The 72,089-nt window shown below is 33.6% G+C and overlaps 2 protein-coding genes across 2 annotated transcripts; both read right to left on the reverse strand.

Annotated features, from left to right (window-relative positions):
* Positions 1-29,251: 29,251 nt before the first annotated feature.
* Positions 29,252-31,735, reverse strand: LOC126891083 (uncharacterized). Its single transcript, XM_050660261.1, has one exon. It carries the CDS (start codon positions 31,733-31,735, stop codon positions 29,252-29,254), a length of 2,484 nt encoding a protein of 827 aa, XP_050516218.1.
* Positions 31,736-38,018: 6,283 nt separating this feature from the next.
* LOC126891084 (uncharacterized) lies at positions 38,019-39,239 on the reverse strand. The gene has a single exon (XM_050660262.1). It carries the CDS (start codon positions 39,237-39,239, stop codon positions 38,019-38,021), a length of 1,221 nt encoding a protein of 406 aa, XP_050516219.1.
* Between the last annotated feature and the right edge of the window lie 32,850 nt (positions 39,240-72,089).

Consider the following 72,089-nt stretch of genomic DNA (forward strand, 5'->3'; position numbering starts at 1 on the left):
AACTCTGAAGAAAGATATAGTATAGTGTAGGCGTGATTTTCGAAAATCTAAATGTAGTCATTCAATAAATTCAAGCTAGATTTATGAGTATGTATAAAGTGAACGACGATTTGAACGAAGTCTTATATCCTAGAAGTGGATATCTTTTCAAATCGGACCTAGAATTTTTTGCAGAAGCCAGTAAATTAGTTTCTGCGCCCCACTCAGATTTAAGTAAAGAGTTTTTGGAACAACTGCAATTTTTTAGAATATCATTAAGGACACAGTTGGAATCGGCGAACTCTATTATTTATATGATGCAACCAAAATTATTCTTATAGATTTTCATTGCGTTAGTGCTTCCATATCAGAAGTGTGTCATGTGTAAATTTGTATGCGTGTTTTTTTATATTAGGTTGCTAATTTGAAAATAAAGATATCTGTATATCAATTTCATTTAAATAGATCTAAACATGTTAAACAAGATTTTGGAAACATGAAAAAGTATGGTCAGATTAGCTAAATGATATAATTCACTTGCACTACATATTATCTTTAAAGAATTTGAAATGTGGTCATTGAGAAGACTGATGCGTATACCGTGCGTGGATAGAGTTTGTAACGATGACGTCCTTAAGAGAGCCGGCGTTGAAAGATCACTCTTTGGATTAGTTAACAAATGCAAGATTAGTTACCTTGGGCACATATTAAGGGGAGCTAAATATGAGATACCACAGTTAATCCTACAAGTGAAAATCGTAGGAGAGGTTTGCGATAAAGAAGGTAAAACGTGAGCAAGCTTTTGACGTCAAAAAAGAAATAGAAAATTTCGAAAAAGTGGGGTGTCACTCCCACATTGTGAAATACATTATGGGATGGCAGGAGAAGATGGAGATCTAATTGATGATGGATCTGTCACAGACGACCCTGGCCGACTACGTCAGGAACACCATGGACGTACCAGTGCTGGTGTATTGGGATTGTATCCATAACGCCTGCCTGGCGTTGACGTTCCTGAATGATAAAGGAGTTGTCCACCAGGACGTAAAAGATAGAAACATGCTAATACACGTAAAACATTTTAAATTGGCGGATTGTCCTGTACTTTTAAAATCAGAATATTACAAGATCAACGCTTTTCAAACTCTGAAGAAAGATATAGTATAGTGTAGGCGTGTTTTTCGAAAATCTAAATGTCATTCAATAAATTCAAGCTAGATTTATGAGTATGTATACAGTGAACGACGATTTGAACGAAGTCTTATATCCTAGAAGTGGATATCTTTTCAAATCGGACCTAGAATTTTTTGCAGAAGCCAGTAAATTAGTTTCTGCGCCCCCCTCAGATTTAAGTAAAGAATTTTTGGAACAACTGCAATTTTTTAGAATATCATTAAGGACACAGTTGGAGTCGGCGAACTCTATTATTTATATGATGCAGACAAAATTATTCTTATATATTTTCATTGCATTACAGTGCTTGCATATCAGAAGTGTGTCCTGTGTATATTTGTATGCATGTTTTTGTATCTTAGGTTGCCAATTTCAAAATAAAGATATCTATATATCTATTTCATTTAAACACATCTAAACATGTTAAACAAGATTTTGGAAGTATGAAAAAGTATGGTCAGATTAGCTAAATGATAAAATTCACTTGCACTCCATATTATCTTTAAAGCAGTTAAAATGTGGTCACTGAGAAGAATGATGCGTATACCGTGCGTGGAGAGTTCGTAACGATGACGTCCTTAAGAGAGCCGGCGTTGAAAGAGCACTCTTTGGATTAGTTAACAAATGCAAGATTAGTTACCTTGGGCACATATTAAGGGGAGCTAAATATGAAATACCACAGTTAATCCTACAAGTGAAAATCTTAGGAGAGGTTTGCGATAAAGAAGGTAAAATGTGAGCAAGCTTTTGACGTCACAAAAGAAATAGAAAATTTCGAAAGTGGTGTGTCACTCCCACATTGTAAAATACATTATGGGATGGCAGGAGAAGATGGAGATCTAATTGATGATGGAACTATCACAGACGAGCCTAGCCGACTACGTCAGGAACACCATGGACGTACCAGTGCTGGTGTATTGGGATTGTATCCATGACGTCTGCCTGGCGGTGACGCTGCCTGAATGATAAAGGAGTTGTCCACCAGGGCGTAAAAGATAGAAACATGCTAATACACGTAAAACATTTTAAATTGGCGGATTGTCCTGTACTTTTAAAATCAGAATATTACAAGATCAACGCTTTTCAAACTCTGAAGAAAGATATAGTACATATAGTGTAGGCGTGTTTTTCGAAAATCTCAATGTAGTGATTCAATAAATTCAAGCTAGATTTATGAGTATGTATAAAGTGAACGACGATTTGAACGAAGTCTTATATACTAGAAGTAGATATCTTTTCAAATCGGACCTAGAATTTTTTGCAGAAGCCAATAAATTAGTTTCTGCGCCCCCTCAGATTTAAGTAAAGAGTTTTTGGAACAACTGCAATTTTTTAGAATATCATTAAGGACACAGTTGGAATCGGCGAACTCTATTATTTATATGATGCAGACAAAATTATTCTTATATATTTTCATTGCATTACAGTGCTTGCATATCAGAAGTGTGTCCTGTGTGTATTTGTATGCATGTTTTTATATCTTAGGTTGCCAATTTGAGAATAAAGATATCTATATATCTATTTCATTTAAATACATCTAAACATGTTAAACAAGATTTTGGAAGTATGAAAAAGTATGGTCAGATTAGCTAAACGATAAAATTCACTTGCACTACATATTATCTTTAAAGCATTTGAAATGTGGTCACTGAGAAGAATGATGCGTATACCGTGCGTGCAGAGTTCGTAACGATGATGTCCTTAAGAGAGCCGGCGTTGAAAGAGCACTCTTTGGATTAGTTAACAAATGCAAGATTAGTTACCTTGGGCACATATTAAGGGGAGCTAAATATGAAATACCACAGTTAATCCTACAAGTGAAAATCTTAGGAGAAGTTTGCGATAAAGAAGGTAAAACGTGAGCAAGCTTTTGACGTCAAAAAAGAAATAGAAAATTTCGAAAGTGGTGTGTCACTCCCACATTATAAAATACGTTATGGGATGGCAGGAGAAGATGGAGATCTAATTGATGATGGAACTATCAAAGACCAGCCTAGCCGACTACGTCAGGAACACCATGGACGTACCAGTGCTGGTGTATTGGGATTGTATCCATGACGTCTGCCTGGCGGTGACGCTGCCTGAATGATAAAGGAGTTGTCCACCAGGACGAAGCTAGATTTATGAGTATGTATAAAGTGAACGACGATTTGAACGAAGTCTTATATCCTAGAAGTAGATACCTTTTCAAATCGGACCTAGAATTTTTTGCAGAAGCCAGTAAATTAGTTTCTGCGCCCCCCTCAGATTTAAGTAAAGAGTTTTTGAAACAACTGCAATTTTTTAGAATATCATTAAGGACACAGTTGGAATCGGCGAACTCTATTATTTATATGATGCAGCCAAAATTATTTTTATAGATTTTCATTGCATTAGTGCTTGCATATCAGAAGTGTGTCATGTGTATATTTGTATGCGTGTTTTTGTATATTAGGTTGCTAATTTGAAAATAAAGATATCTATATATATCAATTTCATTTAAATACATCTAAACATGTTAAACAAGATTTTGGAAGCATGAAAAAGTATGGTCAGATTAGCTAAACGATATAATTCACTTGTACTACACATTATCTTTAAAGAATTTGAAATGTGGTCATTGAGAAGACTGATGCGTATACCGTGCGTGGATAGAGTTTGTAACGATGACGTCCTTAAGAGAGTCGGCGTTGAAAGAGCACTCTTTGGATTAGTTAACAAATGCAAGATTAGTTACCTTGGGCACTTATTAAGGGGAGCTAAATATGGAATACCACAGTTAATCCTACAAGTGAAAATCGTAGGAGAGGTTTGCGATAAAGAAGGTAAAACGTGAGCAAGCTTTTGACGTCAAAAAAGAAACAGAAAATTTCGAAAAAGTGGTGTGTCACTCCCACATTGTAAAATACCTTATGGGATGGCAGGAGAAGATGGAGATCTAATTGATGATGGAACTATCACAGACGAGCCTAGCCGACTACGTCAGGAACACCATGGACGTACCAGTGCTGGTGTATTGGGATTGTATCCATGACGTCTGCTTGGCGGTGACGCTGCCTGAATGATAAAGGAGTTGTCCACCAGGACGCAAAAAAAATAGAAACATACTAATACACGTAAAACATTTTAAATGGCGGATTGTCCTGTACTTTTAAAATCAGAATATTACAAGATCAACGCTTTTCAAACTCTGAAGAAAGATATAGTGTAGGCGTGTTTTTCGAAAATCTCAAAGTAGTCATTCAATAAATTCAAGCTAGATTTATGAGTATGTATAAAGTGAACGACGATTTGAACGAAGTGAACAAAGTCTTATATCCTAGAAGTGGATATCTTTTCAAATCGGACCTAGAATTTTTTGCAGAAGCCAGTAAATTAGTTTCTGCGCCCCACTCAGATTTAAGTAAAGAGTTTTTGGAACAACTGCAATTTTTTAGAATATCATTAAGGACACAGTTGGAATCGGCGAACTCTATTATTTATATGATGCAGCCAAAATTATTCTTATAGATTTTCATTGCGTTAGTGCTTCCATATCAGAAGTGTGTCATGTGTAAATTTGTATGCGTGTTTTTTTATATTAGGTTGCTAATTTGAAAATAAAGATATCTATATATCAATTTCATTTAAATACATCTAAACATGTTAAACAAGATTTTGGAAGCATGAAAAAGTATGGTCAGATTAGCTAAACGATATAATTCACTTGTACTACACATTATCTTTAAAGAATTTGAAATGTGGTCATTGAGAAGACTGATGCGTATACCGTGCGTGGATAGAGTTTGTAACGATGACGTCCTTAAGAGAGTCGGCGTTGAAAGAGCACTCTTTGGATTAGTTAACAAATGCAAGATTAGTTACCTTGGGCACTTATTAAGGGGAGCTAAATATGGAATACCACAGTTAATCCTACAAGTGAAAATCGTAGGAGAGGTTTGCGATAAAGAAGGTAAAACGTGAGCAAGCTTTTGACGTCAAAAAAGAAACAGAAAATTTCGAAAAAGTGGTGTGTCACTCCCACATTGTAAAATACCTTATGGGATGGCAGGAGAAGATGGAGATCTAATTGATGATGGAACTATCACAGACGAGCCTAGCCGACTACGTCAGGAACACCATGGACGTACCAGTGCTGGTGTATTGGGATTGTATCCATGACGTCTGCTTGGCGGTGACGCTGCCTGAATGATAAAGGAGTTGTCCACCAGGACGCAAAAAAAATAGAAACATACTAATACACGTAAAACATTTTAAATGGCGGATTGTCCTGTACTTTTAAAATCAGAATATTACAAGATCAACGCTTTTCAAACTCTGAAGAAAGATATAGTGTAGGCGTGTTTTTCGAAAATCTCAAAGTAGTCATTCAATAAATTCAAGCTAGATTTATGAGTATGTATAAAGTGAACGACGATTTGAACGAAGTGAACAAAGTCTTATATCCTAGAAGTGGATATCTTTTCAAATCGGACCTAGAATTTTTTGCAGAAGCCAGTAAATTAGTTTCTGCGCCCCACTCAGATTTAAGTAAAGAGTTTTTGGAACAACTGCAATTTTTTAGAATATCATTAAGGACACAGTTGGAATCGGCGAACTCTATTATTTATATGATGCAGCCAAAATTATTCTTATAGATTTTCATTGCGTTAGTGCTTCCATATCAGAAGTGTGTCATGTGTAAATTTGTATGCGTGTTTTTTTATATTAGGTTGCTAATTTGAAAATAAAGATATCTATATATCAATTTCATTTAAATACATCTAAACATGTTAAACAAGATTTTGGAAGCATGAAAAAGTATGGTCAGATTAGCTAAACGATATAATTCACTTGTACTACACATTATCTTTAAAGAATTTGAAATGTGGTCATTGAGAAGACTGATGCGTATACCGTGCGTGGATAGAGTTTGTAACGATGACGTCCTTAAGAGAGTCGGCGTTGAAAGAGCACTCTTTGGATTAGTTAACAAATGCAAGATTAGTTACCTTGGGCACTTATTAAGGGGAGCTAAATATGGAATACCACAGTTAATCCTACAAGTGAAAATCGTAGGAGAGGTTTGCGATAAAGAAGGTAAAACGTGAGAAAGCTTTTGACGTCAAAAAAGAAACAGAAAATTTCGAAAAAGTGGTGTGTCACTCCCACATTGTAAAATACCTTATGGGATGGCAGGAGAAGATGGAGATCTAATTGATGATGGAACTATCACAGACGAGCCTAGCCGACTACGTCAGGAACACCATGGACGTACCAGTGCTGGTGTATTGGGATTGTATCCATGACGTCTGCTTGGCGGTGACGCTGCCTGAATGATAAAGGAGTTGTCCACCAGGACGCAAAAAAAATAGAAACATACTAATACACGTAAAACATTTTAAATGGCGGATTGTCCTGTACTTTTAAAATCAGAATATTACAAGATCAACGCTTTTCAAACTCTGAAGAAAGATATAGTGTAGGCGTGTTTTTCGAAAATCTCAAAGTAGTCATTCAATAAATTCAAGCTAGATTTATGAGTATGTATAAAGTGAACGACGATTTGAACGAAGTGAACAAAGTCTTATATCCTAGAAGTGGATATCTTTTCAAATCGGACCTAGAATTTTTTGCAGAAGCCAGTAAATTAGTTTCTGCGCCCCACTCAGATTTAAGTAAAGAGTTTTTGGAACAACTGCAATTTTTTAGAATATCATTAAGGACACAGTTGGAATCGGCGAACTCTATTATTTATATGATGCAGCCAAAATTATTCTTATAGATTTTCATTGCGTTAGTGCTTCCATATCAGAAGTGTGTCATGTGTAAATTTGTATGCGTGTTTTTTTATATTAGGTTGCTAATTTGAAAATAAAGATATCTATATATCAATTTCATTTAAATAGATCTAAACATGTTAAACAAGATTTTGGAAGCATGAAAAAGTATGGTCAGATTAGCTAAATGATATAATTCACTTGCACTACATATTACCTTTAAAGAATTTGAAATGTGGTCATTGAGAAGACTGATGCGTATACCGTGCGTGGATAGAGTTTGTAACGATGACGTCCTTAAGAGAGCCGGCGTTGAAAGAGCACTCTTTGGATTAGTTAACAAATGCAAGATTAGTTACCTTGGGCACATATTAAGGGGAGCTAAATATGAGATACCACAGTTAATCCTACAAGTGAAAATCGTAGGAGAGGTTTGCGATAAAGAAGGTAAAACGTGAGCAAGCTTTTGACGTCAAAAAAGAAATAGAAAATTTCGAAAAAGTGGGGTGTCACTCCCACATTGTGAAATACATTATGGGATGGCAGGAGAAGATGGAGATCTAATTGATGATGGAACTGTCACAGACGACCCTGGCCGTCTACGTCAGGAACACCATGGACGTACCAGTGCTGGTGTATTGGGATTGTATCCATAACGCCTGCCTGGCGTTGACGTTCCTGAATGATAAAGGAGTTGTCCACCAGGACGTAAAAGATAGAAACATGCTAATACACGTAAAACATTCTAAATTGGCGGATTGTCCTGTACTTTTAAAATCAGAATATTACAAGATCAACGCTTTTCAAACTCTGAAGAAAGATATAGTACCTATAGTGTAGGCGAGTTTTTCGAAAATCTCAATGTAGTGATTCAATAAATTCAAGCTAGATTTATGAGTATGTATAAAGTGAACGACGATTTGAACGAAGTCTTATATACTAGAAGTAGATATCTTTTCAAATCGGACCTAGAATTTTTTGCAGAAGCCAATAAATTAGTTTCTGCGCCCCCCTCAGATTTAAGTAAAGAGTTTTTGGAACAACTGCAATTTTTTAGAATATCATTAAGGACACAGTTGGAATCGGCGAACTCTATTATTTATATGATGCAGACAAAATTATTCTTATATATTTTCATTGCATTACAGTGCTTGCATATCAGAAGTGTGTCCTGTGTGTATTTGTATGCATGTTTTTGTATCTTAGGTTGCCAGTTTGAAAATAAAGATATCTATATATCTATTTCATTTAAATACATCTAAACATGTTAAACAAGATTTTGGAAGCTTGAAAAAGTATGGTCAGTTTAGCTAAATTATATAATTCACTTGCACTACATATTATCTTTAAAGCATTTGAAATGTGGTCACTGAGAAGAATGATGCGTATACCGTGCGTGCAGAGTTCGTAACGATGATGTCCTTAAGAGAGCCGGCGTTGAAAGAGCACTCTTTGGATTAGTTAACAAATGCAAGATTAGTTACCTTGGGCACATATTAAGGGGAGCTAAATATGAAATACCACAGTTAATCCTACAAGTGAAAATCGTAGGAGAAGTTTGCGATAAAGAAGGTAAAACGTGAGCAAGCTTTTGACGTCAAAAAAGAAATAGAAAATTTCGAAAGTGGTGTGTCACTCCCACATTGTAAAATACATTATGGGATGGCAGGAGAAAATGGAGATCTAATTGATGATGGAACTATCACAGACCAGCCTAGCCGACTACGTCAGGAACACCATGGACGTACCAGTGCTGGTGTATTGGGATTGTATCCATGACGTCTGCCTGGCGGTGACGTTGTCCACCAGGACGAAAAAGATAGAAACATACTAATACACGTAAAACATTTTAAATGGCGGATTGTCATGTACTTTTAAAATCAGAATATTACAAGATCAACGCTTTTCAAACTCTGAAGAAAGATATAGTCTAAGCGTGTTTTTCGAAAATCTCAAAGTAGTCATTCAATAAATTCAAACTAGATTTATGAATATGTATAAAGTGAACGACGATTTGAACGAAGTGAACAAAGTCTTATATCCTAGAAGTGGATATCTTTTCAAATCGGACCTAGAATTTTTTGCAGAAGCCAGTAAATTAGTTTCTGCGCCCCCTCAGATTTAAGTAAAGAGTTTTTGGAACAACTGCAATTTTTTAGAATGTCATTAACGGCACAGTTGGAATCGGCGAACTCTATTATTTATATGATGCAGCCAAAATTATTCTTATAGATTTTCATTGCATTAGTGCTTACATATCAGAAGTGTGTCATGTGTATATTTGTATGCGTGTTTTTGTATATTAGGTTGCTAATTTGAAAATAAAGATATCTATATATATCAATTTCATTTAAATACATCTAAACATGTTAAACAAGATTTTGGAAGCATGAAAAAGTATGGTCAGATTAGCTAAATGATATAATTCACTTGCACTACACATTATCTTTAAAGAATTTGAAATGTGGTCATTGAGAAGACTGATGCGTATACCGTGCGTGGATAGAGTTTGTAACGATGACGTCCTTAAGAGAGTCGGCGTTGAAAGAGCACTCTTTGGATTAGTTAACAAATGCAAGATTAGTTACCTTGGGCACTTATTAAGGGGAGCTAAATATGGAATACCACAGTTAATCCTACAAGTGAAAATCGTAGGAGAGGTTTGCGATAAAGAAGGTAAAACGTGAGCAAGCTTTTGACGTCAAAAAAGAAACAGAAAATTTCGAAAAAGTGGTGTGTCACTCCCACATTGTAAAATACATTATGGGATGGCAGGAGAAGATGGAGATCTAATTGATGATGGAACTATCACAGACGAGCCTAGCCGACTACGTCAGGAACACCATGGACGTACCAGTGCTGGTGTATTGGGATTGTATCCATGACGTCTGCTTGGCGGTGACGCTGCCTGAATGATAAAGGAGTTGTCCACCAGGACGTAAAAGATAGAAACATACTAATACACGTAAAACATTTTAAATGGCGGATTGTCCTGTACTTTTAAAATCAGAATATTACAAGATCAACGCTTTTCAAACTCTGAAGAAAGATATAGTGTAGGCGTGTTTTTCGAAAATCTCAAAGTAGTCATTCAATAAATTCAAGCTAGATTTATGAGTATGTATAAAGTGAACGACGATTTGAACGAAGTGAACAAAGTCTTATATCCTAGAAGTGGATATCTTTTCAAATCGGACCTAGAATTTTTTGCAGAAGCCAGTAAATTAGTTTCTGCGCCCCACTCAGATTTAAGTAAAGAGTTTTTGGAACAACTGCAATTTTTTAGAATATCATTAAGGACACAGTTGGAATCGGCGAACTCTATTATTTATATGATGCAGCCAAAATTATTCTTATAGATTTTCATTGCGTTAGTGCTTCCATATCAGAAGTGTGTCATGTGTAAATTTGTATGCGTGTTTTTTTATATTAGGTTGCTAATTTGAAAATAAAGATATCTATATATCAATTTCATTTAAATAGATCTAAACATGTTAAACAAGATTTTGGAAGCATGAAAAAGTATGGTCAGATTAGCTAAATGATATAATTCACTTGCACTACATATTACCTTTAAAGAATTTGAAATGTGGTCATTGAGAAGACTGATGCGTATACCGTGCGTGGATAGAGTTTGTAACGATGACGTCCTTAAGAGAGCCGGCGTTGAAAGAGCACTCTTTGGATTAGTTAACAAATGCAAGATTAGTTACCTTGGGCACATATTAAGGGGAGCTAAATATGAGATACCACAGTTAATCCTACAAGTGAAAATCGTAGGAGAGGTTTGCGATAAAGAAGGTAAAACGTGAGCAAGCTTTTGACGTCAAAAAAGAAATAGAAAATTTCGAAAAAGTGGGGTGTCACTCCCACATTGTGAAATACATTATGGGATGGCAGGAGAAGATGGAGATCTAATTGATGATGGAACTGTCACAGACGACCCTGGCCGACTACGTCAGGAACACCATGGACGTACCAGTGCTGGTGTATTGGGATTGTATCCATAACGCCTGCCTGGCGTTGACGTTCCTGAATGATAAAGGAGTTGTCCACCAGGACGTAAAAGATAGAAACATGCTAATACACGTAAAACATTTTAAATTGGCGGATTGTCCTGTACTTTTAGAATCAGAATATTACAAGATCAACGCTTTTCAAACTCTGAAGAAAGATATAGTGTAGGCGAGTTTTTCGAAAATCTCAATGTAGTGATTCAATAAATTCAAGCTAGATTTATGAGTATGTATAAAGTGAACGACGATTTGAACGAAGTCTTATATACTAGAAGTAGATATCTTTTCAAATCGGACCTAGAATTTTTTGCAGAAGCCAATAAATTAGTTTCTGCGCCCCCCTCAGATTTAAGTAAAGAGTTTTTGGAACAACTGCAATTTTTTAGAATATCATTAAGGACACAGTTGGAATCGGCGAACTCTATTATTTATATGATGCAGACAAAATTATTCTTATATATTTTCATTGCATTACAGTGCTTGCATATCAGAAGTGTGTCCTGTGTGTATTTGTATGCATGTTTTTGTATCTTAGGTTGCCAATTTGAAAATAAAGATATCTATATATCTATTTCATTTAAATACATCTAAACATGTTAAACAAGATTTTGGAAGCTTGAAAAAGTATGGTCAGTTTAGCTAAATTATATAATTCACTTGCACTACATATTATCTTTAAAGCATTTGAAATGTGGTCACTGAGAAGAATGATGCGTATACCGTGCGTGCAGAGTTCGTAACGATGATGTCCTTAAGAGAGCCGGCGTTGAAAGAGCACTCTTTGGATTAGTTAACAAATGCAAGATTAGTTACCTTGGGCACATATTAAGGGGAGCTAAATATGAAATACCACAGTTAATCCTACAAGTGAAAATCGTAGGAGAAGTTTGCGATAAAGAAGGTAAAACGTGAGCAAGCTTTTGACGTCAAAAAAAAAATAGAAAATTTCGAAAGTGGTGTGTCACTCCCACATTGTAAAATACATTATGGGATGGCAGGAGAAAATGGAGATCTAATTGATGATGGAACTATCACAGACCAGCCTAGCCGACTACGTCAGGAACACCATGGACGTGCCAGTGCTGGTGTATTGGGATTGTATCCATGACGTCTGCCTGGCGGTGACGTTGTCCACCAGGACGAAAAAGATAGAAACATACTAATACACGTAAAACATTTTAAATGGCGGATTGTCATGTACTTTTAAAATTAGAATATTACAAGATCAACGCTTTTCAAACTCTGAAGAAAGATATAGTGTAAGCGTGTTTTTCGAAAATCTCAAAGTAGTCATTCAATAAATTCAAGCTAGATTTATGAATATGTATAAAGTGAACGACGATTTGAACGAAGTGAACAAAGTCTTATATCCTAGAAGTGGATATCTTTTCAAATCGGACCTAAAATTTTTTGCAGAAGCCAGTAAATTAGTTTCTGCGCCCCCTCAGATTTAAGTAAAGAGTTTTTGGAACAACTGCAATTTTTTAGAATGTCATTAACGACACAGTTGGAATCGGCGAACTCTATTATTTATATGATGCAGCCAAAATTATTCTTATAGATTTTCATTGCATTAGTGCTTACATATCAGAAGTGTGTCATGTGTATATTTGTATGCGTGTTTTTGTATATTAGGTTGCTAATTTGAAAATAAAGATATCTATATATCAATTTCATTTAAATACATCTAAACCGAGGGGCGGATAACTACCTTAAATATGTGTACACTTTGGCCATAAATCCCTTTAAATCATATTAAATCTCTGCTAAATCTTGTATTTCAAGCAAAAATCTTATTAAATCACGATAAATCTCCTTAAATCCCATTAAATCTCTATAAATCTTCTTGAGTTGTCATAAATCTCATTAAATCTCAAAACAATCATTTTAAACCCCATTAAAACTCAAAAAAATCATTTTATATCTCATTAAATCTCATAAATCTTTGTTCAGAATCATCTTTTTCCCGCTCTTTATCATGAACTGTCTTCGTAACGACGTCACGTGACCACGCGCGATCGTGATATGGGGGTGGGGTAAGGGATTCTTCATTTCGCTATTTTGTTTGTGGTCTATGCAAGTCTAGACAAGTTGCATTCATATGCTTTTGACTCTGGATTATATCATTGTATAAAAGCAAAGATTATATATGTAATATTTTGAGTGTACTGTATTCTGTGTTGTGTATCGAAGTATATCGGTAAGTGCAAAATGAGTTTATTATAATTTTTCGCTTTTAACCGACCTCAAGAAGAAGGAAGGTTATACATTCGACATGTATGATATTTTTTTTATATTGTTTGTTCTCGCATAACTTTTTTCGGGGCGTACCAATTTGAATGAATTTTTTTACTATCGGGTTCAGATTCTCTTACAGATGGTCCTACATTTTTTTTTCTTCGATTGTCCGGTCGTTTTTTTGGTAATATAGAAAGATGTGATTTTTTCGGCTATTCAACTAATATTTTTAAATGCGTTTCTCTGATTTTCTCGAAAACTGTATCATTTGTTGACTTGAAATTTCCAGCATAATATAACTTATACTTTTACAGTTATTTATTGGTAAAATAATTATTTCAGAACACTGGGTTGCTGAGGGGTGGGGATGAATACTCCTAATGGGGGTTTGCAAATTTATTGGAATGTAGGTATTCCACTTCTTTTCTTGGATTTTTTATTTTATTTTAGGACACGTATGCATTTTTTTTGCATTTATTGAAAGATGTGATTTTTTCGGCTATTCAATTAATATTTTTAAATGCATTTCTCTGATTTTCTCGAAAACTGTATCATTTGTTGACTTGATTTTTCCAGCGTAATATAACGTATACTTTTACAGTTATTTGTTGGTAAAATAATTATTTCAGAACACTGGGTTGCTGATGGGTGGGGATGAATACTCCTAAATGGATATTTGCAAATTTATTGGAATGTAGGTGTTCCACTTCTTTTCTTGGAATTTTCATTTTATGTTAGGACACGTATGTATTCGTATGTAGATACAAATGTTTCATGAATTATTCCATAAATCAATGACATTCATAATAATACAGAATGGTGGGGGATGAATCCGCTTGACAGCGAACTTATGTTTCTCGGAGTCTATTTTTTAATAAAAAGTTTTGAATTGGATATATGTATCATTATAAGAATATGTGTACATTCCTTCGCAATTTGTTGAATACTTTGTATCCATTGTTATATTAAGCAATATAGGTGAAACTGGAGGGGTTAATTTTGTTTTCTGTTAAGAAATAATGTATAGCTATAATATTATAAAATAATCCGTAAGAAATAAGTGGAAAGGGGTGAAATAAATTAAAAACTGCTTTTTTAATTATTGTAGGCGATACTTACTGTCATTCGGTCGACAGAAATAGGTATCTAATTGAAACTTTTTGTTTGAACAGATTTTGCGAAAACGATGGAAGAAAATCAGTCGGCCCAAGTCTCAAAAAATTGCGTACAATACCCGTCATGCCAAGATGAGGATGGCTTATTTAACATGTTTAAGGACAAATTCAAAGTTTCTCCTCCAATGTACTTGCAAAATTTGCTTAGGTTTGCAGGTTTTGATAACATAGTTTCTTTTTCTACTTTTGACGAAAATGATATAGAGGCAGTAGAAAACCTGGCAAAAAATGACATATCTTCTCTATTCCAGAAAATTTGGAAAGCTATTTAGGATATTTTAAATATGATGCAAAAACATTTCGCGTTATTCCTGGGCAAATAAAGTTACTGTTTAAAGTAAAGGAATTCTGTCAACAATTATGTGCTCACAACAATAATACAGACAAAAAACAAGATAAAGGAACACAAACTGAACAAAAACTTCAAATCCGACTAGAAGGTAAAAAGAGTGATCAAAAGAAAAGCAAAATTGTAAATCTAAGCAGTGATTCTTCTAGTTCAAGTAAAAGATCTAATGACTATTTACGCTTGCCAAGCAATCAAAATAATGACAGGTCATCGCCGCACTCTTCACTCCAAAACGTCTCGACCCCAAAATCTGATATAAATGTTAGCAATTCGACTGACAAATATGTGGAAATTGTTTTAAGTAGAGCTATCCGATGGACTAGAGAATTTGTCTATAAAACTTTTCAAAACAACCCGAGAGTAATAAACAACGTACTCGACAAGATGAAAGACATAAAAGTTCAGAGTACTGCCGAGTCTGAGTCAACCTGTCTGATCACTTGTTTATTGTGTTCGACAAATTTAAAAGTATTCCAGGCGAGCAGTGGAACGTGGCTATTATCTAATTACCAAAGGCATTTAAAGACTCACATTCCTGACCTCATACCAGACGTCAAAAAGAAAAGAAAACGTACACCGCCAAACGCTTTACTTAATTTTCTAAGTAGGGAAGATATCTCGCGGGAAAAGCTCTGCAATTCCAATGACAATGCCTTGAACCAAGACTTCAACAACACCTCTGTCGAAGTTAAAATATTTGAAGATATTTTGTTGAAACCACCTGAGAAATGCTCAGATGAATCAACAGTCGACGTTCTTCAAAGTAAGTCGCCAACAATATTAGAAAATACCTCGGAAGATACTTATGTTCATCAAGACTTCGGTGAATCTTCATTTAAATTCATTTAACGAAAATACTGAACTTAACACTACCGAAAACATTACTAATGTAACGATCTCAGTGGAGAACTCGGTGGAGAAAGATGTAATTCAAAATTTTCGATTAGGTGAGGATATCGAACAGGATAGCAATGAGAGGGATGGTAACACCCGCCGAGACAACCTAAAACCCTCTGAGACTTTATTATCATCTTCCAAAAACGAGCTGCCTTTTAGCAGATGGCGAGATCCCTTTTATGGACGACAACAAAGAAAACTTAGAAAACTTGAAACAGCACCTATTGACAGTTACTATATAACAGACTTTTTTCCACTGGTAGAAAAACTACAAAACGAATTTTCCAGTGTTTTAGCACAGAATGTAAACTTAGAGAATCACTCTACGAAACATTAACGCCTCACAATATAGATATCTCAAACAATGATAAAATTTCAGAGTTTTTTAGGGCTCCCATAAAAAATATGAAATCATGTGAATATAAAGCAAGGAAATACGAAAAAAATTTTAAAGAGTTTTGTACTTGGATATATTTGACAGGAGGGAAACTACTCTATGAAACATTGCACCTAAATATGAAAAACATATTACCAAGTCCTTCAACCATTAAGAAAAGAATAGTTGATAACCAGACTATTGAAGAAGGAGAATTAAGATTTGTTAGACTAAAGAAATATCTAGCAGATAATAATTTTCCATTACATATATGGCTAAGCGAAGATCAGACGGCAATAAATAACAGAATCCAGTATTCGCCAAAACCAATCAACTTTTGGGTTTTACTCCACCTTTAGATGAAAACGGTTGTCCTATTTTAAATACATTTCCTTTTAACTCAATCAAAGACATCGAACAGTATTTTAAAAACGAAACAAAATCCAACTACATTAACATTGTCATTTGCCAGCCGTTAGTTGATAAGGCACCTAGCTTTTGTTTGTGTGTATATGGTACAAAAAATAGATTAACCGCTGATGATGTTAGCAAAAGATGGAAATATCTTGCTGCACAAGCTAAAGAGTATGGCATTACCATAGAAGGATTTTCTACAGACGGAGACTGCCGAATGCTTAAAGTAATGAAGAGAGAGCTTGGATTGCCGAGTTTTGGAGATTCAAATTGGTTTTTTGCCAAAGAGAATCATGAGTCACCTTTATTGACTCAAGATACTATACACATTGGTACCAAGTTGAAAACAGTTTTTCTGAAACCGTCAGTAGTGTTACAAATAGGAAACTTCCAGGTTACTAGTCAAAATATCCAAACATTGATAGATTCTGTGTCAAAAGATAAACATTTACTTTCACGTTCATTTTTAAACCCCACAGATAAAATGAATTTCGACAGCTTCGATAAAATCACCAATGAAAGAGTTATAAATGCATTACTTCCACACGTTCCCGATTCAATAGAAACTAGAGCTTTTTTGAAGGTATCTCGTTTCATCCTAGATGCATTTTTATGTAAAAATTTAGCACCTCTAGAAAGAGTTTTTAAAATGTGGGCAGCAACGTTTTTTTTCCGTATATGGCGTTATTTAATTTCAACCGACAAAAACTTAGGTTTAAGCAAGAACTTTATAACACTGAATTGTTATACGTGCATCGAAATAAATGCACATTCTTTGGTGCAGTACATAAGGAGATGCCGAGATTCTACATTTTATAAGTTTTATCCATGGCTTTTAAGTAGCCAGCCGTGCTAGAAGAAGTTCAGAGAACTGAGATCATTGACAAGTACATTTTCCACAAAAGTTAATTTTTCACTATTTGAAGTCCTTCATCGTCTAACGAGAACTGAACTACTAGGAAAAATTTCTCAAGAAACTGGTAAGGAACTTATAATTTAAATAAATTACTTAGGTCCGGTTTCACCACCAACAAATAAATCAATGAATAGCTATTCGTCGAATAAAATTTATTAGACGTTTAAATTTATATTTTGTTTCAATATAATTTTGATAATTTAAAGTTAAACTCGCGAATTTACTTTCTTCTAAATATTTACAGCCAGATTAACTTGCCAATTTACTCGAAGAGTAAGTATTTTTTTGATAAATAAATAAAATAAGTCTTATTTGACGTTAGTAAAATGGAGAAATGTCAGTTTAATGGTCGAATAACTTTAATCGTAGAATAAACTACTATTTGTCGTTGGTGAAACCGGCCGTAAGTTACATACATTACATAGTTACAAAATACCTGTACAAATTTTTGTTAATTCTACTGTCTTCACCTGCATGAAACAGGAAGGTACCTAGTACCTACTTAGATATTATGTAAATTCTAGATGGATATAAGTTTGCCCGAGAAAACATCAAAATGGGAGATTGTACTCTGTTTGATCCTATGTTACATCCTTTACCATCAGAAGAAGAGCTACTTCAAACGATAGATGAAGCTATGAGGTATGCTGAGTCAATGTTTTTGGAAATGGGCGTATCTATAGAAGACAAATTATGTTACAAGCCTATTTTGAAGCCCAATATCGAATTAAATATGGACCTGGAAGTCGATCAAGATTTAGAAGCAACTGAAAATACAGAAGAACGCTCCGAGGAAGGTATGAATACTCGATTAATATATTTAAAATATCAGTCAATACTTTATTCCCCAATTTAGGTTAAAGCAGTTATTAGGCGGTGGTTAATTAATTATGTAGAGGACATTTGGGCGTAACATTTTCATACGATTTTCATATATACTGCAATGTTTCAATCTTTTTTAAAAATAAAATGCCCATTTTTTTTAGAATCACCTTTGGAACCGCCAACCCCCTATTCTGATACATGTCTAGAAGAAATGAGTGATGACGAAGAAACAATAAATCTGTTGAGAAGTAATATGCTCGGTAATATGTATTCATCTCAAGGAACACTGGACTTAAAAGATTTTAGTTGCGAGAAAACGGATGCATCCACAGATTCGTCATTTTTAAACATAACTCTAACATCTGGAAAATCCATGAGAGTAAAAAAGTCCACTCTTTGTTGGCTTTTCCAGGATTCAGTGGAAAAACTGAGCAGTGACCGAATCTTTCGAGTTAGAGGGACCTCTATAGGAAATGAGAAAACTACTAAAGGCTCGGTTCAAATCAATGGCAAGTCATCAAGCAACACTAAAAATAAGAAATCCACAAAAATAACTTACACTACAAAAAGAAGAAAAAACTTGACATCAGTATCTACCTCGGTATCCACTTCCACCTCTGAAGACGAAGACTAAATATCTTGCTCTGAGCTTCTGGTTCATGATAGCACGGACATCGAAACATTCAGCGATCTTGAAGAGCGAGATTTCACAGTAACCGAAGAAACAAGCGTTGATTTGCAGATAGAAAAATACTATGCAGTATTTTATGATGCTCCCAAAGGGTGGTTTTTAGGGCGTATACTGCGATTAGGAAACACTGCAAGAATTAAATTCTTAAAAGAAGAATTACAGAAATTTATTTGGCCGAAATCCGAGGATATCCAAGAGGTGGACAAAAATTTCATATTTTATGGGCCTATTGAACTTAATGGAAATGACCCATATACCATTAAACGCGAGGAGCAGTTAAGAATTGAAAAAAAATTCAGGAGTTTTAGAGTTGATATGAAATAACCTATTTATTTAGCATGATGTTTATGTTTTGTTAAGTGTTCGCATATTAGAATGATTTAATCAACAAAACACTTAAATTTGTTTAAATCTTTTTAAATATGTGTAAATCTTTTAAATCTGTTTAAACCTTTTACAATCTGTTTAAATCTTGTTAACTGCGTTTAAATCTTGTTAAATCATTATATTAAATTTTAAATCTCTCCAGAATTTCGGTAAATCCTTTAAATCCATCTAAATCTTATATAAAGATTTAATAAATCGCTTTAAATCTTATTAAATCAAGGATGATTTTAAATCTGTGTACATATTTGATGGCAGTTATCCGATCCTCGATCTAAACATGTTAAACAAGATTTTGGAAGCATGAAAAGTATGGTCAGATTAGCTAAATGATATAATTCACTTGCACTACATATTACCTTTAAAGAATTTGAAATGTGGTCATTGAGAAGACTGATGCGTATACCGTGCGTGGATAGAGTTTGTAACGATGACGTCCTTAAGAGAGCCGGCGTTGAAAGAGCACTCTTTGGATTAGTTAACAAATGCAAGATTAGTTACCTTGGGCACATATTAAGGGGAGCTAAATATGAAATACCACAGTTAATCCTACAAGTGAAAATCGTAGGAGAGGTTTGCGATAAAAAAGGTAAAATGCGAGCAAGCTTTTGACGTCAAAAAAGAAATAGAAAATTTCGAAAAAGTGGGGTGTCACTCCCACATTGTAAAATACATTATGGGATGGCAGGAGAAGATGGAGATCTAATTGATGATGGAACTGTCACAGACGAGCCTGGCCGACTACGTCAGGAACACCATGGACGTACCAGTGCTGGTGTATAGGGATTGTATCCATGACGTCTGCCTGGCGTTGGCGTTCCTGAATCATAAAGGAGTTGTCCACCAGGACGTAAAAGATAAAAACATGCTAATACACGTAAAACATTTTAAATTGGCGGATTGTCCTGTACCTTTAAAATCAGAATATTACAAGATCAACGCTTTTCAAACTCTGAAAAAAGATATAGTACATATAGTGTAGGCGTGTTTTTCGAAAATCTCAATGTAGTCATTTAATAAATTCAAGCTAGATTTATGAGTATGTATAAAGTGAACGACGATTTGAACGAAGTCTTATATCCTAGAAGTAGATATCTTTTCAAATCGGACCTAGAATTTTTTGCAGAAGCCAGTAAATTAGTTTCTGCGCCCCCCTCAGATTTAAGTAAAGAGTTTTTGGAACAACTGCAATTTTTTAGAATATCATTAAGGACACAGTTGGAATCGGCGAACTCTATTATTTATATGATGCAGCCAAAATTATTCTTATAGATTTTCATTGCATTAGTGCTTGAAAAAAACACCATGGACGTACCAGTGCTGGTGTATTGGGATTGTATCGATGACGTCTGCCTGGCGTTGACGTTCCAGAATGATAAAGGAGTTGTCCACCAGGATGTAAAAGATAGAAACATACTAATACACGTAAAACATTTTAAATTAATCAGCTTAATTTAAATTTACAGATTAATTTGAGAAATTCAAAAATGCAATCGAAAGATGAAGACGATTTTGAAAAATATGTTTCATATTTGACAAAAAAAGAATTCAACCCGCCTTAAGAAATATATTAAAAACAAGAAGGTTACAGTTACAGGAAACAGTTGCAACAACAGGTATCACAGTTGAAAAATCAAGAGATACTAATAGTCCACAAGATAATGGAAGCTCTAGTATGTACATACCACCTGAAGAAAATTTAAAGGTTCAGGCTTCTAATGATATGAAAGATGCAAACACAAACAGTGAAGATGAAAATCCGTCTGATATAATAGAAAGTTCATATGAAGATCCTGATGCGAAACATACAAACACAAATAGTGAAGATAGAAATCAGAAATCCCCAGATATAATCGATAGTTCGATAGAGGATCCTGATGACTTTGACGTTTTCAAACGTTTGGAGAGGTCTAATAGAAAACATGCCAAAGAATTATGCCGGTTTACTAGTAAGTTATTTTTAATGATTCATTGCCGCTTTATCCATTTTCTTTTTCTTCTTTTTTCTCTTTATACCTAAGCAATTCTGCTTGTTCATTGGCAGATTGATACGTCTATGGCAGATGGTCACTCCATCTTTTGCACAGTTGACTTGTACTTCTTCCACTGATTGGTGATTTATTTCTTGCTATTTTTTTTATTTTATTTTATTTATTGACGGGATTACCTCATTAAAAGTTATACAATTAATTGTCCTGTACTTTTAAAATCAGAATATTATAAGATCAACGCTTTTCAAACTCTGAAGAAAGATATAGTGTAGGCGTGTTTTTCGAAAATCTCAATGTAGTCATTCAATAAATTCAAGCTAGATTTATGAGTATGTATAAAGTGAACGACGATTTGAACGAAGTCTTATATCCTAGAAGTAGATATCTTTTCAAATCGGACCTAGAATTTTTTGCAGAAGCCAGTAAATTAGTTTCTGCTCCCCCCTCAGATTTAAGTAAAGAGTTTTTGGAACAACTGCAATTTTTTAGAATATCATTAAGGACACAGTTGGAATCGGCGAACTCTATTATTTATATGATGCAGACAAAATTATTCTTATATATTTTCATTGCATTACAGTGCTTGCATATCAGAAGTGTGTCCTGTGTATATTTGTATGCATGTTTTTGTATATTAGGTTGCCAATTTGAAAATAAAGATATCTATATATGTATTTCATTTAAATACATCTAAACATGTTAAACAAGATTTCGGAAGTATGAAAAAGTATGGTCAGATTAGCTAAATGATACAATTCACTTGCACTACATATTATCTTTAAAGCATTTGAAATGTGGTCACTGAGAAGAATGATGCGTATACCGTGCGTGCAGAGTTCGTAACGATGACGTCCTTAAGAGAGCCGGCGTTGAAAGAGCACTCTTTGGATTAGTTAACAAGTGCAAGAATAGTTACCTTGGGCACATATTAAGGGGAGCTAAATATGAAATACCACAGTTAATCCTACAAGTGAAAATCGTAGGAGAAGTTTGCGATAAAGAAGGTAAAACGTGAGCAAGCTTTTGACGTCAAAAAAGAAATACAAAATTTCGAAAGTGGTGTGTCACTACCACATTGTAAAATACATTATGGGATGGCAGGAGAAGATGGAGATCTAATTGATGATGGAACTATCACAGACGAGCCTAGCCGACTACGTCAGGAACACCATGGACGTACCAGTGCTGGTGTATTGGGATTGTATCCATGATGTCTGCCTGGCGGTGACGCTGCCTGAATGATAAAGGAGTTGTCCACCAGGACGTAAAAGATAGAAACATACTAATACACGTAAAACATTTTAAATGGTGGATTGTCCTGTACTTTTAAAATCAGAATATTACAAGATCAACGCTTTTCAAACTCTGAAGAAAGATATAGTGTAGGCGTGTTTTTCGAAAATCTCAAAGTAGTCATTCAATAAATTCAAGCTAGATTTATGAGTATGTATAAAGTGAACGACGATTTGAACGAAGTGAACAAAGTCTTATATCCTAGAAGTGGATATATTTTCAAATCGGACCTAGAATTTTTTGCAGAAGCCAGTAAATTAGTTTCTGCTCCCCCCTCAGATTTAAGTAAAGAGTTCTTGGAACAACTGCAATTTTTTAGAATATCATTAAGGACACAGTTGGAATCGGCGAACTCTATTATTTATATGATGCAGCCAAAATTATTCTTATAGATTTTCATTGCATTAGTGCTTGCATATCAGAAGTGTGTCATGTGTATATTTGTATGCGTGTTTTTGTATATTAGGTTGCTAATTTGAAACGAAAGATATCTATATATCAATTTCATTTAAATACATCTAAACATGTTAAACAAGATTTTGGAAGCATGAAAAAGTATGGTCAGATTAGCTAAATGATATAATTCACTTGCACTACATATTATTTTTAAAGAATTTGAAATGTGGTCATTGAGAAGACTGATGCGTATACCATGCGTGGATAGAGTTTGTAACGATGACGTCCTTAAGAGAGCCGGCGAAGAAAGAGCACTCTTTGGATTAGTTAACAAATGCAAGATTAGTTACCTTGGGCACATATTAAGGGGAGCTAAATATGAAATACCACAGTTAATACTACAAGTGAAAATCGTAGGAGAGGTTTGCGATAAAGAAGGTAAAATGTGAGCAAGCTTTTGACGTCAAAAAAGAAATAGAAAATTTCGAAAAAGTGGGGTGTCACTCCCACATTGTAAAATACATTATGGGATGGCAGGAGAAGATGGAGATCTAATTGATGATGGAACTGTCACAGACGAGCCTGGCCGACTACGTCAGGAACACCATGGACGTACCAGTGCTGGTGTATTGGGATTGTATCCATGACGTCTGCCTGGCGTTGACGTTCCTGAATGGTATAGGAGTTGTCCACCAGGACGTAAAAGATAGAAACATACTAATACACGTAAAACATTTTAAATGGCGGATTGTCCTGTACTTTTAAAATCAGAATATTATAAGATCAACGCTTTTCAAACTCTGAAGAAAGATAGTGTAGGCGTGTTTTTCGAAAATCTCAATGTAGTCATTCAATAAATTCAAGCTAGATTTATGAGTATGTATAAAGTGAACGACGATTTGAACGAAGTCTTATATCCTAGAAGTAGATATCTTTTCAAATCGGACCTAGAATTTTTTGCAGAAGCCAATAAATTAGTTTCTGCGCCCCCCTCAGATTTAAGTAAAGAGTTTTTGGAACAACTGCAATTTTTTAGAATATCATTAAGGACACAGTTGGAATCGGCGAACTCTATTATTTATATGATATATATATATATATATATATATATATATATATATATATATATATATAACACCGGTTTATAGCGTCCTGCGCCTTCCGGTTCCTATTCTCCAGCCGCGTCGATCTGTCCAATCTCCTGGTCGGAGATCTCTCTCAGACATGGCTTTCTGGATTCCACTTATCCAGGTTGTTTTCGGTCTGCCCCCTTTCCTTCTTTCCGGGGGTTGCCATTCCATTATTAGCTTTGGGAGTCGATGTTCCTCCATTCTTTGTACATGGCCATACCAACAAAGTTGTTTTTGTTGGACTTCTTCAATTGTTTGTTTTTCTATTCATAACATCTCGTACCCGTTCATTCGTTATATGTGAGACTCTGGAGATGCAGGCCGATCTTCGCCAGAAGTCCATTTCCAATGCAAGCAACTTCTGTTCTGTTCGCTTATTCAGTTGCCAGGTTTCACATCCATACAGTACCACGCTTTTAAAGATGCTGTTATAAAGCTGTGTTTTCTTTTCTTTTGATATGGTTTTTGACCAAAGTAGCGAGTTCAAAGCTCCTATTACCTTCTTTCCTTTCATAATTCTTTCCTCTATTTCGAATTCTGTCCTTCCACTTTGTTGGATTCTCGTTCCAAGGTATACATAATCAGAGCTTGGCTCGATAACCATATCATCCTCTAGATGTAACTCACTTTTCTGTCCTCCTATACACATATATTTGGTTTTCTTCATATTAACGTATAGGCCCCATTTTTTATATTCTCGAAACAGCCGGTTTGTCATAAATATTAGATCATCTTTATCCTGGGCAATCACCACCTGATCGTCAGCAAAATGCAGTGTGTATAATGTTGAGTCGTCGTTTAGCTGTATCCCCATTCCAGAACACGATTTGCGCCACTTATGCAAGACCTCATTTATATAGATTTTAAACAGTGTTGGCGATAAGCTGCATCCCTGTCGTAGTCCCTTATTCACCATGAAGCTATTGGATAATCTGCTGTTGATTTTTATGTTTGCTTGGATATTGTTATAGAATTGTTGCACTGCTTTTATTAAAGTTATATTAATAGGGGATTTTTCCAGGACTTGCCATAATTTACAAAGTGGTACGGTATCATATGCCTTAGTTAGATCAACGAATAGTAGATGTATTTCTCTGTCTCTGGCTACTTTTTTTTTCATTGAGTTGGTTGAGCGTGAAGATGTGGTCGATACAGGATCTTCCTGCTCGGAATCCTGCTTGTTGTTCGATCTCTACAGGTGCATATTCATTTTCTATTTGAGCTTTTAAAGTTTTCCCATATAATCTGCTAAAGGTGCTGGTTACAGTAATACAGCGATAGTTCTTGCAGTCTTCCTTGTTACCCTTTTTGTGTATTGGGGTTATCCATCCTGTTTTCCAATTTTCTGGTATGTTTTCTCCATTTGTGTAGTTGTTGAAAATTAAGGTTATTAGTTTGATCAATTTTGCAGTTCCATTTTTTATAAGTTCCGCTGGTATTCCTTCTGGACCACATGCTTTTTTATTTTTTAGTGATTTAATCATTCTCTCAACGAATTCGTCATTTAATTCTACGACTTGACCATTTAAATTGTAGTGCTTTGGTGATGTATTTATGTATTCCTGTCTATTTTCTTGAAGTTCTTCTTTGTAGTGGGTTTTCCATTTTTTTAAATCAATCATTTGAAGGTTTGTATTATTTCTGTTTTCATTTCTTAGATTTCGAATGAACCTCCAAGCTTCTGAGGATCTGCTTCCACCTAGATGGCATTTCACTTCCCTACATCTCTGTTCCCAGGTATTGTTCTCATTTTTTGTTAACATTTTTTTATATTTGATTAATTCTTGGCGGTATTGGGTTTTATCATATGCGTTTTGTGATTTTAACCATTTATGATATTTCTGTTGTTTTATTTGTTTCTGTTGTTCAAGTTCATTGCTCCAGACTATGCTGTTATTTTTCCTGGTATTTGTTATCTCCTCCATGCCTAATGCTTCACTGGCTGCTTTCTTAATCGCAAGTGTTATTTTGTCGTAAATTATATTGGTGCTACATGTCAGGTCAATTTGATCAAGTTTTTGATCCAGTCTGTTCTGGTATAGGAACCTGGTGCTGTCGTCATATAGCCCAGTTAGTTTGTATTTGGGTTCTTTGATTATTTCTACTCTTTCTTCTTTCGATGTTTCATTTATTGCATATTTGAAGAGGATTTTGATTCGAGATATTAGTAGGTAATGGTCAGATCCGCATTCTACACCTCTATATACTCTTGTGTCTTGGATTTTCCATTCTGATTTTTGTTTTATTATAATGTAGTCTATAATCGATCGTAATTGTCTTGTCTCTTGATGCCAAGTGAACTTATGTATGTCCTTGTGGGGATAGAAGCCGTTTAAAATTTTTAGGTTAAATTGTTGACATAGACTAATGAGCCTTTCTCCATTATCATTGGTTACTTCTTCCTCGTAGTTTCCTACAATTAGGTGGTCCTTCTGTCTTCCTGTTCTTGCATTCAGGTCGCCCATCATTAATATCTCCCGTTGATCTCCGATTTTAGAAATAGTGTCTTCAAGCTCTTGTTGGAATGCGTCTTTTTCGTTTATTAATGTTTCTTCGGTAGGGGCATATATACCTATTACTGTGGTTCTGTGTCCATGGATGTTTAAGTTGACAGTCAGAATTCTCTCGTTTATTGCTTCCCGGGTCAGGATTTTCCTGACCCGGGAAACTAGTACCTGCTTAGGGTCCCTTGTCCAGGGTGACGGATGAAGACCACAACGGTATCCATGGCGGAGAAGAAAATCTTCGGTACGGTGTGTATGGCGGAAGTGGCGACCCCCGATTTTAGGGATGGTATAAAATCAAATACAAATGGGCAGATGGAGCTCTAGAGTCGTAGAGAAGACAGTCCATCTAGAAGAAAGCAAACTTCAAAATTAAACTCTGGCCCTCCATGTTGGGGGTTGGATCGTAGGGCTAGCGACTCTACATTCGTAAAAAAGGAACTGCTAAAAATCCGAAAACCCAGCCTCGGAACCCGGACCTGAAAAAATTATTTATATGATGCAGACAAAATTATTCTTATATATTATCATTGCATTACAGTGCGTGCATATCAGAAGTGTGTGCTGTGTATATTTGTATGCATGTTTTTGTATATTAGGTTGCCAATTTGAAAATAAAGATATCTATATATCTATTTCATTTAAATACATCTAAACATGTTAAACAAGATTTTGGAAGTATGAAAAAGTATGGTCAGATTAGCTAAATGATACAATTCACTTGCACTACATATTATCTTTAAAGCATTTGAAATGTGGTCATTGAGAAGAATGATGCGTATACCGTGCGTGGATAGAGTTCGTAACGATGACGTCCTTAAGAGAGCCGGCATTGAAAGAACACTCTTTGGATTAGTTAAGAAATGCAACATGATGATAGAACTGTCACAGACGAGCCTGGCCGACTACGTCAGGAACACTATAGACGTACCAGTGCGGGTGTATTGGGATTGTATCCATGACGTCTGCCTGGCGTTGACGTTCCTGAATGATAAAGGAGTTGTCCACCAGGACGTAAAAGATAGAAACATACTAATACACGGAAAACATTCTAAATTGGCAGATCTCGGGTGTGTCGTCGACTTAAACGAGGTAAGTCAGCAAACAATTTATTTTTGTATCCTTTAGCCTGCGCTCCCTTTCCTTAGATTTTATCTCTATCTCTATCAGTAGTATAGCTATAGTGGTTCTGGGCCCAAAATATCGGGCCCAGAATTCCTAGGACTTTTCCATGTTAATTTTTGGACCCAGAATTCCTAGTACTTTTCAATGTAAAATATCGGGCCCAGAATTCCTAGGACTTTTCAATGCTTTTTCTCTCTAGGACATATCGTCGAGGTTCGGTGAGGCTCGGTGAGGCTCGTGGTGGGGGATTTGGTTTATTAGCAGAAATGTGTGAATTGTGTGTTAGCAGTAACAACAAAAAAATGGTAGAGAATTATGAAGTGCGAGATAGAGTGTCAGAGTTGTATAACGTTTTTTGGAGCCTATCAAGAGAAGCATGGCATGAGTATAAGGTAACGTCAGATCGTTCAAAGTTGTATCTAGCATGTGATTATGATGAAGCGGTAGGTGTTTGTGCTGCGTTCCTGAGCAATGATATTAATCTGAATACATTATGTGAGGACATAACTGATTTAGGATATGGTCAATATTGTAATGCTCTAATGCCAGATGAAGGGTTTTTTAGTGAAGAGGAAGAAGAGGAGGAAGATGAAGTCGATTAAGAATAGTAAAGAACAAAAAATGTTACTTTTGTGTGTGTGTGTATGTGATTTTAAAATAAAATAAAAATTTCATACTATTGTTTTTATCTGAGATTGGTTTTAGGTAAGAAGTATGACTAAGAAAGAAATAAAAGACATATTTTGTTATTCTTTTATTAAATTCATAGGTATACAAAACAAATGTCATTCAAATGTAGTATATTTATATAGATTCGTGATTTTAAAATAAAATAAAAATTTCATACTATTGTTTTTTTTTATCTGAGATTGGTTTTAGGTAAGAAGTATGACTAAGAAAGAAATAAAAGAAATTTTTTTTTATTCTTTTTATTAAATTCATAGGTATACAAAACAAATGTCATTCAATGTAGTATATTTATATAGATTCGATATCTTCAGAGCAGCAGCTTGTTTGTAAAAGCTTTCGGCGTTCTTCCAAAAATAATCTCTGTAGCTGATAGGTCTATTTTGAAATTGTGTAAGTTTATAGTGTCCACATAAGATTGGGCTTTTGAATGGAACAATAGGATAATAATGGTCATTTGATCCTATTGTAAAACCACAGGAATAGTTTCCTACTTTCTCATCTTTACAGGTAACTGAGGAATACATTGGTACTGGATTTTCAGAACGGAACGCTAAATATTCATTTAAAATTATTTCATTGTGATATACTTCTGCAACTATAAAGTCACCATCGTCAATTTGGTATTCAGTATTAACAAACACAGTTTTGGATGCTGGAACTCCAATAATTTGTGTAACAAGAACGATAGCAAATAATAAATAAAAAAAATACATCTTCATTGTTGTGGCTCTTCAATACACAGTGAAATTGAAAATCTCTTGTAGCTGTATATATCTTTTAAAGAGAGAGAGAACTGGAGGGGGTAGTAGCGCCTTCGCATGAACTAAAACAAGAAAAAAATATAAAATTAAAAGTGATTCTTTTTGTATTAATTTTTTTATATTTTACGTTTTTTAGTGTGGATCTTGATGTATTCTTGTATGAAGGTCTTCAAAATGGCAATTGAGGAGTTCATTCTTCTTCTTCCCACCCCCAAGGGAGAGTATCAGTTTCAAAATAATTGACTATTCTTTTATCATCAGTAGGTCTTAAGGCAACTTTATTTTGTTGAATTGTGTAAACCTCATGTTTTTTAGAAATGATAAGATTTTGGGTAGCGTTCGTAACTGTGTGATGAAATAGACAATCAGAATAATCTTTAAAGGTTATAGATTTTAATTCACTTTTTTTTATGCCTTTAGCTTTTTTAATACTATATTCTTCTTTTTCATTTAATACTTTTAATGCATACATTTTTGATCGTAAACCTACAAACTCAGTCATAATTCGACCACCATTTTCATCTTTCATTAATCCTAAAACTTTTTTATTACATAGTGGCATGTTATAGGCATTATTTACTGAAAAATTTGATGTGTCAAACTTATTTATATCAGCCCTCATATGCTCATATACATTTTCGTCGAAAATATGATAAATTAAAGAGTCAGTGTCACAATAAAGGAGTTTTGCGTTATCTCCAAATTTGTTTTTAGTATAGTTATAATGGAAGTCGTACAACCAAACTTTAGATAAATCTAAAATAGAAAAACCTATAAAAAGAGGTTTATTAAATGTTATTTGTGTTCGCTTCATTTCTACAACTACAAGATTTTCATTAATAATAGATAGACTATGAAAATTGGGTTTTGAAATGTAATTTCGAACACCATAACGGCCTTCCCACTTTGATAGTAATTTACAGTCCTTGTATTTACGTACATTTTCACAGGTCTTACCGAAGAAGGAATTTGTCATCATTTTGTAATTATTTGATTCAAATTCATTTTTACTTTTTTTCCTAAGTTCTGTATTTAGATCAACATATTTCTTCACCCAAGGTGCCTGATTGAATTTTAAGACTCTGTAAATTTTATCAAGTTTTAAACCTAGTGTTACTGCTTGTTGAAGAGCTCTGTAATGAATTATATAGTGTTTTTTATCAAATAAAGTTGTTAATAATTTTGTTACTTTGGATTTTGATTTTGGTGGTATTAGATGTTCAGGACATAAGGGTAAATCTTTGTGTATATTAAATAGTTCTTTTGAATAAATAATGTCACATTCTAATATATATCCGATATCAGAGTTTTTATCAACGGTTGTAATATCTGACATCACATTAGGATCTATCCATTCAAAACCTCCATAAGGTAGAGAAAAACACATTATTGTACCATATAAATTTACAAAATCCCAATATATTAAGTAGGAATCACGATCTTGTTCATTATAGTCTTTACTCATATATTTGTTATTTGCTTTGCCATATCTATTGGATACTTGTGAAATTCCTCCTCGTAGACCTCGTTCGATAAACATTACTTTATCTATGTCATCTAATAACTCAATTTCTACTCCAGTAATCTTAAGACATGCATCAAATGATAATCCTGGAGCTGTGTAATAGTGAAGAGGATCTAAGCCATATGTTTTTAAAGAAGTTTCCCGAAAATTTTCAACAATATCACCTAATAATAATACGTCTGTAGTTAGATAAATTTCCGAAAAATCTTTTAACGTATTATTATGAAATTCTGTCCATATGTTGCATGCATGATTGTAATCATCATCACTAATATGTGCTTTAGTAAGAGTGCTATAAAAAGCATTTTTAGGAGGTAAATTTTCATCTTTAAGTTTCTCCCAAGAATCTAAATACTCATAAGGAAAAACACCTTTTCGTGTCAACAAATTAAATTGGATTTCATTTGGGAAAAACGATTTTAAAATTTTGTTTTGAGAAGTAGTCAAATAGGAGGCAAGCTTATCGATACTTTCAGACATAAATCTATAGGAATCGATAAATCGTAAACTGCATTTAGTACCTTGTACAAATTTTGTAAAGGAAATATATCTTTCTTTATTTAGAGGTAATATTTGAAAATTTCCTTCAATGTCCGTATTTAAATGTTTAATTAGGAAGTGACTATCATATCCCAAATTATGAAATACTATAGGTATCATAAAAGTTTCACGTAACTGTAAATTGCAACATTGATGTGAAGGACCCCTATAGGTTCCAGTCCTGTGGCAATGATCTTTGCATTTAATATCATCATCTGAAAAGGGTTGTGTGCAAATATAACATAATTCTGCATTTAAAAATTGATTTTCTTCTAGATTTGTCAAAGGTGTCATTGGAACAACGTTTGAATAGATATCATCCAGTTTTTTACTGATTAACCCTAATTCTTTAACAAACCAGGATATACAGTCCTCTCCTGTATAAATTTTAAATTGTGTTAATGAATCATCATATGAACATTTTAGTAGAAAAGCTACACTATAAGGTACATGATGTTGAATTTTTCTCATGTTCGCCGTTGGAATGGTAGGATCGGAATACTTTAATAGGAGACATTCTATATCTGCGTAAATGACAAAGGAAACTTTAATTTTGTTCTTAAAATTAGAAAATTTCAAGATTCTCTTATTCCAATTGGGAATTATCATTTTAGTATTATTCATTGTAAAACAGTCCACCCAATGTTGTTGAAGAAGAGGTTCAGATGAAAAATAATTTAAACATCGATCACATATCCACTTTTTAGTATTACTATTATTTAATTGTGTAAAAACTAATTTTGATAAATTTTTTATAAGGACATAATGGTAAATCTGATAGTGATCAATACAAATATTTTCAAAATTAATATTATTATCTCGATTGTCATATTCAATATTTTCATTTGTATAAGGAAGTATTAGTAGATTGACACGTTTTCTAAAGTCAAATTTACTTAAACAGACTGGTGCTATGCTGTTATGTTCAAAAATACCAAAAACGTTTATGGATATATTATTCATTTGTTCAAATTTCCCTATATCTTTTAATCTCATTGGGAAATCAATGTTATCATAGTTTAGAACACTTGAAAAATGTGGATATGAGGATATTCTACTAGAATTTGTATTTGGTTGTACAGGAAACAAATATGCCACAACAGACCAAAGGAAACAGTAATTATCATTGTTTTTAATATTAATACAAGATTTTTTATTTTTAATACAATCAGGTAATTCTATGTAACTAGAACAACCTACTGCTATGGGTATATACTGATTTATATTTACTTTTAAATTCAAAATTTCATACAATGCAAATCCTGAATCTCTCTCCTGAAAATCTTCAATTTTTGATAATATTCTATTAATGACGTATTCCTCATACCACTCTTTTAAATTAGTAGTGTGATCAATTATTTCGTTTTTTGTTGCAAAATGTTTAATATCAGTTTCTAAATTATGAGGTTTAATAAAATTTGCTAAAAATACAGTATTGACTTTTAAAAGTGTTTGTTTTAGTGCCTCTTTAATTTTTAGAGAAAAACTTCTAAATGCCTTTTTCAAAAATGTTTTAGGATCTTTAAAATTTAAATTAATAATTACACCAGTTTTGATTCTTTTATTAAAACTTGACTCTAAATCACGCCATATTAAATTATTATTAGTTTTTTTTTTAGATTTTTGTTTGTGTTTGTGATAATTTAAAAGACCCAAACCCGTTTCAATTCTATTACGATGTTTGGTTTAATATGGTGAGACTTATTTTGAATTGCTTTCTTAACTAAATTTATACTTATTTTGATAAATCTGATCCACTTGTTGAACTCCTCAATTGTTCGTAACAGCATTACAACTTTTTCCACTTTCTTCACCATATCCAAAACAAACATATCCAAAGTTTGTGAAGACATGGTATGTTTTATATTATTTTCAAAAATACTGACAACTCATTGGCACCTCTGCTACACTGAGCAGTACGTAAATGATTGTTTGATCATGTTTGTGCATAGTAATTATTTGTAAGTAGGTATGCATGGTCATTAGATAACAACAATGTTGCAAATAACCATTATTTTAATTATTCATTAAAACATTTTTCTTCACAATTAGATAGATAGCAACAAAGTAATAAATAAGGTATTTTTACAATAATTGGATTCTAATTATATATATGCAAAATTATTCATTAAAACATTTTTCTTGTCAATTAGATAGATAGCAACAAAGTAATAAAATAAGGTATTTCACAATAATTGGATCCTAATTATTTTAAAATAAGTGGAATTGCATAGATATGCTTAAACAAAAAAACAATTTGTAATTAATGACCATTAGATAACAACAATGTCACAAACACCAATTATTTTAATTATTCATTAAAACATTTTCTTGCAATGCACTTATTAGAAAAAAATATGTAATATAATTGCTTTGTTTTCCAATAAGTGCATCTCATTAAAAATGTTTTATGTAGTATTTTAGTAGGTAATAGATAAAATTTTGATATATATATATATATATATATATATATATATATATATATATATATATATATATATATATATATATATATATATATACAGGTGCCTGCAAACGGATATGATATTATACCAATAACAGGTTGAAATAAGTACTAAGTGAGTAACATTTTGTCATTGTTGGTGTATTCATCGTGGTCTCATTTATTGTCACTGTTTTATTTATTGTTTATTGTTGTTCTTTTCTATATATAAAATGTCTGGTGTACCATGTACAATTTTGGTATCCATAGAAGATAGATTAAATTTCCCCACGAAAATGGCTCTAGTAGTCATAAGGCAGCTATTCACGTATGTTTTTTTTTTAACAATCAGTTTTTGCATCCCATTTCAGATATGGTTTAAGAAGCATATCTCTCCGGAATGATAGAATCTTAATAGACTTAGTATATACCCCAAAGTCCACAACGCTGTCGAGAAAATTTGGTAACTTACCAGTAAAATATATCCGTATGCAAATAAATGATTCTAATGAGATAGGATTGTTTGAAAAAGCAATGAAGAGATACTACTTTGACTTAGAGGAGGAGACAGAAGCTCTTCCTCCTCCTCCTACTACTACTCCTTCTATTAAATCAATTCAGAAGGAACCTTTAAAGAAAAAATTGAAGAGGAGAGTAACACAGCATGTTGAGTCCATTGATCTTGATCAAAATTCACAAGTGTGGTCATTTGATGAACAGATTATAGATGATGATGATGATGATGATAAAGAAGATCATACCAGAAGAGCGACAATAAGTGAGACCAGAAATGACTACGGCGACGACGATGGCGATGACTGCACCACCACATTGATACCTCCTACGGAGTAATTTTGTATTAATATATATATATATATATAACTGCAATTTATTTTTTGGTTTTTTTTTGTTTTAGAGATACAGTACTGTGTGGAGATTGTAAATTTTTTTTTTGTTTCTGCAAACTTTCCTTAAGAATTCACTTAACTTCATTATATTGTGAGGAAACACTTCCAACAAGTGCAGAATGGTAAATGCATCAGAAACTGAAGAACGAGCTAAAATTCAGAAAATAGCAGTTGAGATTATAAAGGCACCTATGATAAGACATATTTTTATAACACTACTGGCAGTCTGTAAAAATCCACGAACGTTAAGCCCTAACGATTTAAGTAGGATTATTAATCACCACTCACATCGTGTACTCCCAAGTATTGTAACAGATGCATTTTTTCGAAACTTCAACTTACCAGTTGAACCAGAGGAGTCCGATTATGATTCTGATGAAACAATTTGTGAATAATAATAATGATAATTGCAGCTATATTATACATATATATATTTGTTTGCGTTATGCTTTGTACATGAGGAAAAAAAAATAAAAAAAATTTTTTGACAATATGAGTTTTATTTGTCACAAGTAACATTTTCAATATTAGTAATAAATTTATTCATTAACCAATCATGTATTACATTTACAATTTCTAGAGAACAACTTAACCCTTTGAATGCTGCGGACGTCATTTGACGTCTTTGATTTGCCGTGCCTACAGTGCTATGGACGTCATTTAGTTATTTTGATTTGCCGTGAAGTGCTGTGGCCGACAATTGCAGTTTCCTGCGCACGTGTTCATTTGTGGGTAATTCAAGGCGGGGCTAGCGCTTGCTGAGTAGTGGGCGGTCTCTTTACGTCTGCGTTTAGATGTTGTTATTCACTCATTGCCGATGCTTGTCCCAACACGAAAACATTGCGATTTCTATCAGTTTTACTTTAGTATTGCATCATTTTTACATCAGTATCGTCCTATTAGTTTTTATAAATAATGGACGAGCAGCAACCGGGGCCTTCAAAAGCGTTACCAAGACCTAAGAAGGGGCAGTTTTATACTGAAAAAGAGTTACTTGAAATTCTTACTCGAAGCGACAGTGAAGACGAATACATAGAAAATACGCAAAATGCTTTAGATTCCGATGAAGAAATGGACGTTGCTCAAGAGCCCGAAGACCAAACATCGAATAATACCTACGATTTTCTCTGGAAAAAAAAAGACCTTCTACCAAAAACATTTGCATTTGACTCGTCAGAGGTTGGTTGCACAATTGATGGGCTGACTGCTGAAAATAAACCTTTGGATTTTTGTAAAGTATTTTTTACGGACAATATAGTAAATCATATAGTTACGGAAACAAACAAATTTTATATTTACGTTTGTGAACATGTGGAAGTATCCGCTAAGTCACGTTTGAAGAAATGGAAAGATACAGATTTCAATGAGATGTGGTTATTTTTTGGGATTACATATCTGATGCCTCGTGTAAAAAAATTGCGCCTCAGTGAATACTGGTCAACAAACACACTATTATCTACTCCAGCATTTTCTGAGCTTATGTCGCGTGACAGGTTTTTTCTGATTTTGCGAATGTTGCATTTCTCGGACAACAATCTGCCAAAAAACGGCGACAGTTTGGTCAAGATTAGAGCAGTAATAGACCACGTACGTGATGCTTTCCGAAACGCTGTCAAGCCGCATAAAGAATTGTGCATAGATGAAAGCCTTTTGCTTTTCAAAGGCCGACTCTTTTTCAAACAGTACATACCCTCGAAGAGACATCGATTTGGTGTAAAGTTTTTTGTTTTATGCGACGCAGTGACTGGGTACATTCTCGATTTTGTTGTCTATACTGGAGCAACAACTGACTTACAAACGAATAATTGTAATTTGGGTAAATCTGGCGATGTGGTGCTAACGCTTTTGGCACGCTATTTGGATAAAGGTCATACTTTGTATTGTGACAATTGGTATACAAGCCCCAGTCTGTTTGTATGGCTGTATAATAGAGCTACAAATGCGTGTGGAACTGTGCGGAAAAATAGAAAATATATGCCGCAAATGGCAGAAAAGCTTCAGAGAGGAGAATGGAGTTTCCGAAGTGATGACAAATTGTTGTCGCTAAAATATTGTGATAAACGAGAAGTATACATGCTTACGAGCTTACATAACAACACCGGTATGGAAACTGGTAAAAAAGATCGCCTCACTGGGAGGACAATTGTAAAACCCCAGTGTATTGTTGCATACAATAAGTTTATGGGTGCAGTAGACAAGACGGACATGCTACTGAGTTCAGTAGAGTGCGTCCGAAAAACTGCGAAATGGTACAAAAAAGTTTTCCTTCACCTTATGGATATGGTTCTGCTCAATGCAAACGTTTTGAATAATATAGTAGCAAAAACTAAAACTTCGTTGGCAGAATTTCAACTGACACTCATCCAACAGATAGTGGAAGAAAATCACAAGAGGAAAATGCGCACGTCAGCAGGTCGAAGATCAGTCGACGACAATCCATTGCGGCTTACTTGTAGGCATTTTCCGTCGCATGTACCTCCCACAACAAGTAGGAAAGTTGGACTAAGAAAATGTGTTGTGTGTGCCAAAAACAAAAAAAGAAAAGAAACAAGTTTTATGTGCCGTGAGTGCAATGTGCCTTTATGTGTTGTGAATTGTTTTGAAAGATTTCACACCATCAAACATTTTTAGAAAGTAAGTTCTACATAACAAATGACTATTTGGTTTTATTTTTTGTTTTGGATAATTTTGTTTTTCTTTTGTTATGGATAATTTTGTTGTTTTTTTGTTATGGATAATTTTTTTGTTTTTATTTGTTTTGTTAACATTTGTTTACATTGAATTTGAATGCAAAAATATGTGCAATAATTTTTTAATTTGTTTTATCTATCTTTCTATCCTAAGTTTTTCTAAACAATAGCGTTTTTGTATTTTTTTGTAAAATTTATTTTGTTTCAAAAAAAAATAAAAAAAATTATAAATAATTACCCAATTATTTTGTTTATATAAAACAACGTTATAAAGAATCATTTAGTCGCATTATTTAGCGCGAAAGCGGCCGACCGTTTTGACGTCAGAAATAGCCGCACTGGGGCATGAGTATCGCCGGAGAGAGAGCCGCATCGAAAGGGTTAAGGTATTGATAGTATGTACATTGCAATGGATTAACATATTGCATGAATTTTGTTTTAATACACATAATTTTGGACAGTTCATTGTAGCTTCTATATCTATAATTTTATTACACAAAAACTTTTGGAGTGTCTTCTTTTTCGGACTTCCTTTGACTACAATTGTATTGGTTCCAATAATATTTTTAATGTACTCACTAATAGTTTCCATTGAAATATTATTGGGATGTGAACTATTCCAATTTATTCCATGTATATTGTCGGTTATCCACTGAAGATGGTGTTTATGTTTTTCTGCAAAACAATCCAAACTCACAGGATAATTGACAAATGTATGATGCCACACACGTGTATATATATTAAATATACATATTTATATATATATTTAAATATACATAAATATATACATATTTCTTTAATAAAGAACTCGCTGTCTTTATATTGGAAACCTTGGATATCTATAATAAACATTATTGCACTTTTACTAAATTTGATAATGGATTGTAGATAACAGTACGATCATGAATTATTAAACAGTATACTGAAGTGTTGTCTGGAAAGTTTTCTGATGATTCTAGTTCTAATCGCACATCTATAGCACCACCTTTTACTGCTTCGTTTTGGTGACTACAATCTATGATGAATATCGGTGCTTTTTGTATGAAATTGGTTAAGGATAAGCAAGGTTCGCTTTTACCTTGAAAATAATATGATTCTTGAAACCTTGCATACATTTCATAAGCAATGGCATAGTGTTTCTTTTTAAAATCAATATATAAATTATCATATGGATAAACCTCAGAATTCAAATACACTTTTAAATTAGTTAAATTACAATGATCAAAATCGCTATTATCTCGTGTTTTACTATTTTCTCTATCTGTCTGAAAACCTACAATCATGTATCGAGGCACTTCGCTTTGTTTAACTGTCATGATGGTCCAATCGTAAGATTTTGTTTTTGGTAGAACTGGTAACTTTTGTAAAGACCAATTTCTGAATGAAATTTCCAAATTATTTTGCAAGTGTTGTAATAATACCAATTTTTGTTCATCAGAAACAGATATATGAGGTACTTTCCACATAATTTTTGTAATTTTAACTTTTGGAGTATCAGTAGCACCATCTGTCGTTATAGTTGCGTTAAAATCAGTATGACTGCGAACCAATACGAGTTCCTGCTGTAAATTAATAATAATTTTTTTAAAATCTTCTCCAAAGCCTAAAATTTGTTTCAGTGGAATGCAAACGTTAAAATAACCCGTTGTCGGTTCAACAATTTTAGGATGCTCCGTTATGGACCAACCAGAATTGGCATTTTTAATACAATCATTGGGAGTAAATGATGCATATCCTTTTAATGTTGATGTGATTCCAGGAAATCTAGAACGCGCAATTATTGTTCCTCCAAGTTCATATCTACATTCTTCAAATAAATGAAGAAATCCATTATTGATAAAACTGAGTTTCGTACTGTAATGGCCTTTTTCTTGTGATATCAAATTTCCCTCCAAAATTATATAACTCTCGCTGGGATATGTATAAATATTTTGAGATTGAATTGGTATTCTAATCTCATCATTATTGTCTAAAGATGTAGCTGAATATGGGAGGTGTGTATGATATTCAGAGTTAATTATAGATTCATCTACAGGTACAGTTTTATTGACATTAAGTATACTACCGTTCATTTTTTTTGTATGTAACTGTACACCTACAAAAACATTTTATAAAATATTCTTTGATAATAGTAAATAATTTACAGCGACACAAAAATCTTTGCTTCTTCTCCTTCTTCTTCTTCGTTTTCTTATTCTGCTTCTGTTTCGTAATTTTTAACTTTTAATCCTAAGGATATTAAGAATAATATATTTTTCTGTGTTAATGGTTTGTACGTTGTCTTTAGACTAATAGGACTCAATATTTTTCTTTCTTTTATATTGTTCCACTCAATAGGATGTACATTATATAATACAACCATGTTTTTAAATCTTTTTTAAATGTAGTCTTATCGTTACCACCTCACCATTAAAATTGATTATATTTCCATCTTGGTCAACTATTTTAAGGTTAATTTCTTCAATATGACTTGTATTTATTGGTAAATAAATGACGTTAGCAGGAATTTCCACAATGCGGTGTCCAGGTGGAACTTTATGAAAAAACATATGGATCATATGAGTACTCTTTTCATTATTATAAGTATTTGTAACTAAATTGCACTCAACCCCTATAGAATTTACTCTTGTAATATTTACAGGATACTCTGAAATATGTTTGTCTGGTTTTGTATGTAAGAGTGGTTTAAAACCGAGAAGAGAGCCAATGTTATTGGGTTTTTTGAAATCCACGGTCCTGTTACATTTTAATTCACTTCTTAACGTATTTCTATTTGCAACTAACGTGAAGATTGTTTTATCAGTTGCAGGATTATTCCTTTCAAGCCATTCAATGTGTTCTTTTAAATATTTTTCAATATCTTCAACCTCGTATGCTCCATTTGGAATCGTAATTTTTTGAGATTTACCAAAATAAAATGTGTTATTACTTTCATCAACATTCGGAATAGAATTATAACTTACGAAATCAATAAGACCTAACACATATTCATTTTGATCACTTAACGTTATAGGAGGATTGATTTTAACTGAAAGGATAGAACTTCTCCCTGAAACAGTGAAAGTATATGACATCGTGACGACTTTCGTTCAAATGAAAACACACTGGTAAAATTATTATTTTTATTGACATAGAAATGATAAACATAACTGACCACAATTATAACTATTATATGATTGATATCTATCATGATTATATAGTACTTTACAAGGTCCATTTGATAAAAAGTAATCTCTTACTTCCAGAGGAGGACGAAGGTTGCCAAAACTATCAAAATAAATAACTGTTTTTCCAAATTTTTTGTATGCTGTCCAGTGAGTTCCAGAACCTGTATCATCATCTAAGTTTATAACAGCACATTCATTATTTCGTATTTTCTTTGGTAACTGACTTTTCATATATACACCACGAAAGTATGGAATTTTAGCACTAGTAGCAAAATATTTTATATCAATATTAGTTAAAGGACGTTTAGGCATGTTTATATTACAGTTTTTCCTAAAAAAAGACCCATTCCATTTTTATGAGGTTTAAGATAGAGTCCTTTTCCCATTGCTACGGCTTCCATGGTTCTGTTGTGTCTTTGTGATTCTTCTAATTGTTGTTTAGCTGCACGTGCCTCATTTATGACTTTTGCCACTCCTGCAACGCCTCCTGTAACGGCTCCTAACGCTGAGAGACCTGCAAAAATGGGAATCAAGGGAAGAAAACCACCACTTTTCGGTACTGGAATCACACGAGCGGGCAATACTTTTTTCTTAAATTTTTCAATAACTTTAAGAGCAAGCGAAATACCGCTATATAAATCTCTTGGTTTATGTCTAGTTAACGCTTTTCTAATTTCTCTTAATAATACATTAAATTTTATTTTTTTTGTTCTTTTTTTAACTTTGACATTTTTACGTTTTTTCGTCTTAGCACTCGTTCTTCCTCTTTTAATGTTTTGTACTGCAACCATTTCTATACGATGTTTCAATATATACTACAACATTGTTCTACACAAACTATCTTATATATTTTTTTTTCGTTTCACATTCCTATTGAAGTCATGATCCTCACGTTTTCGCTTTTTTGCTACTGCTAGCACTGGATATGTGCTAATTTCATTCAATTTTATTTTTTTATCTCTTGTGCTTTCATTATTATTATTATTGTCATCATCATCGTCATCATCTGATACCGATAATTTTCTTTTTAAACTTGTATGAACATGTTTTGGTACAGTTAGAGATTTTTGTTGGGCTTCTTCTTCTCCTTTATTAATTCTAAAATTAATTGGTGGTGGTCTAATTTTAGGCATAATAATTTTTTTAGGTTTTCTGTTGATTCGTTTTAATGATTTATTAGCCTTAAAATCATCAATTTGTCTTAAACAATGTTCCATAGTTTCCATTGATTTATTCATTATATTTCTAACAGTTGATATTGACTTATAACAACTTTCAAGTACTTTTGGACAACTTTTTGTATACCCCATTCCTAATTTGACTTTTGCATGCATAGCCCCACTTACTCCTAGAGCTGCAATTTTTTCACCTAAAGAAGCATCTTTTGACTTATATCTACCATAAGCATTTTCAGCTAAAATTTTATCAGCTTGGTGGCGTTCGTTTAAATCATTTGTAGAACTATAGGCTATATCATGATTCTTGCAAAAATCATCAAGAGGATTTATACCAACATCTCCACGTTTTAGTCGTTTTCTAAGCTTAGTACCAGGTCCACAATATCTGTATCCTCCTGGTATATGAAGTTCAAATGGTAGTTTATTAATTAAACTGTTTACAACACCAGTTCCTGAATAATACTTCATTATTTGACCAACTTCTACATAATGATTATAAAACTAGTGTATTAGATATTTATAGTCATTTTATAAGTTAGTGTTTGACGATATCGTTGTCTCTTATGAACAAATTTAAAATTATTAAACAAAAAACTAAACTAAATATATGCAATCATGATGTTCTAACAGAAAATACACCGAAACATGGGTTACTTCTTCCAAATACAATTCAATGTTTAATTGTCGGAAAATCTAATTGTGGAAAAACAAATTTGATGATTAGTCTATTAGAACATGAAAATGGGTTAAAGTTTGAAAACATTTATTTATATTCAAAATCTCAAGACCAACCAAAATATTTATATTTACAAGATTTATTAAAACCAATTAAAGGTATTAAGTTTTTCACGTTTACTAACAACGAAGATATTATACCACCCTGTAAAGCGAGACAGAATTCAGTTTTTATATTTGATGACGTAGCTTGTGAAAAACAAAAAGTAATTCAAGAATATTTTAGTATGGGTCGACATAATGGAGTTGATTCATTTTACCTAAATCAATCATATGCCAAGATTCCAAAACATTTGTTACGTGATAATGCCAATAATATACTTACGTTTCGACAAGATGAACGAAATCTTAAACATATATTTGATGACCACGTAAGCCCGGATATTACTTTTGAAGAACTAAAACAAATCTGTTCACTGTGTTGGCAAGAACCGTATGGTTTCTTTAGCATTTTTAAAGATAAACCAATCAATAATGGACGATACAGAAAGGACCTTGATCATTTCATACAAATATATAATTAACAATTTGAACAGATCAGATCAGTACCCTTTAAGAGAGGAACCGTTCAAAACAGTTCAAAGCAGTTCAGACACTTGTTATGATGACAGATCGTATTTTGAAAAAACAAATTATTGCAAAACGTAAAATTATTAGAAATAAATTAAAACTTTTAAAACATGGAGAAGTTATAAAAGAAAAAATTTTCTCACCAATAACAAGACACTTAAAGGTTATTGATACAAAACTTAACAAACCGAAAGATCCATATAAAGAAGAGGAATTTGGAACCAACTATGATGAACCATTAGATCGAATTAACAACGAAGAAGAAGAAGGAGAAAGCGAAGAAAAAGAAGAAAAAAACGAAGAAGAAACCGAAGAAAAAAGGAATGATGTTGATTTAGAAAATTTTCATGCACTACCTAGAAAATATTTACAAAATATGCAATCTGATAATAAAGAATTTGATTCTAAATATGGTGTGAGATATATTAATGATAAAAAACAATTCTTTATAGGAGATTCACAAATACATTTTGACAATTCCAATATAGTACTTAAACATAAACAATATAAAGGAACTCCCGGATTATTTGAACTTATCTTTAAGAAAAATCCAAAGAATTATTTAGAAACAGACCTACAAGTATATAAAGACATAGTATCTAAAACTCATGCCCATAAAAGACACTACCATCCTTCAAAGCAGATTGATGGTAATAAATCCGAAAAATATAAAAACATTATAGCGCCTATGTTTGGATTTTGTATGTTAATGGAATCCACTAATACTCCAATACAATATGTATATTTTGATGACCCAAACGAGCTGGTTAAACGATTAGAATTGCTTATAGCTTCAACACAAGCAGGACATACTGGTCATACTAACGAAATAAATTCGATTATCGAGGAATTACGTGAACTTAATATAATTATCTAACAATGTCTTCTAACCAGAATGATACAAAAAGGAAGGTAGTAAACGAAATACATAAAACAGCACGAATTAATTTTAAACGTCGTAAAGTTATCTTAAAATCAATTAGTGATTTATTTCAAGCGGATCTCATTGATATGCAAAAATATCAAGATGTAAATAATGGATATAAATACATTTTAGTGATAATTAATTGTTTTTCAAAATTTGTTTGGACATGGCCGCTTAAAAATAAATCTGGCAACAACGTTGCAATTATGTTGGAAAAAACTTTCAAAAAACAGCATCCAAAAAATTTACATACTGATATGGGTACTGAATTTTATAACCCACATGTCAGAAATGTAACTAAAAAATATAAGGTTAACCATTACAGTACATATAGTGAAAAAAAGGCATCAATAGTTGAAAGAGTAATTAGAACTTTAAAGAGAAATATATGGAAAGAATTTAACTATCAAGGACATTACAAATGGATTAATATTTTAGATGATATTGTAAATAATTATAATAATACAAAACATACAACGATTCAAATGAAACCAGCTGCTGTTACTAAACAAGATGAACCACATCTATTACGTACAGTATTCAATCGAATTAAAATAGCACATAAGAAGAACAAATTTAAATTAGGAGATCACGTTCGCATATCTAAACATAGAGGTGTATTTGATAAACACTATACACCAAACTGGAGTACAGAAATTTTTACAATAAACAAAGTTCAACTTACAAATCCTACCACCTACCTTCTTCAAGATTTTGAACACAAAGATATCAAAGGAGGATTTTATACTGAACAGCTCCAGAAAGTTGAATTTCCTGATGTATATCTCGTCGAAAAAGTTCTCCAAAGAAGAGGTGACAGATTATTTGTAAAATGGTTGGGATTTTCCGACACACACAACAGTTGGATACATAAAAATGAATTAATATAAAAACATGTATACATTTTATTAAATAAAAGAATAGAAATGTTAGATTTTTTTATTTAAAAAATTACATTAAATTTTCATTACATGATTATTCATTACCATCTTTCTTTGCACCTTCTTCTTCTCTACTAAAAAAACTGTAATCATTTTCCACTGGCACTGAGTTATAATTTTCATGATTAATGAAACTAGGCCATAGGTTATTACAATATGACATAAATCCCAAATAACATAATTTATCATATAAAGTACTCAAATTAATTTGATCTTGAAGGAATCGATTACAAAATTCTACAGCTTCATCATAATCGATTGCTAATAGTTTATATGCATGGGTATCTTTTTTGAAATACTGCTGCCATGTTTGTATTGATAATTCTGAAAAAACTTTACACAATTCCAATACTCTATCTTGCACTACCTTTTTGTCTGTCATTTTTGGTGGGCTACACATAGACTTAATTTTTAATAATACTAAACTGAAATATTCTTATGTTTCTGCTAATAAACCAAATCCCCCACCACGAGCCTCACCGAGCCTCACCGAGCCTCGCCGAACCTCGACGATATGTCCTAGAGAGAAAAAGCATTGAAAAGTCCTAGGAATTCTGGGCCCGATATTTTACATTGAAAAGTACTAAGAATTCTGGGTCCAAAAATTAACATGGAAAAGTCCTAGGAATTCTGGGCCCGATATTTTGGGCCCAGAACCACTATAGCTATACTACTTCTATCAACCTTGCGATATCCAGTATTGGACATAGGCCTCCACTTCGCTCCTCCATCTTTTTCTATCCTGAGCGATGTGCATCCATTTTGAGCCGCCTTGGTGTTTTAGGTCATCTATCCATCTCACTTGTGGTCTCCCTCTCTTTAGTTTGTATGTTCATGGTCTTCACTCTGTAATAATTTTATTCCACATTTCGTCTTTTTGTCTTATCTTATGAGTACCATTCATCACAATTAAACGTTTTTCTTTTAAAAGAAGCGTCCTGCCGCTTGTTTTCCAATACCGTTTTCATGATTTAATTTAATTTAATATTTCCCGAGATATTCTATTTGTTTATAAGCCAAAAAATTGTTTATAATTTTAAAGTATTCCTGAAGCCGCTTAAGTAGTCCAATTTCAATTTTGTAAAGTACATTAGGTAGGTACAGTGTCTTTTTATACAAAAATTAGTTATCCTTATGTGTCATAATCATTGTGGTTATTATAGTGTCCGTAAATTTTTAGTTCTTAATTCAATTGTTGCTAAACTGTTCATTCAATTTCCATCGGCTTCTGGAAATATAATTCATCCTAAAAGAGCATTACCAAGTTATTTAATAATTGATAAATAATTACTAACCTAAAATGTTAGTTGAAAATTAAAGATTTTGTTGGAAAAATCCGCATTTTCAGATGAAAATTTTCGTCGAAGTAAATCGGGTAAACATGTCTCTATGCAGAATTTAATTACGGTGCCATACAATCAAGCCATACAATTATGTACAGGTAGCAATATTAAGAGGATTATTTGGGAATTGGAAGCAGCCAGTATTTTATATGTATGACTGTAGAATGACAAAAGAAATAATACTTAAAATTATTAGCTTTGCCGAAAATGCTGGATTTCCAGTAGTGACCATTGTAAGGGACAGTCAACAAAAAAAATATATATGTTTTTGCTGATCCACACCTAATAAAACTATTAAGAAATCATTTTGTCGATAAAGGCTTCATAGTAAATAATACTGAAATTAACAAAGAAATCATTGAACAAGTTATCAAGTTGACAAGTACAACCGATCTCAATATTGCCCACAAAATATCCTTGGATTCATTAAATGTAAGAGGTCCTCAAAGGCAGAAGGTGAAACTAGCAACAAAGATGTTTTCCCATACAGTTTCCCAAGCAATATCAAGATGTGGAGTGCTTGGAAAATCGGAGAAGGATACCTGGATAGAATGTGCTGATTCCTTTAAAAATGTAAGGGGTATTTTGTTAATTTTTCCGTTACTTTATAACAATAATGATTTTTTTCAAAACGAATAACCATTTTTAATTTCGTTGAAACAAGAAACTACAGCCACATCATATACTAGTCCAATCAGAGAGTGCAGCAAGCACCTCTACCGGTTTCGAAACTTATTAGTCTCTCATCAGGAGGCACATATGCTGCTCTCTCTGACCCAACCAGGACAAACGCCGGCGTGCAGCCACGCATTGCAACGAACGAAATGGGAGAGATGCCCTAGCTTCAACTGCTAGCAAAAGACTAAGTTTTCAATCTAATAGCACATAAAACAACACAAAAAAAACAAAAAAAAAACAAAACTATTACTTTACATCCCACCAGATCGAAAACAATGGGAACCTTCTCTGGTTACACCTCCGAGGCTTCTAGAGTTTGCAAGCCATAACAAATGCTGAAACTAAAATTCCCTCATCTTCTTTAGTCTCAGCATCCGTTATGGCTTGCAAATTGTAGAAGCCTCGGAGGTGTAACCAGAGAAAGTTCCCATTGTTTTCGGTCTTTGTTCAGAGAAGGTTTTGTGTGTTATTAGATTGAAAACTTAGTATTTTGCTAGCAGTTGCCACTAGGGCATCTCTGCCATTTGGTTCGTTTCAATGCGTGGCTGCACGCCGGGGTTATCCTGGTTGGGTCAGAGAGAGCAGCATATGTGCCTCCTGATGAGAGACTAATAAGTTTCGAAGCCGGTATAGGTGCTTGCTGCACTCTCTGATTGGACTAAAATATGAAGCGGCTATAGTTTCGTGTTGCAACAAAATTGAAAATGGTTATTTATTTTTGATTTATATGTTCACTCTGATTGGAGTACTAAGGGAACCATTCTCGTTGGAACTTTACCGCGCTGAGCAGATGGGACGTGAATTATAAATTGTAAAATTCCCTCATCTTCTCTAGTCTCAGCATCTGTTATGGCTTGCAAATTGCAGAAGCCTCGGTGGTGTAACCAGAGAAGGTTCCTATTGTTTTCGGTCTGGTGGGATGTAGAGTAATATTTTTGGTGTTGTTTTGTGTGCTATTAGATTGAAAACTTAGTCATTTTAAGCACATTTTTGTGATTTTTTTTGTAAGAATAATTTTATTTTTAAATTAAATAAGCATATCAAATATACTTCAAAGAATATTAAAATAAATCAAGAAAAAATATTGAAAAATAAGTCAACGGTGGCAAATTTTTAAAGACACCTAAAAAACAATGAATTTTGTGGTGGACATCAGAATTTATCGTTGGATCATGGTAGACAAAAAATTCAAAAAGATTTGATTAGCTTATGAATTTCTCGAGGTTACGCTGTCAAGTTTCTTTTAGTTTTATTGATCTTTGACTTTTTAGTATCACTCAGAAGTAAAGTTGAGAACGCTTTTTCCTAAAAACTGCTTTTTTCATAGGCTGTAGACATTGCAACTCAAAAACTACTTGGCCGACCCACCTGGAATTTTGTATATATTTTCTTTAGAGATTCTTTGAGGTAACGCTGTCGATATATTTTTTGTTTTGTGCTTATTTTTTATTGAACAATAATAAATATGTTGATTTTCGCCCTTTTTGTGCAAAAAATTCGTTGTTTTGATTTCTGAGTGATTCAAGAAAGTCAAAAATCCAAAAAAGTTAAAAACTCGACAGAGTTATCTCGATAAACATAAGCTAATAAAATTTTTTGAATTGTTTGTTTACCATGATCCAATAATAAGTTCGGATGTCCAGCGCAAAATCCATTTTTTTCGAGGTGTCTGTTAAGAATCGTTCCTAAAAAATGTTGACTTTACTAATAGCGACAATAGTGCGTAGTTATTAAACTGCGTAGAGCGTATATATCGCAGTTATTGAATTCATTCTGTTTTAGAACGTCGCGAAGAATAGTCAATTATTAATAAAACAGGTCGCTGGACTTTTCTGCTGGTTTATGTTGTAAAGTTAGTTTATTACAACAATAAAAATTGAAAAGTATATTGGTTTTAATTACGTTCATTTTACAATCAATAGCGGGACAACGTTCCCCAACACATAGTGGTCAATCGAAGCCGGATGGTAATAAAATTTAAATAGTTTATGGTTTTATGGATTTTAATTTTTACGACTGATTTTGTGCAAGGCTGGTTAAAATTGGAGATTGGTGAGTCGTTAACATTTCCTTATATTTTTTTTTTATTTCCTGTGACATATTCCCAATATATTTGAACTAGTTGGTTTTGGTTTAATAATTATAATACTACAGAGTTTGCTCTTTTTAAAGTTTTAATTATAATTCTATTATTAATAAGATGACGGAAGGTTTAGTAAGAGAGGGACTATTAAGGGAAAATTAACAATTTTTACAAAATTTCTAGATAGTAGTAGCATAGTGACATTTCTAGATAGTAGTAGCATAGTGACATTTTTGGCAAAAATCATGTTTTTCCATTAAACTAACACTATTATTGTTTAGAAGGTACTGCCAAAGTGTAGTAAGCCTAGAATTACTTTAAACGTATTATATGTATAGGCTTACTACACTTTGGCAGTGCCTTCTGAACAATAATGGCGTTAGTTTAATGGAAAAACATGATTTTCAAAAATGTCACTTACGTTACTTTGCCAAAAATGTATCGATATTGTTGAGGGGAAAATTAATGACGAACAATTACTTATTGAATTTGAAAGTATATTATCTAGAGCGGAGAAACTGTTGCATGGATTTGAAGAAATTGAACAATAAATGTTGGTTTTAAATGAAAAATATAATGGAAAATCTGAATTAATAAATTTTGAAAACTTATTTTATAAAATTATTTCGAAAGCTAGAAAGATTGTGAATGACTGTAGATATCCTGGTAATGCTGATGACAATCAAAGTATGGCCAGTGACGTATATGGGGGGGGGGCGGGTGGGCAAAGATTAAGTTACCTCCAATTCCAATAGCAAATTTTGAAGGTTCTGTAGAAAATTGGTTAGAGTTCAAAGATTGTTTTAAGAGTTTTATCCACAATGATAAAAATAAACATTACATTAATAACTGTGTGGAATTTGGGATATTTGGGATATTTGGGAAATTCTGTGTTGATCTGAGGTACGAACAAACTATAAAGTTGGGCCTTTGTCTAAATTGTTTGAAAAAGGCAAATCATACAAGTAAATACTGTAAAGCAGGTAACTGTAGGAAATGTGAACAAAAACACAACACAATGTTACATTATGATTTAAGACCAAATACAGAGACGGGAGTTGGTCGACCTGGTGGTACCAAGGAATATGATGGAGCGAAAAATGGAGAAGCTGGTAATGGTGGTACTTTGCAATTTGGAACGTCTTCTTCACACGCGTTAGAGGTTACACAACATGTTGGGTCAGTTGTTTTGGATAATGGAATAGAGGTACCAGGCGAAATACTATTAGCAACCGCATTGATACAGGTGATGGCAAAGGATGGCTCATGGCAAACATGTCGTGTTTTATTGGATTCTGGGAGTCAGCCAAACCTGATTACTTCTGAGATAGCTGGTAAGTTGGAACTTCAGCAAGATACAGTCACAATGAGAATTTTTGGTATCAATCAAAAGCCTTCTGGTGTTAGTGACAGATGTATGGGTTCATTTAAGTAATTTCATAGTAATTTTCAGAAAACAATTTCATGTGGTTAGGTATGGATGATCAAAAGGAGGATCCTAAGGCAGCGGAAATAATTTTAAGAGACTTTTATGTTGATGACGTTTTAACAGGAGCAGAGACAACAGAGGAAGTATTGGAACTATGTATCCAGATGGTGTCAAAACTAAAAGCCGGAGGTAACGAATTACGGAAGTGGGTATCAAATGATGAAAAAGTGCAACGGAAGTTAGACAGTTCAGTCTTGATTGATCAGGTACATTTTGGAGAGAAAGAACAAAACAAGACGTTGGGACTGTATTGGAAATTTAAGCAAGATGAATTGTTTTTTGGAATTAAGTTTTCAGTTGAAAATGGAAGGCACACAAAAAGAAATATTCTGTCGGATGTATCGAAAATAGTTGACCCGTTGGGGCTGGTCGCACCTAGTGTGGTTCTAGCCAAAATTATTTTGCAAAAACTGTGGAAGCTGGATTTGAAGTGGGATGAGTCATTACCTTGTGAGTTGGATGGTGAATGGTCTAGATTAAAATCGGATTTTATTGTATTAAATAAGTTAGCAGCTCCTAGGCAGGTAGTATGTTCTTGTTGCATCAGTGGTTGATATTCACGGCTTTTGTGACGCTTCTATAAATGCTTATGGTTGTTGTGTTTATTTGAGAAGTGTAAATACATGTGGAGATACTTCAGTACATTTGGTGTGTGCAAAGGTAAGGGTAGCACCATTAAAAAGATTAACTATTCCTAGACTGGAATTATGTGGAGCCCTGTTATTAGGTAAACTGGCAGCTAAGGCAAAACAGGCAATGACTATAAACTTTAGAAAAACAGTATTTTGGTGTGATTCTACTGTGGTTTTAAATTGGTTAAAAATGTCACCTAGTGATGGTCAGGTATTTGTGGGAAATCGTGTAAGCCAAATTCAGGAATTAACGGACCCAAAAGAGTGGAGATATGTTAGGACGGATCAAAACCCTGCAGATATCATATCTCGAGGTATTTTTCCATCAAAACTGATGGATTGTCAAAGATGGTGGTATGGCCTAGATTGGTTAATTTTGGATGAGCAAAAATGGCCTATGTCCGTTCCTGAACCAGTTCGTGATATGCCTGAGACTAGAGTGCATGTTGGAACCTGTCAAGATGCTATATATATAAGTTTAGATATATAAGTTTCTATTTCATATTTTCGGTCACATAATTAGATTAAAAAGGTCTTTGGCTTATTGTTAAAGGTATTTTACAAAACTTTTACATAAAGAGACAGTGTTGGGTGCTTTAACTCCTGAAGGGTTAACACATGCTGAATATGTTGGTTAAGGTGGCGCAAAAGGAATCATTTTCGCAAGAGATTAAAGAATTGTCTAGTAAAGGGCAATTGTTGTCTAATAATACCCTACACAAGTTAAGTCCATTTCTTGATGCGAATGGTATCCTCAGGGTGGAGGGTCGACTACAGTTGTCAAGTTTGGAGTATGCGAAGAAGCATCCAGCTCTATTAAGGTCTAAGCATACATTGACAAAGTTGTTGGTTGAATGGGAACATGAACGTCTATTATATGCTGGTCCTCAGGCGGTTTTGAGTTCAATCCGTGAACAGTTCTGGATAATTAGTACAGTAGGAATCTGGTACGATATGTCATTCATAGGTGTGTCAGGTGCTTCAAGGCCTGGTCAGTTCCACTGTCTCAGATAATGGCCCCTTTACCTAAAGATCGGGTAACGCCATCACCTCCATTTTATGTAACGGGGATGGACTATGCTGGTCCGTTTCAAATTAAAAATAAGTATGGGAGAAAAGCTAAACTTTCCAAATGCTATGTATGTCTATTTGTATGCTGCTCTACTAAAGCAGTTCATATTGAGTTGGTGTCGTATAACATTTCGTTAACTTCTAATGATCTTTATTGTTATTTTATTTAAATTTTAATAATGTTCTGTTATTAAATTATACTTAAAACAATAACTAGTAAATATTTCGTCTTTCTCTGACGTCATAACATACCTATAGATTAGCAGACCTGTATATTGGTATACCTGGTGTACTCCTAGCGGCAACCAAATTAACTGTATTGTGACATCGTCCTCGTTGCACGGAAAATATGCCACTTTGGTCAGGGCGTTCAACTCGAGTGGCAGATAGCCTATTCAAGTAGAGCGGCGAATATTTCAATCTTATGTTTCAAGTCATAGTATTATTTTGAAAAGTTAAAATTATCCGAGTTTATTATATATGTGTTTAGTGGGCTGAAGAAACAATAATTGAATATTTCCAGCAGTGAATTGTGGCTATCTGGTAAATAATTTTTTTACACGCTATATAACGCCATATTTTTTTGTTTGTCTAATTTGACGTCTTAAAAAAAATTACTATTAAATCTTGCAGTGAGCTTATTAATTAAGGCTAGTATCTTTTAACTATTTCATTGTCTGTAATATCCACTCAGAGGGAAAGCATTTTGTCATAAACATCTGATAAAATTATCATCTCTCGTAATTTGTGGGGTTATGTTACATCACATATTACACAATTCCAATTTTGTATATTATAATCATGAAGTTCTGAAACATAGTAAATTCCGTACATCATATCCACCGATTCTGTTCCGATATTTGGTATTTTCATAAATTTGTACACTACTTTGGCATTATTTCATATCATTTAATAACTATACTATTTTTTATGAATAGATATTTCCAAAATAAATATATTCAGCATTTAAATTTGAGATTTACTTGTCTACATATTATCTAGTCAAGGCCATTTTATATGCCAATCTTATGACAAGGTCACCAAACAGTCTAGTGGAAGATTGTTTTTTACTTTTAATGAGATAGCTTTTTCTGATTCTTCTTTATTCTAAATAAAAACTTTCTGATTTTTGTTTTCTTCTCTGACTCTTCCCTACATTATTACAATGAAGTAAAACCGGGATTCTATTTTTTTAGCCACTTGGGGAAAAATCTTTAACCACCCCTACCACCTGAGAGGGACCGCTTTACGACCAAGTCATCCAGGGGACAAGTTCTAAAAGCCATGTAATTTTCTTTTACTACATTATGCTGCATTTTGGAGAACTGCCATGTTACTGTTAGCTGTGTAGCACCATTCTGTGCCTAACTAGGGATCGAAGACGTTACTGAGAAGTAGCAAGGAACACTTGTGGGGACAATATCAGATCAATCGGGTTTGTTTCGGGAACTTTTATATTTTACAGTGCAATAGTTACCTACATATACCAGTATACTTATACATTTATCTTTTTTATAATATCCAGAACATTTAATTAATTAACATACACATAATTCAATAGCGCTTCTACACCTGTATGTCTCTTTGTAAAAGAGGATAATTTGGGCCCAAATAACCTTTTCCCATACAGTAGTTCCTTACATTTATATTTTTTATCACCATTATTAGACTTATTTCCCATATTTTGCATATAACTATATATATTTTAATATCATTAGCTTGTTTTTTTTATGTAATTTAAATTCAAAATTTTGTTTACTTAACTTAAATTCATTTGTAATTAAATTAAATTCACTCCCTAATCCCTATCCCCTCAGGATAGCTTTTAATTTCACTTGTTAATTATTCAGAACCACGAGTCAGCAAAAGGATCTGCATCCAGGACTTCGTTGGTTCACTTAGGACCTTGTTGCCCGTCAACTCATTGAGAGTTATATATATTTATTATTTATATTATTGAGGTATTTTTATTATTCATATTTCTATAGGATTTGACGTTGTACGTATTATAATCGTACAATTATTTGGTGAAGGTTGTTATTTAACCTAGTATATGTAAGTTGGGGGGTACGCTCCATATAAGAGCTACTCCAGTACTAATGTAACTATAGTTTTATACTTATATTCTTATATATTTATACTAAGATAGGTAATTGAGTCAAATTGTCATTTTAGAGTTACATAGTTTCACTTGTCATAACTCAGAGGTTGTCAATAATCTAGGTAGTTATATTTAATAAATATTTATTTGTTTTGCATATCAATTATTTTTTTTTCCATTTTTGAATTTAATATATTTACTATTTAACAGCAGTGTAAGATACCTGGAAGTTTGGTCCATTCCAACTTCTGGCGCCCATAATTCAGTCTATTTTATTTATCTTCTATATTCTTCTATTTTTATTATATTATTATATTTATCTAATTTATTTTCTGAACATATATTTTTATCTTAAGATTTCCCTTTTCTAGTCATCATCTCTCTTTAGGTTGAGCTACTGTTCTTCGACAGGCATGCAAATGAGCCGTACCCATCCTTGAGTGTCAAGCTGTTCTTTTGCATCTCTTGCTAGCCAATTCTATTTAGTTTGCCTCTGTCTCCCCATACTTCTATTATCAGTTCCTCACCCACTTACTCATTTCACCTTAGCATTCTAGTTCTACAAATACTACTGCAAAGTAGTTTTTTGTTACAATCGGACTTGACAAAAGATTGGTAAACCATTAAAGGTCTTGTCCGACAATGGTACCCAGTTCGTTGGGGCAAATAACGAATTTAAACTATTGGAAGATTTTTTATTGTCACATTCAGTCTTTAACAAATTCAGTCAGTAGTGAAGGTATTAACTGTAACTTCATTCCAGCCAAGTCTCCAAACTTTGGTGATCTATGGGAGGCGGGGGTAGAATTTTTACTTTAACCCGCGAGTAGTCGCGCCGTTAGATATAATCTCACATTTTGTCCTTCGCGATAACTTGAAAAATTTTGCAATTTTGAAAAAAATTCGTAAGTGCCTCGAGGAAGAGTGTAGTAATGCGTAGTTATTTTTTTCTTCTTTTTTTTGTGGAATTTACGGCTTTGGGGAGAGCCAATTAGCTTTAATAATTGTTATAAATAATATTTCTAACACAGAAAGTAAATAAAAATACTATAAAATAAAAATTTGTTGTAAATTCGTATTTAAATTCGTATTGTGAGATGAAATCTAACACGCGACTGTTCACGTTACAGAAGTGAGCGCGACTACTCCCGGGTTAAGAAATGAGGATTACAGACAAGAAGATATTGCGTGGATAGCGAATATCCATCAGTCGACTGTTTCTCGCATAGTAAATCAATACAATGAGGCTGGGGAATACAAAAGGCGACCTGGTCAAGGACCAAAAAGATGTACAACGCCAAGAGATGACCAATATTTAAGACTTAAATCTTACACTTACAGCTCCCCCTCTCAAAAATGAATTACTGATCACAAGACAAGTTAATGTAAGTATCAAAACTGTAACTCGAAGACTTAAAGGGGTTGGTTTGAATCCAAAACGGCCTGTCAGAGTTCCACTTCTTCTACCACGACATAAAACTCAAGGGTTGCACTTTGCAAGAGCCCACGTTAACTGGAACTTCATTGGGTAGGATAACTTTGTGCTAATGCATGATAATGCCCGTGCACATACCGCAGGAACAGTCACACAATATCTTAAGGATGTAGGGGTTCCCAACTCCGCCATTGCCTGGTCCCAAGTCCAGGATGAGAAAGGAGGAGGGTTGTGCGTTGGGCTAACAACCCAACCACGTAAAAAATATTTTGTTATGGAATCGTCAAGATGCCTCGGAACTTTAATGAATAAAACGATGACGACAAGTGCTATGGAAATGGATACGAGAAAGGTTATATATATGGGCTGCTGGAATGTAAGAACTATGTATGAGATCGGCAAAACTAATCAGGTAGCTGCTGAGATGGACAAAAACAAAATAGAAATCCTAGGAATAAGCGAGATAAGGTGGAAAGGATGTGGAAAAATGAGACTACAAAATGGGAAAACAATTTTATTCTCGGGACATACACAGGAAACTGCCAAACATGAGGGCGGAGTGGCCATAATGCTGGGAAAAAACGGAGCACGGGCATTGATAGATTGGGAGGGTGTGACAGATAGGATTATAATAGCAAGGTTTAAAACAAGATTTCGCAACCTCTCAATAATAAATGTTTATGCTCCCACCAACGACAAAGAACTGGCAGTGAAAGAAGAATTTTTCTAGCAACTGCAAGCTGTATATGATAGAATGGAGGCAAATAATAAAAGTGATATCTTAATAGTGATGGGGGATATGAACGCCAAAATAGGTGGAGAAAATTATAGAAAAGAGTTTGTAATGGGTAGGGAAGGCTTAGGAGAAATAAATGAAAATGGTGAATGTTTACTGACTTCTGTGCCCAAAACAACTTAATGATTGGCGGAAGTATCTTTCCACACAAGCGCATACACAAGATAACGTGGATTTCCCCAGGAGGTGAAGTACAAAACCAAATAGACCACATTACAATAAATAGACGATGGAGGAAATCACTACTGGATGTAAGATCTATGAGAGGGGCAGATGTAGGGTCCGATCATGTATTAGTGAGAGCGAAATTCACAGTTAAGCTGCGAGCAGCAGCAAAGAGAACACCGAATAGAGAAAAATACAATGTTCACTGGATCAGAGATGGAAATGACGTACAGAATGAATTCAGAGAGCGAATGCAGAATAATTGGAGAACGGTCGGCGACATAGAGGAAGCCACTGTTGAGGAACTCTGGAACAAGTATAGACGATAAAGATAACGGCAGTGGAAACAGTTGGCTACAAGAAAAACAGTAACAAACCCGGGATGACAAAAACAACATATGACAGGATACAAGAACGTAAACAAATTAAAGTCAAGCTACTAGGAATGAAAGACGACGATGAGAAGCAACGATTAGAACAGAAATACTGAAAAAAAAATAAAGAAGTCAAAAGAAGCGCAAGAAATGACAAAAGATCATACCACAACGGACTCATTAATGAAGCTGAAAACGCGGTAAGAGAAAACGACCTAAAAAAATTGTATGACATCACAAGAACCTTGACAAGAACAAGCCGAAATGGTACCACTAAAATAAAAGATAAAGATGGTGTCGTACTGAAAGCAGAACAACAAATTCTTACTAGATGGATAAAACATTTCAAAGAAATGTATGAAAAACAATATAATAAACGAAATAGAAGAGGAACCTAACAGACAACCAATGAACATGAACACCGAAGAATTCACCCATGAAGAGATAAAAGATGCAATTAAACAATTAAAAAGAGGAAAAGCTGCCGGAATAGACAATATCCCTGCTGAGTTAATCAAAGCAAACATCGAAACGTCCACCTCTATACTGTCCACACTTTTAAATAAAATTTGGAGAACCGAAGAGCTACCCAGAGAATGGACGCAAGGCTTAATTGTAAAAATTCCTAAGAAAGGCGACACATCCAAATGTGAAAATTGGAGGCCGATCACCTTGCCATGCACAACAAGCAAAATAATGACCCGAATCATGCTTGAAAGAATGAAGAAGGAATTTGATAAAGTTATAAGAGAAAACCAAGCTGAATTCCGGGCACGAAGATCCTGCATTGACCATATTTGTACGATGAGAACGATTATAGAGCAAACATTAGAGTGGCAGAATAAGCTATATGTGAACTTTATAGACTTCGAGAAAGCGTTTGATCGTGTAGATCGCAAAGCCTTATGGAAATTGCTAGAGAAATACGGAATGCCTGCCAAGTATATCAGAATTATAAAACTGTTCTACGAAGGGTCCACAGCACGCATAGTCCACGAAGGCAAGTTAACAGAACAAATAGATATTGGTACAGGAGTAAGGCAAGGCTGTGTGCTCTCTCCAACCTTATTCCTGATAGTAATCGACTGGATCATGTCTAAGGCTACTAGTAATAAGACTGGAATGAGATGGAATGTTTTTAACCAACTTGAGGACTTGGAATTTGCAGATGACATATGCCTTTTAACAGAAAAAAGACAACACATGCAACGCAAAACTGAAAAAGTAGCAGAGGCAGGGAAAAAGGTCGGACTTAACATAAACGTCAGAAAAACTAAGATAATGAAAATAAATACACCAAGAGAAATGGGAATATCACTGGGAGGCACGGAATTAGAAACGGTAGAGAAATTTAACTACTTGGGCAGTATTTTGAACAACAAAGGAGGGACGGAGGAGGACGTAAAACGGAGAATAGGAATAGCTCAAAACGCATTCAATATGCTAAGGAAAATGTGGTCTTCACGTCAGATGACAAGTAAAACCAAGATAAGATTATTCAACAGCAACGTGAAGACTGTGTTATTATACGGAGCAGAAACTTGGAAAGTGTCAAGAAAATGTATCGGACAGATGCAAGTGTTTATAAATAAATGCCTAAGGAAGATTCTTAACATTTACTGGCCAAACCGCATATCAAACCAAGAATTATGGACAAGAACTAACCAGGTACCTATATGTACAACAATATGCAAAAGGAAATTGAGTTGGATGGGGCACACACTAAGAAGACCTGATACAGACATAGCGAGGCAAGCCCTAGAATACACCCCACATGGCAAGAGAAGACTAGGTAGACCCGTAGAAACGTGGAAAAGATGTGTGGACAAAGAAATTAGTGCTATTGGGAAAAGCTGGGCGGAAATAAAGATTAGTGCAAAGGATAGGACAGAATGGAGGCAGAGAGTTGACGCCCTATGCTCAGCATGGAGTGAAGAGGAATAAGTAAGTTGGGGTTGAGGCTCTAGACTGGCCACCAATGAGCCCTGATGCAAATCCCACAGAACGTAATATATGGGACATCCTAAAAAGACGTATGCGTGCAAGAAATCCAGCTCCAAACTCAATTCCAGAATTAAGAATTGCTTCACAGGAAGAATGGAATCGACTTCCCCAAGAAACCATCCAAGATATTCTGCGGAGCAAGCCTAGAAGGATGTAGGCAATCATTAGACCTAGAGGAGGAAATACTAGGTACCAAATTGTTACAAGATTGCCGTAAAAATTGTTCTATTGTCGTTATTGTTTATTTTTCTAATTAAATGTTATAAGCAAAATCACACTATTTCATTAATTTCTCTACAAATTAGTTGTGAATCTGCAATATACAAGTTACTTGACAATTAATATAAGTAGGATAGTTCAGCTCAACTTATTTAGCAATAAAAAGTACAAAACTTTTTAAAAGGAAAAAGATATACTTCAAAAATCAAATATGCAATATTTTTGTCTGTGAGTGTATATTCGTCGGGGACTTGGCAACGTGGTTGGATAGTATACAGTTGGACCCAAGGAACATATCCACAATTAATGAACAGTTTAGAAAACAAGGCAATGAAAGAAACAATTTAAGTCCAAACGGAAAGAATAGAAATGCTAGAAAGAAACATTAGAAGGAAGAACATAGTAGTACACGTAATAGAGGAAGAACAAAGAGAAGATTATGCAGACCTAAAAATAGAATACAAAGATTAATGCAAACAGTAAGAATTAAGATAAACCCCGAGCAAGAAATAACGAATCTAAAAAGAATAGGAAAGCAAGATGGCCAAAAAATAAAAAACACCCCTATACTGATCGAAATGAGGAGGGAAACTAAGAAAACAGATGTACTGAAAGTGTGCAAATATCTTAAAGGAACAAAAATATATCAAAGCAAGTAATTGCCGAAAGAAAACAACTCACGGAGCATATGAAAAAATAAGAGAGGAATGATACGTGGCACACTTAAGATACAATACATTATGGGTTAAACGGAGAAAGGTATTCACTCGGCCAAATTCAAAGCGAAGACATAAACGAACCGGCAAAAAAAAATATGTCCACTGAGGGCAACATATTTGGCCGAAGCCAAAAAAGTAGACTTAAAAGTGGTACAGGTGCGGATGCTGTAAGTTTTTTATGCTTTATGGTAAGTAAGCCTTCATAATACCGATTTGTCCTAGTTATAGATAGAAGTAAAAAAATTGTTAACATGGGCGCAAATATTTTACGGCTATCTCTACTTTTTCTGTTCTTTACACGGCAAATTACGTGTAGTAAAATTCACACTGGTATGAATATGTAAACATTACTTGACTAATGTCACCATTAACTTTAAGGAGATGGCTTTTGAATGTTATTGGATAACTGTTACTTGTATAATTGCATCATTAAGTCAGTTAATTAATATGATAAGTTTTTCACTAACTATGTATTCAGTGATTGTAATAATTTATATACTGTACAACAAAAACTAATACTCAATCGAGAAAATATGAAAAATGATAGTGATTATTTGATAATATATTGTTACTATGGAACGCTTACAATTTTGAACAGCTTTAACAACAAAATACGTGGATCACAGTATATATCCTGGTGCATTCTGTGCTTGGGATCTTCCATAAATAATAAAAAATATAGATAAATTTTTATTAATTTCACGTCTTAAATCAATTATTTATCAAATACACTATCGATATTATTTATTAAACAACTTAAAATATTACCAAAGCCGTGTCAAATATCTAAAATTGCCACTGTCTGACTGATAATATGCTGACAATATTCAATTCGACTGAGTGCCTTTTATGATAAAGATATATTTAGAAAATATCACCATGGACATTGTGTTCATTTTTTTCGAATCCTGAAAAAACCAAAAAAATATTTTTGAAAAATTTAAACGCAGAATGAAAGACTAAATTATTACCGAGGGCCGAAAGTCCCTTAGAATAAATAAACAGTTTATTTTGAATGAGATATTTAAAATAAAAAATCACACTAAATTTTCTCTTAGTTTTTCACCCTGTAACTTATTAAATAAACATTATATAAGCTCTCAGGGACTTTCGGCCCTCGCTAATAACGTAATCTTTCATTATGCGTTTAAATTTTTCAAAAATACTTATTAGTTTTCTCAGGATTCGAAAAAAAAATGAATCCCATTTGAATTGCACTGGAGCAGAAACGATGTACCGATCCCCTTAAGATGTATTATCATTTACAGATTTATACATTTATAATTGGATGTTTTAAGGTAATACGTAATACTATATTTTATACAAGTATTATGGGATATAAATGCATGTTTCCGAAAGACAAAAAAAAAAAGATTGACGGCCGGTACTTTATGCTTTTACTTAATCGCCCGGTTATTAAACTAGCCGATTAACTATCACAGCCCGTTAAACATCGATTAAAATATATTTAGGTACCTTGCGACAAATTTTGTGCTTTTTAAGTTAACCTTGATTAAATCGTGGCTGTTAATTTAACTCCAATAATATGTCAGTATTTTAGGCGGTAAACTGATAGGTTTTACGCCGTTTACGCGGCAAATTAATATTTCTCTTTTCTTGCTCGAGGTTAGTAGCTTGTTGAAGTGTAATCTTGGGTTCTTGTGTTTATTGTTTATTTGAACTTTTGTTGTTAGTGTGTATATTATTTAAATTTATTTTGTTTCTAGTTTATTTAGTAGTACCGTATTTTAATTTAGTGTTATTGTTTAAATTAGTCTTCTTCTTCTTCTTCTTCTTCTTCTTTTATATAGGCAGTACTGCCTGTTTTTCTTCAACGGTGCCTTTCATTCTGCCCCTAAGTTGTCATTCCATCTTTTCCTTGGGCGTCCTATACTTCTCCTGCCTAACGGTGACTTGTCCCTGGCTATTCTTACTATCCTTGATTCAGACATCCTGCTTATGTGCTCATTCCACTCTTCTTTTCTGTTCTTTACCCAGGTATTTATATTGTCTACTCCACATATGCGTCTGATTTCCTCACTTCTTACCCTATCCTGTAGTCCTTTTCCAGCAATCCTTCTTAAGATCTTCATTTCGTTGGTTTCCAGATGTCCTCGTGTTTTGCTTGTATCTGGTCTTGTTTCGGCCGTGTAAGTCATAACTGGCCTAATAACTGACTTATATATTCGGGCCTTTGTTTCCAATCTTAGGTGTTTGTTTTTCCAAATTGTGTCGTTTAGGCATCCGGCCGTTTAAATTAGTGTAAGTTGAAATTAGCTTTAAAGAAATGAATACTGGAAAAAGAAGGTCCTCAAACTTTTCTGGTCCAGAAATCAATAATTTAATGAACATTATGTTCCAAGAGATTCATATAATTGAGAACAAAAAGCCGACCACGTGTCTTTAAACGAAAAAAAGAAGTCGTGGCAAAAAGTAGTACAATTGTACAATGCGACAAACACTGTCAAAAGAGATTTAGCATCCAATAAATCTAAATATGACAATATTAAACGTAACATGAAGACAGTGGCCCAAATAAAACAAAATAAAAATAAAACTGGTGGAGGGCCACGAGAAAAGACAGAATTAACGTGGTATGAAGACCAGTTACACAATATTTTAAGGGATATTGTTGGGCATGCAGGCCTATAGAATAAAATATGCCTATAGAAGAAAATATGCCTATAGAAGAAAATTTGCCTACAGAAGAAAATGATAATGAAGTAAGTAATATCAAGAATTATGTAGTTATGTCAGAGAATAACGACCGTTTTGTGGTCGTAGTTCTCTGGTTATGTATTGTATAGAGCAGTTTTTTTCCAAAAAGGATTTGTTAATGTAGAGCAGTGGTTCTCACCTTTTTGAGCAATGTACCATAAAATACTTTTTATTTTTTTTTGTTCCCACCTAACTGAAATTTCTATCTATATAGGTAATCTAATCAACTATAATAGTGCTGATTTTGGCTAAGTTTTTGCGTACCAGCGCAAATAATGATATGTACCACCAGTGATACATCATCGTTGTTTTGTAAAAAGGGGCTAAGTAACATTTTTATATTTTTACTAAGTGGAAGTTTCTTACCTCTTTTTTACACAACCAGTTTTAAAAAATGTTACTTGGCACAAAAAAATTATGAAACAATAATACACTTAACCCGTTTTTACAGAATAGATAGAACCTTCGTTACTACCATTTTTGCAAATAATTCCTCTTTTGAATAAAATGTCACTTGGCACCTTTTTGCAAATCAGCGACGACATGGACTACATATTGAGAACCGCTGGATAGAGTATTTAAAAGTATATGTATTTACAGGTCCAGGAAGACTGGCAAGAAGAAGACAATCCACCGGAAGAGTCAATTTTCATTGAAGTGGCCGAAGATGGCCCGGGTACATCCGGAATTGGACAAGAAGTGACCCAATGTAAAGTGGTATAAACACTACATTATAACAATAATATAAAAATTATAAGGTACATAACCTTTATACACAGGTGATGCCTCTGTATGTTAGTTTAGTTAGTTTTGTATGTATTTTGTATGACCCAACGTAAAGTGGTATGTAAAGTATTTTATAACGGTAAAATAAAATTATAAGGTACATAACCTTTATACGCAGGTGGTGTCTCTGTATGTCATGTGTGTTTTAGCATTTTTGTTTAGTTTTGTATGTATTTTGTGTAAAATCCACAAAGAAAAAAATTTTCTATAATCAGCTGGATATCATTAATCACCAACCTTTATAAAAGGTGCATTTAATTTAAAAAATTCATTAAAGGGCTACATTACAGAACATTTTCGAACTAAAGAGTTCATTATCACTGCTTTAACATGAAATGAGTATAACCATTTTTGAAAGCAAACTTTAGATTTAAATTTTGACTAACATTAAAAAAATACTAGACATAAGTATAAAGTTACTCAAAATTTCAATCAACATTTGCTGACATTAAAATGGTTATACTCATTTCAAGTTAGCAGCACTGATGATGGACTCTTTACTCTGACAATGTTCTGTGATGGAGCCATTTAAAATATTTTTTAAATCAAATATAACTTTCACAAAAGATGTTAACAAAGTTTTTATTTAGTGTAATTTTGTTTAATATATTTTTAGGACAGTAAAAACAAAATCAAGGCAAAGGAAACCGAAAAAGAACTACCTCAACAACGGCAGAACGAGGAGAAAGCCTTGAAAAATTCACCAAACTGGCTTAAACTAAAACAGTGTCAGAATTGCAAAAAAGTTGCTACGAGGCAGATTTGAATAATAAAGAAAATGATACATTACAAAAACAACTAGAGTGGGAAAAGAAACAAGAAATGCTGGATTTAGACCTGCTTATAAAACAAGAGGAATATGAGGAGCTGCTAAGACAGAATGTTAGGAGGGAAGAACTGTTTTAGTTGGAGAGGAGAGAGAGAAGGTTAAGAGTATTTATGTTACAAAATAAAAAAAAAAGAATGAATAAATAAAAAATTATTCTTAGACATAGATTTTTAATGTTTTGACCCAAATAAATAGCCACAGTTTTACTTTAAAATAAAGTTTATTTGACCTTTGGATTTCCGCTTCAGAAATCGTTCTCAAAATACAAAACATTAATAAATTAAACACATTTTGTTTTTATTGCATGATAAAAATTATTGTAATAATTTAATCTTACCTGACTCATTCATATTGACATATATCTGGATTGATATGAATTAAGTTTTACCAAGCAACAAAATTATCAGTAGTAATTGCACAAGAGCTCTGAAATTATTGAAATTTTCCCGAGTGACACTTTGACAGTTTTAATTATGTCAAAGTGTCACGAGAGCAATAATTCTATATTAATTTCAGAGATCGAGTGCAATTTGTTGCGATTATTTCATGAATAAAACTGTTCAAAACCAAAATTTTATTGTAATTTATTTATGTAAGTACAAATTAGTACCATTAAACACACAGTTTTAATAAATATTTGACGATTGAATGTCATCACTTTTATAATTTTTAAAACATTAATTGTCATTAATGTCACTGAATGTATTTTTTCGTAGCAACGAAGGGCATCTGACGTAATATACTTAACGACGGGATATTATCAAAAATTATCACCTTAATTTGTATTTCTGTAGCTATCTATTGGTCAGCATCTCCTATGAATGAAATAAGCATGGTAATACTTCAGTCAGATTATTGAATAAACGAACTTAAACCACAGTGAGACTATGCTCATTTAATCAAGGTTTTTGTGTTGACATGTTACTAAAAGTCACAAAAAATTTTACTCTTTATGTACTTTATTGTTACAGAGAAAGAGACATGCAGAGTCAATTGATGTGGCATCAACAAGTGGGGCTGAAATCACTAATGATTAACTCAGTGTTCAAAAAAAGAAATTAAAACTTAGGTTAGAACTGGCAGAAAATAAATGTACGGTTAAGTCCAAGAAAATCAGAATTGTCACAAACATTAAGACGAATGAATAAAAAATATTGTCTATAAAACGTCTGACGAAAGAGTTACAATCAAAAAATTTGTTGTTAGAGGAACATTCAATTTTATTTGAAAACATGCCAGCTATATGTCAAGAACTAGTAGGACGGAAAATAGGGAAAAGAGTTAAATATTCTCCTACATTAAGACAATTTGCGATAACTTGTAATGATACGCCGATACGTCGAACACGCAACGACACTTTTAAGGAGGCCACAAGCAGAGATCCGCCAGTCGAGTCAAGTGAACAACACTGAATAGAACAGATGTGTAGTTAAGTGCCGCTGGCTTGGTAGAGGTTCGAGGGTTGAAGTCTATAAACAGACCGTAACGAAACGATATTGCGAAACCAACGTGTAGTAATTTCAGATTTTACGGGATTTCGGATTCACGGTATTTTCGGATTTTTAACTAAACCGAGGGAAATCTTTTAAACTTGTTGCTCTCGGAGGTTAATTTCGTGCCCAAATCGGGCGAAAGCTCACGGGTAAAGTTCAGAACGCGTCAGGAAAACGTCACTCTAGAGCGTTGAATTATTGAATTAACGTTCTGTAGAAACGGCCCCTGAGTCTGAGCAAGAGAAACTAGAAGAGGAAACCTACCTACAGCAAATTAGGTAGTGATCTACCGTGTTTTAGTGGCTTGGGACGGCACCCAGACACCACGGCGACACGGTCGTCAAGGAGAGAAAAAAAAACTTTAAACTGTAATCAGTCAAGGAGTTCTTCAGCTCATGTCATTGTACCCAAATTACCCACCCAAAACGACGTCAGGACCAGTATCGCTCAGCGATACAGTCTTAGACGCCAATCCCAGACCTGCAATCTCCATCCCTGACTCGGAGACAGAAATAGAGGTCGAGACATTCGAAACTTTTAGTAATATCTCTGAAAAAGCCTTATTAGAATTCATTAACGACGATTTAAGTACTAGGTCCCCTCAGGACAACCAAATTAACATCCATGTTATCAGGAAACATGGAAACATCAGGAAACGTGGAAACAATAAATGGAAATATTGCCCTTCTGGTCTTAAAAAACACAGAACTAGAAAAATCCCTTCAGGAAAACTCTAATAACAGTAATCAATTCGAAAAATCCCGTAAGGATACAAATAATTTTTCTGAAAATTTAGCAAAATTTAAGAACATAACGGAGACCGATCGGAGCTCGAATGATGAAGGTAACAGCACCAGACATCGAAGCAAAAGACAGCACGCCAAAAAGGGAAGCGATTCGGAGGAAGAAGAGACCAAAAAGTCCAAAGAAAATAATGAAACGATGGCTCAGTCCATCACAGCACTAACAGAAGAGATAGCGTGCTTAAGAAAACAAATCGATAGTCTACAAAAGACTATTGACATGAAGGACAAGCAGAACAGCGAACTGACTAGTCAGGTAATAAAGCTGACTAATATGGTTCAACAAATGCAGCTACAGAAAACACCGGAAACTACCTCAACAAAAATACGCAGTGTAGAGCCAAAAAGTCACGAAAAAAAACCAAAGCCAACTGAAAACGAACAGGAAGAAAAGGAAAACTCTGGCTGGAAAATTCAGCAGAGCGAAAAGACCAGAAAAGAAAAGAACGCACCCGTCGAAAGAACCGATAAATCCGTGCCGGCAACAAAAGAGTGTTGCAGAGCAACAAACTTTAAAAATTGCCAAAAGAGACGAACAAGAATTCGGTGCCAAAACAAAACGAAAAATGGAAGAAAAAACAGCAAAGCCAACGATATCAAATACAGAGGCTACCCAAAACGAGACAAAAGTGGCAGCTAGCACAGAAAAACTTCGCCAAAACTACCGGCGATAATACTAAAATCTGTTGAATACAGCCGACAGATCTTAGGAATAGCGGCGAATAGAGGTGTTGGCGCCTCAAACAAGTTTGCGAAATCCGGAAGGAGCATCGTAATAAAAAGAAAAGACAGGGATAATTACCTGAAAATGGTAAAAGTACTAGAAGAATTCGACGAAGAATTATTCGCAAACGATAAAGTAAATATCGAGTTCATAGCCTATTCAAGAGACCAGGATAGAACAAAAAGGGTAGTTCTCAGAGGCTTAGGTGAGGCAACGGACGTCAAGACTATCCAACAGGAGTTGGAAGATCATGGCATTTCTGTAATAAGAGTGGTGTCAAATATAATCTCCAAGAAAGATAAAGCCACTCTTCCTTATAACAATTAAGGAAGAAGACGATACAAAAATAAAAACAATAAGTAACCTGTTACATGAGAGTGTACGTAGAAGAAGAATACAAAAACAACAAGGATATTATGCAGTGTTATAACTGCCAAGGTTTTTTCCATGGCTCAAAAGCTTGTCACTTTGGATCCAAATGTGTAAAGTGTGGGGAAAATCACAAATCAGAAGACTGTGTAAAAGACAAGAGCACACCTCCCAAATGTGCAAACTGCCGAGAAGAACACACAGCAAACTACTGTGCGTCTAGCAGTTCAACTTTGAGTGCGTCAGTTGCTTAAACGGACTAAAGTTAAAAGAATTTTCAGGTTGTGAAACTACTATAAAATTTATACAAATTATAAATGCTGTTTTTGATATTTTAAACAGTCGTTCAGTAGGAGCAAAACATTTGAAGAAAGCATTATGTGACAGCAATATAGAACAAACAAAAAAAATTGTACAAGAGACTATTACTTACTTTTCGAATCTTAAAGAACACCGCACACATCTTATGGAAAATATAATGTCACTTAAATGAAATAAAATTAACATGAATATATGCGTCCTGAAATTTCAATAATTTGATATCAGTGCGCCAACTCTGTATTTTGATTAACAAGAGTGTAAATTGATAAAAATAAATCTAAAATCAAATAGGAATGTACGTGTGTCAAAGAGAGAAAAAAGATTTTGTGATTGGCTTACTCCATAAATCTTTCTAAGGGATTAAAGCAGATCCATACTCTTATCCTTTCCTATTATTATTGTTAATAAAGTAGGTATAATTTGGTTAGTTGTACCGCCTTTAATCGGCTAAGCTAGTGTTGAATAGACTGTATTGAATAGCCACTACACTAATATTATTTATGAATGCCAGTTTTATGGATTTCATAATGAGATTTCTAAAAACTTTAATTACAATTACTAACCTAATTAAGTAAAATTCAGAGTTGGCACAATGATAACAACATATGCAGGGCGCATCTATTCATGTAAATTTTATTTCATTTGAGTGACATTATATTTTCCATAAGATGTGTGCAGTGTCCTTTGATAATGGTAAATTAGTAACCGATTCGGGAAAAAATTGGAATTTTGGGAGTTATCGTCTCGTTAAAAAGTGCACTTGGGTTGTACGAGGACATTGTTGTTCAGCAAAAATTATTATATTACCTTCCTTTGTACAAAGTTAGTCAAGACCATGTTGAACTTTTTCTAGCGTAATATCAAAGGGGGGATGAAATAATAATCCGACTGCCAGACAATTCATTGCTGCTTATCAGAGGTTGTTAGTGCGTAGTGAAATTCGGGCTGGTGGTTTAGGAAATTATGTTCCTTTGGACGGTAGGTAAGATGGATCACAGAGATGGCACGAAAGGAATTTCCCAGAAAAGCAAACGACCTGAAGGCCGGGCGTATACTAGTTCGCTCTGGCGGTCAGATTTTAATACCCCACAGAAAGTTCGCTCCGGCCATATATTTCTTAGAAAAGATAGTTGAATAATGTCTTTACTGGGTACACAATGAATAATAATGTATAGCCAGGGTCAGCTTAAATAGATAATGTTGCCTTCATAAAGCAGGTACTTTGATACATTTTATTAATAAAATTTTTAATAAATATTTCTCAAACTTTATATTTTTTTAATACGACAATACTATCATTGTTTAAAAGAATGAGTCTTTTTAAACAATGCTACTATATAACACTACTTCTTACTTAAAAATATATTAAACTTATAACGATAATATCACTAAAGTATTATGATGTTAGAGCTCATATTCCCTTGTTCAATATTTGATTGGGGTTTTCCGTGCCAGAAGTGACAATTGATATATTTCTTTGAAAAGGTCGGTAGGTAATTAGTAGTCTACCTGAAATTTTATGATAAGAAATAGGGGTGGTGCGAATCATAACATTATTACTTTAGTTCCAGTTTGAATGTCGTTATACCTAGTTCATGATGGAGAAATCTGAAGTAAGTGAAATGTTAAGTGAAAAGGGCAAGTCAATGTTAGTTATTGACAATTACAAGTATAACTTCCATAAAATGCTTGCTAATAATATCAAACGTTGGCAGTGTGTAGAAAGAAGTTGCAAAGCATTTGTTAAAACTAAAAATTTGTAACAGTGTAGTCGAATGTAGTGAAAACCATACCCAAGAAAGTTTATCAAAAACATTGTTAAACCGCCAAAAATTAAGCAATGGTGTTAAGCGGAAGTCAATGGACGATTTGTGTGAAAAACCATTGAAGTTTATACACAGCGAAATTAAACAAACTGGCACTAAAAGTCTTACTGTAGAAGATGTACATTTGATTAGAAAAAATATTTATAATGGCAGAAAACAAGTTATTCCCAAAATTCCGAAGTGCGCGCAGGAAGTACATGACTCGTTAAACTCCGTGGAAGTGACAACAAACCAAAAAGAACAATTTTTATTAAAAAATGATCCGGTAAAAAAATTTGTTGCTTTTTCTTGTGTATCTAACTTAACATTTTTAAGTAAATTAGAAACAATTTATGTTGATGGAACGTTTAAATACTGCACAAAATTTTTTACTCAACTATTTACAGTTCACGGACTCGAAAATGAACACTATGTGCCCTTGGCATTCTTTTTGCTTTCAAATAAGTTAACAAATTCATATGTGACTGCCTTAAATTGTTTAAATACGGGAGTGTCAAAAATTGAACTTAAATTTTAGTCCCAAGGTTGTGTATGCCGATTTCGAAAAAGCGATCCATGCAGCTGTAAGTGAAGTGTTTCCATCTGCGAAAATAAAAGGATGTAGGTTCCATCTCGGACAATCATGATGGAGAAAAATTCAAAAAGTTGGTCTGGCTACTGAGTATTCAAAGGACAATGAAGTCGGGGAATACCTTAGATATATGTTTGGTCTACCTTTCCTAGATCCATTAGAAGTAGGTGAGTGTTTTGCTTTAGACTTTAGTGAAATATTACCAGCACAACACCAAGCCGTACAACAATTTGCTGACTACTTGGTGGACAACTATATTTCTGAAGAGGCAGACTTCCCTCCTGAGATGTGGGCGGAAAACAGTTCATCACTTGAGCGTACAACGCTCAACGTGAAAGTTTCAATTCTAAATTTAATTCGTTATTTTACAATTCTCACCCTAATATATTTCAATTTTTAGAAGTTTTACAAGATATTCAAATTGACACTTATGTAAAAATACGAAGTTCGGTGAAACCAAAAAAAGTGTACCGAAAAGTACTTCTAGAGCGCAAAACATTTGTTGATCACAAAATAGCGGAATTAAAGCAAAATAAAATTACTAGATTTGATTTTGTCAAATGTATTTCATTTAGATTTCTAGCAAAATAAATGCCTCGTTTTAATTTATATTTGTTTAATTTTGTAATGGTAGAGGATATCCCATACCTATTATGTTAGTGTTTACACTTGTATTGCTTTCTTATTATATCTATATTTTAGAATAAGCACAAAAATTATTTCAGTAATTTTTAAAAACAATTCAAAATTTCTAATATAATTTCTAATTCAATCACTAACATTTTTCAAAATATAGTAATGAGCGCGCTAATAACCGGCAAAATAACGCAAAAGATGGAAATATTAAGTTGTGAGATAAATAGAAATGAAACTAGTGGAGATGGAAAATTTAGCGATAGAACCTATAAATTTACATTACATTTATTATTTCACACCTTTAGACGTATCAGACGAGTCACTGTGACAGTGACAGTTTTAGTTGACATCCTCCTCTGATACATCTAAAGGTGGGAAACAGTGAATCGAATGTAAATTTTACGTTTTTATCGCTAAATTTCCCAACTCTATGGGTTTCGCTTCTTTTTATCTCACAACTTAATATGTTTTCCATCTTTTGCATTATTTTGCCGGTTATTAGCGCGCTCGTCACTGTATAGAAAAAAATTTAGTGTAAATAAAATAATTATTATTAGCCCAGTAAAGGAACGTGAAATCCGGCGATAGGTACCGTGTAATTTTTAGTGTCACCACTGAATTGCATGAACATTTGAATTTACGTTCTACTTACCACCGCGAAGTGGGACTTATGCCGTTGGTTGCTTTTACTTGGGGGTAAAAAAACATACATTTAAAATATGGCCGGAAATAGATAAATTGACTAATTCTAAGCAACTGTTGTTCTATAGAGTTTTTTAAAGTCAATATTTTTCGAGTTATCTGCGAGTGAAAATGTTTATTTTATTATTCTTCAATAAAAAACACATTTTTGGACGATATTTCGCAAATAACCAGAAAGTAAATATTTTATCGCAAAAAATATTCTCAGCAAAAATGTATTTTTGGAATACATTTTTCATAGGAACATATTTTTCATAAGCTACCTACAACTCTGCTTTTGCTGGGTCTGTTCCTACACTTCATGAATATACTGTTTTTCATTTTATTGTAAACTATATTTTCGCTAAGAATTTTTTTTTCGATAAAATACTTATTTTTTCAGTTATTTGAGAAAAACCGTCTGAAAACGTGTTATTTGTTGTTGTTGAAAAATAAACATTTTTGATGTTATTCAAATCAAACAAGAAGTCAAACAATTATTGACTTCTTTAAAAAAACTACATAGAACAAAAGTTACTT

The sequence above is a fragment of the Diabrotica virgifera genome, chromosome 9, assembly GCF_917563875.1.
Source record: "Diabrotica virgifera virgifera chromosome 9, PGI_DIABVI_V3a".
In the NCBI taxonomy this organism is placed as follows: Eukaryota; Metazoa; Arthropoda; class Insecta; order Coleoptera; family Chrysomelidae; genus Diabrotica; species Diabrotica virgifera.

Excerpts from the sequence above, each read along its gene's own strand:
- LOC126891083 (XM_050660261.1), bottom strand. The coding sequence starts at position 31,735 with ATGATAATTCCCAATTGGAATAAGAGAATCTTGAAATTTTCTAATTTT.
- LOC126891084 (XM_050660262.1), bottom strand. The coding sequence starts at position 39,239 with ATGAACGGTAGTATACTTAATGTCAATAAAACTGTACCTGTAGATGAA.